We start from the raw sequence: 55,465 nt of genomic DNA, 5'->3' as shown, positions 1-55,465 counted from the left end.
CATCAAGATTTCTTATGTGATAGTAAAGAAATTTAGAGCAGGAGCCATACTGTTGAAATATTTGTGAGGATTTGGAAGATTCTGAGTATCAGGCAATATGTGGAGAGCTGTGCGGGAATGGATGATGTTGGTGATGAGCCAAGAGTCTGGATGGGGAGCTTGTAGCTAATTACTGAATTTATCAGTATGGGTTCAGTTAACACATTCAGGATTTAGAATTTTGATTTGAGCAGCTGAGAGTGATTTCAATTGTTTGCTTGACTGGTTGAAGAAACTGAACTTGACCGTCAAGAGCTCTGAACTCCAGTAAGGTGATCCCTGGGTTGGGAAGATCCCCTGGAGAAAGGAAAGGCTACCCACTCCAGTATTCTGGCCTGGAGAATTCCATGGACTGTATAGTCCATGGGGTCACAAAGAGTCAGACATGACTGACCGACTTTAAAAGAAAAAAAAAGGTAATGTAAAAGAAAGAATCCAATATCTAGGAAATAGGAGTTCTGGAGTGGATTTATCACGTGAGAACCACTCACAAAACCACACGTTCCTGGAAGAGACCCAGAACCCAGCCCCTTAAGCAGGGCACTGATAGGTGAAAGGAATGCATTCCAGAGTGTTTTCCAGGGTCTTTACTGTCATCGGAGCTGGAGCAGTCTCGGTTGCAGAAGTCAGATAGTAGCAGTTAGCACAAGCCCGGGGGACTTGGTTACCACAGAGCAGCGGGGCTGGAGCTCTGATCAGTGGTCTTTGCTGCAGAGATCATGACCAGTGGTTCAGTGATGGCAGAGTCCTTAAGACCGTCACTGAGGCGCTGAGGCAAGAGTATAAACAAAAAACTCCTAGCCTGGTGAGCAGAGGTCCAGCCGTCGTGATTTCCAGACCTGAATCAGGTCATAGAATCGGTACCACTTGAAAGAAGTGGAGACTGTATTGTTGAGAAAGGCTTCTGCCAGAACATCTCAGGTTCAGTGGGAGCTTTGCCTTCAGCCTTCCCCGAAGGGTGTGAGGCTGCTTCAGGCTGCTGTGAAATAAAGAGGAATACTCCGGTTATTGGACATTGACTCTGAGCTAATATTCTCTACTGGAGAATCAGGAAGTCCTTGTCCACCGTTCAGGAGAGAATTTATGGGGAGGAAGTGATGAGTAAGGTGGAGTTTTGACCGGACTCTGCACCACAGCAGGCCCAGGGGACTCTGAACAAGCCAGCCGTGGTCAGAGTCGTCTTGGCCGTTCGCTGGTCCAGGGAGTGAAGGTTAATGGAAAAAGAAGGGCCCCTGGAGCTCCACCCTCCTGAGAAAACAGTGAAGTAGTATTTACAGCCCTAGGATAAATCCCACAAATTCATGCCACCATTCAAGACAGGAAGGATGCTGGTGTGATATTATCTACCAGGCGCCCATTTAACTCCTCAGGATGGACAGTGCAGAAAAGGAGTGAGTTTTAGAGAATATCAGGGCCTACCTACTTACATGTTCTTCTGTTTGCCTAACGTATCATTGAGACATATCTGAGATGGCTGAGAATTGAAAGAGGTGTGTTAAAGAGAATACAGGCACACGTTCCCTGGTGGTCTGTGGTTAACATCCAGTGCTTTCACTGCCGAGGGCCCAGGTTCATTCCTTGCTCAGGGAGCCAAGATCCCACAAGGCAATGCGGCCCCCACAAAATAATAACATTAAAATATTCAAAAAATAAAAACAAAATCCTTAAAAGGATACAGATATTATATAAGCTTAATCTTACAAAATGGGTAGTAATGCCAGGTTTCAAAAATTGATGGAACAAGAAATAAAGGTTTTTAAATGGTGAGAGTTTCAAATGTAATCATAAGAATTCTAAATGGTGATATTTACTATGAAAAATTGGGAGGGAGAAGAGAAAGGTTAATGTAAGTGAGCTAAGGTCACATCTATCAGAACAGGAAACAATGATGTCTAAGGTCAACAAATCAGGATATAATACAAGAAGCAGATACGGTGATAACCCCCCAAAATGACTTCAGTTCTCTGTTACTGCATTAGGCGTTCCCAAACCTCATGGCTTAAAACACTACCTTCTCTCTCCGTGTCGGTGGGTCCAGAGCTCAGGGGAGCTTGGCTGGGCAGTTCTGGCCAGGAGCCTCTTGCTCAGCTGGGATCAGTGGCTGGAGCTGGGAGCATGTCTGGGGACAGCGGACATCTCTCTCCAAGTCTCGGGTTCTCTCCAAGTGATGGGATGCAACACCAAATACACTCAGGAATTGTTCCCACCGTAAGTGTGTAATCTGAATCCAGCCAAACCATAGACCTGACTGCTGGTTACAGGAAGTTCAGGGGAGAGAGAAATAAATCACATCATGGGGAACCAGTCCGGCCAAAGAGCGTGTAGGACATCTGCTAGACAGCCGGCACGGTCTCCAAAAACTCAGTGTCGTTAACAAATGGAAGGCTGAGGGGATTTCCTGGGTTAAAAGGGTTCTCCAGGCCAGAACACTGCAGTGGGTGGCCTTTCCCTCCTCCAGGGGATCTTCCCAACCCAGGGATCAAACCCAGGTCTCCCACATTGCGGGCGGGTTCTTTACCTGCTGAGCCACAAGGGAAGCCCTAGGTTAAAAGAAACAGGACAACCCAGAACCTAATGCGCGATAAGAACATTGATTTGAATCCTGGTTTGAGGGGAAAACGGCTGTAAAAGACACTGGAGGTAATTGAAGAAATCTGACTACAAACTAGATACCAGATACTTTGAAACTGTTATTGTCTTGGATGTGATCATGATATTGTGATGACGTTGGTGTTTGTAGGGCCCTTGTTTTCAGGTGATTCACCCCGAATTTTGCACATACAGAGATGGGGGAGGAAAGCCCATGATGCCTGCAACTACTTCAAAGTTGTACCTACCCACGTTCGCATCCCCACATAAAGCAAATGTGACCGAGTAAAGAAGTAGCACTGAAGGGTTAAGGGGCATTTCTGGAGGGGGTGAAGCTGAAGAGTCAACTTTAAAACATGTAGTGGTTTTGAGAAGACCACCACCAGCTGATCTTCATATCTCCCAGGAACTCAACACAGACCCAGGACTTCTCTGTGAACAAAGTTGTGAAACTGTCCTTGTTGTATACAACTGAGCACAATCCTGGTTGAAATGGTAAGGTACTTGAGTGTAGGTATTCCTTGATATGGGAGTAGTTGTGTCTTAGAATGTTGTCAAAACTCTAAGACTTATATTCTATTTTCCCAAAGACGTCTATAAAATTGCCAGTGGCTTCTTGAAAGATTTATGGCCTAAGACATCTATACTGCAACATTAAAAGGCTTCCCGTAGTTAATTGCAATGTATGATGTCTTAGGCCATAAATAATTCCTTTAAGAATCCACTGACAATTTTATAGAAACCTTTAAACATTCCATATTAAAAAGTAGTAACAAAGTATCAAAGGAGTTCTAGGTTATTGAAAATGGAAGAAATTGGTAGCAGCCACAGGAAAGCGAGGGTTTCCCCTGGGGGCTCAGACAGTAAAGAATCCGCCTGCAATGCGGGAGACCTGGGTTTGATCCCTGGGTTGAGAAGATCCCCTGGAGAAGGGAAAGGCTACCCACTCCAGTATTCTAGCCTGGAGAATTCCATGGACTGTATAGACCATGCGGTCTATACTTCACTTCACTTCAAAGGAAAGTGGGAAGGATGATGTTAAAAGTGTTTAACCTCAGGGATACGGCGGGCACAGCACTGGCCAATCAGAATGGCCGTCTGCTCTCAGCACCGGTCAATCTCCAAGGCGACAGGTCTAGAATCTTAATAAAGGTACACACACACCTTTCCAATAAGAGGTAGAGCCTGTGTTCTCGCAGATTCCTTCTGCTTCAGGGTTGACTACAGAGTAGAGAAAACCCTTTGACAATTTTTTCTATTAGTATAGGGGATGCTGAAATTATGGGAACTCGCTAACAGCAAGTCTAAATTTCAGTTCACAGACTCCAGACAGAAGTATCACATTTCTACACTATCAGTAAGTCAAACCCGAATCGGCTGTGCTGTCTGGAAAATCACTGTTGGTCTTCATTAGACCTCTTCCTCCAAGGGTCACACTCAAGTCCTCTGGAACAGGAGGTAGATCTCTAGTCCAGAAACGCTGCTGCCGTTTTCATTGTTCAGGTTCGCTGTCGTCCCTCCGCTCTGGACTTCCGCACCAGGAGGAGGCCGAGAACCTCCTCAGGCGGAAGCCCCTGCGCCCCCGGGTGTGAGGTCCGGCCCTGGGGGAGCAGGAGGGCCAGCCCTAGGGTCTCTGGGGCGAGGAATCCCCTCTCCCGACCGGAGCCTGCAAAATCTCCTTTTTCTCCTGTTGCCCTCGAGGGTATTTGGCTTAACCTCCTCAGTGACGTGAGAGGTTAGGATCTATTGGTGGGGGAGCCAGAAGGAGAATATTGAACACCAGATTGTGTTTCTGCCTGTTTACTCGATGCGAGGGAAGCCTGCTATCTTCAGACAGGGGAGGAGAAAATAGAAAAAATAATAACCCTGCCACACAGGGTTAGGTCATCCCAGGAAGGTGTCTGGAGGAAAGTCTAGAGCTAAAAACAGCTCTCTTTGAGTTGTAGAATTGCTAATTAAACATTTTTTCTTTATGCTCTTGTTTTCTAAATTTTATGAAGGGAGCAATTTTTTTATTGAGGTAAAATATGCATAATATAAAATTTACCATTTTTTAATATTTTGGGGTGTAATACAATTCAGTGGTTTGAAGTACATTCACAATGTTGTGTAACCATCAACACTATTTCCAGAACTTTCAACCCAAACAGAAACTCTCAGCCCATTAAACAATAACCTCCCCCTTCTCCCTTCCCTCCAGCCCCTGAGAACCACTGTATTCTGCTTTCTTTCTCTGTGAATTCGCCTATTCTAGGTACCTCATATAAATGGAATCTATAGCATCTTCCCTTTTGTATCTGGTTTAATAATTCAGCATGCATTAAAACAAAACATGCAAATAGTTTCAGTAAAGATTATCCCTTCTGAGTTACATTGTTGGTAACTCAACCTACATTAGATAAATTAAGGAGAAGGGATCAAGCTCATGCCTCACAATAAAAATGCTACCCAGTGTAATTATAGGGCATGTAATGAAAGACTGCGGGCAGGAGGAGGAGGGGACGACAGAGGATGAGATGGTTGGATGGCATCACTGACTCGATGGACATGAGCTTGGGTAAACTGTGGGAGTTGGTGATGGACAGGGAGGCCTGGCGTGCTGCAGTCCATGGGGCCGCGAAGAGCCGGACACGACTGAGCGACTGAATAACAATATGAGTCATTGCTAGTTCACTCATAATTTTGTTATGAAAACAAAATAACAGAAAGCTGTCAATGTAATCATGTTTCATTAACTGTTGTTGTTCAGTCACTCAGTCATGTCCAACTCTGCGACCCCATGGATTGCAGCACGCCAGGCCTCCCTGTCCATCACCAAGTCCCGGAGTTTACCCAAACTCTTGTCCATCGAGTCGGTGATGTCATCCAACCATCTCATCCTCTGTCGTCCCGTTCTCCTCCTGTCCTCAATCTTTTCCAACATCAGGGTTTTTTTTTAATGAGTTGGCTCTTCGCATCAGGTGGCCAATAGTTATTACGAACTGTTGCTTCATAATAACTCCTTTGCTCATGAAACTGCCAAATGTATGGGCTCCATGTGCTGTCACTGTGGGCAGAGGATGCTCTTTGAAAATGGCTTATTGACACAGCTGGCAAGTTGGTGTCAGCTACTGACTGGGAGTCCAGCGGTACTATGGGCTGGAGGCCTCAGTGCTTCTTTGGATGGACCTCTCCATAGACAGGCTGAGCTCACTCAAAGGACAACGGATCACTGCAAGGGCATGTGCTCCAAGAAAACCAGGGAGAAGCTGCATGCCCTTTTCCAAGTTGTTACTACCAGGCCTGCCGTGTCCCTTCGGCCACAGTCCTTTGGTCAAGGCAGTCACAAAGGTCCACCTGCGTTCATAGACCCTACCACTCAGCGGTGGTCACATTATGAAAGAACATATGGGATTGGAGAGATTGTGGCCGCCATCCTTGGAAAATATAGTTTGTTGCTAAAATAATTCTCTGTATTCACCACTTTTACGCATACTTTCCATGAACAGCCTGTAGAATTGTGTCCTTCTCCTTCTTTATGATTGTTCCGATTACATTTATTAAAATGCATTTTTAAGTCTGTGGACTCGAATCATAAATCATTCAAGGGTGTATTTTGCAAGTCTTTGTTTTGGTTTGGTTTCATTTTTCTAATTGGTTGGCCACAGAAAGGAAATCAAAAAGGAAACTGGACATGCAACGCAGTTTGAGAAGCACGGGTCTCATTAAAGAGAGAAAAGGGCAGTACTGCCTGGGGGTCGCCTGGGCATCCTGCAGAATGTGGGGGCCGCTGGAGACTCGGAGGCGGCAGGTGCTGGGAGAGGCAGCGGCAGACGGACCCTGTGAAGGGTGGGGGTGCTGTCTTCCCTCCGCCTTCTTATTTCTTCGTTTATTTTTGGCTGTGCTGGGTCTTCCTTGCTGCTTGGGCTTTTCTCCAGCTGCAATCCATGGGCTCCTCTCTACGGTGCTTCCCTTGCTGTGGGGCACGGGCTCCAGGCTCGCGGGCTTCAGAAGCTGCAGCTCCAGGGCGGGCTCGCTAGCGCAGGTTCAGTCATTGTGCCACATGGGCTTCGTTGCTCCAAAGCACGTGGAATCTTCCCTGATCACGGATTGAACCCGTGTTCCCTGCGTTGGCATGCGGATTATTTACCACTGAGCCACCAGGGAAGCCCCTCTCTGCCTTCTTTTTATAACTTCTCATTAGCATAGTTTGTAGTAGTGTTGTTTGCCTGTATAATTACACCTTATTTAGCCCTAGATCCACTTCCTTTGATAGGATCTGTGAGTCTTTACCATAAGCAATGATAAAATTTGCATACTTCTTTTCAGTTGATAATATATTTCTGTTTTTATTTATTTGCCTGTGTCGGGTCTTCTCTGTGGTGCTTGAACTCTCTGCGGCCTCTCTAGCTGTGGAGCTGGCTTAGTTCCCCCAAGGTCTGTGGGATCTTAGTTCCGCAACCAGAGATCACACGTGTGTCGCCTGCATTGCAAGGCAGATGCTTAACCACTGGCCATCAAGGAAGCCCCAATAATATATTTCTTAATGTTTACCTTTACAGTGGTAAATATTTATACTTCTGTGACTTGATTTGTCAACTTTAACCAGCATCTTTGGGCATCAGGTGCAAACGAGGTAGTTAATAAAGTCATCCTGCCTTCCAAATGGTTTCCTTCTCCCTCCCAAAACGTTCTATTATTTCTACCTTGTTAAGGTGTAACACTTATAACCCGTCTTTACCTTATATGCTACATTTGTTTTAATCTTTGTTATACAGTTAAACTTATTTCATTTGCCAAATTCTCAAAAGACGGTCCTTTCAGTCTACCCTTCTGGGTCATCTTGTGACTGGCTGAAGTTTCTGCTAGAAACTGAGTGTCTGTGTCCCCCAGACTCACATGTTAAACCCTGACACCCAAAGTGATGGTATCGGAAGGTGGGGTCAAGAGAGGTGGTTTGGGCCTCACGAACGGGATCAGCAGCCTCATTGAAGAGAGCTCGGAGAGCTCCCTGCCCTTTCCAGTGAAACACCGGCCTCTGGGGACCAGGAAGTGAACTCTTACCAAACACCCAATCTACCAGTCCGTGGTCTTGCACTTTCAGCCTCTAAAATAGAGAGAAATAGATTTCTGTTGTTTATAAGCTACTCAGTCTATGGTCTTCTGTTACAGCTGCCCAGACAGACTAATATAATAACCTTAATGCTTTTCTCAAGAGGCACTCATGGGAAAAGTATTAATCATTACACGTTCAAGGGTGAAATACAGATCAGCTGGATAGAAAACTTTGGCTCGACATTTCCTTCCTGGAGGATCTTATAGACATATCATTGTTCCCACACATGGAATGTCACTGTGGAGAAATCTGAAATTAGATGGATTTTTTTTTTTTTAAACAAGTGACCTGATTTTTTTTTTGGCCTGATTGGCCAAAATCTTCCCTCTTTTAAACCCAATGTGTGTTTTTTTTTTCTATAGTTTTACATTTAAGCCCATGATCCATTCTGTATTAGATTTCTCCAGAAAACCAGAACTAATAGAAGATATGAATATACATGTATATGAAATATAAGATATTGGCTTCCATGATTATGGAGGCTGGCATGTTCCAAGATCTGCAGGGTGAGTTGGCAACCTGGAGACTTAAGAAGAGCTGATGTTTCAACTCAAGTTCAAAGGCGAGAAAAATGGGCAGTGTTTCAGTTAAAAGTTCATCAGACAGGAATAATGATCTCTTCCTTGGAGGAAGGTCAGCCTTTTGGTTCTTTTTAGGCTTTCAGCTGATTGGATGAGGCCCACCCACACTGGGAAGGCTAACCTGCTTTACTCAGCCTCCTGGTTGAAATGTTTGTCTCATAGATACACTCTCACAGAAGTACCTGGGGTAAGGTTTGACCAAATAGCTGGGTACCGAGTGGTCAAGTCAATTTGACACATAAAATTAACCATCATATTATCTGAGTTAATTTTTGCAGAAGGTGTAAAGTTGAAGTTGAGTTTCATTTTTTTTGTCGATGGATGTCCAATTTTCCCAGCATTATTTCTTGAAAAAGCGACCTTTAGTCCATCAAACTGCTTTCGCAACTTTGTCAAAAGCCTGTGGCATGTGTTGTTGTGGATTCTGGGTTCTGCTGGGTTCTGCTCTCTCTGTGGCTACTGCGCTGTCTTTGTTACTGTAGCCATATAATAAGTCTTGAAATCAGGTAGACTGATTACTCCCTCTTTTCCCCCGCATGTTTTAGATATTCTAGTTGCTTTGCCTTTACCTACAAATTTTAGAATAATCTTGGCTACAGCTACAAAAATAATCTTGCTAAGATTTTGACTGGAAAAACACACTTCATCATGAAATAATAAAATAAAATAAATTTCAAAAATTTAAAAAATAACAGCAAAAAAGTAAAAATAAGCCCATGATGTCCAACAGTGGGCCAGGAGCTATCCCATCAGATGCCTGTCTCATGCGGCATGCCGTCCTCAGAGTAAAGGTCTCAGAGAACTGGAACAGGCGATTGGAACAGCTGTGATGGCGAGCGGGGCAGGCTCACACGCTGTCCCGAGTGTGTGCAGATGTCAGCGTGAGGAAGACCAAGAAAGCGGCCGCTGGATACACGTCTCCCCTTTTCCGGGGGTTCTGGAGGAGAACGCTGACGTGATTACGCAGCTCTTCTCGTGGAAAGAAGACGGTGGTGAAACTACATTTTGCTCTTTTTTTCTTCACAGTGCCTCAACTTTCTTACTTTTCCACCTGATGCAGTAGTCCCAAGGACCAGCGCTTCAGGTGTGGGTGCTGAATCAGGGATCATCCCTGTGAGAGACTGTGACTGTACTTTGAAACCTTTACCCCCGAATCCCTAGAAGGCTTACGGGTGGGTCACGCCTCCCCTGTACCTGGCACTCAGGACTGACCCGCCTGACTGACCGCGGACGCAGACGGATTGCCTGTGCCGCGTGCTGCGCTCGGTCCCTCCGTCGTGTCCGACCCTTCGCGACCCCGGGCACTGGAGCCAGCCAGGCTTCGCTGCCACGGGGCGCTCCAGGCAAGAGTGCCGGAGTGGGGAGCCACTCTCTTCTCCAGGGGATCGTCTGGACCCAGGGATCAAACTCGGGTCTCCTGCATCGCAGGCAGATTCTTTACTGTCTGAGCCACCAGGGAAGCCTAATGGTTGCCAAAAGCCCACTAGCTGTATGCCTGCGCCACCCTACCGTATACAAAACAGAGTGGACCGAGAGGAGGGTTCTTCTAGATCACTATCTGCGCCAGCAGTCTGGAAAAGCGGAATGCTGGGCTGAACACAGGGTCCCTTCCAGGGTGTTCAGTACTAGGTTGAACACAGGGTCCCTCAAACACAATGATTTGAGTAAAAACAAATCATAAATAGAAGGAGAAGCAGTAACCAAAGAAAAAGGAATGAGTCAATGGATTATGTGACAAGGAAAAATCATCGTTACACGAATTCATTGAGGGAAGCTCAGAGCACGAGACGGAGAAGGCAATGGCACCCCACTCCAGTCCTCTTGCCTGGAAAATCCCGTGGACGGAGGAGCCTGGTGGGCTACAGTCCATGGGGTCACTAAGAGTCGGACATGACTGTGCGACTTCACTTTCACTTTTCCCTTTCATGCATTGGAGAAGGCAATGGCAACCCACTCCAGTGTTCGTGCCTGGAGAATCCCAGGGACGGCGGAGCCTGGTGGGCTGCCGTCTATGGGGTCGCACAGAGTCGGACATGACTGAAGCGACTTAGCAGCAGCAGCAGAGCACGAGATGATAGCCTCCGAAACCTGCAACCCTGAGTGGCGTGCTTTGGCAGACATTTTGGTCAAATGATGTGTTGATAAGCTGGACCACTTGTTGGTAATTGAGTGAGATCCAGCAAATGTGACTCCATCTTTTTTTAAATTGGGGCATAGTTGCTTTACAATGTGTCGTTCGTTTCTCTTGTACAATGAAATAAATCCGCGATATGCATACATACAGCCTTTCGCTCTTGGACCTCCCCCTACCCACGCCCCATCCCACCCCTCTAGGCCACCACAGGGCACCGAGCTGCGCTCCTTCTCCTACACAGGGGGCTGCATGCCCACTGGCTGTCTGTGTTACACATGGTAGCGTACGTATGTCAGGCCCGATCTCTCTATTCATCTCACTCTCCTTTCCCCTCCCAGGTCCACACGTCTGTTCTCTGTATCTGCGTATCTATTCCTGCCTGCAAATAGGTTCATCTGGACCATTCTTCTAGAGTCCACATATATGCATTAACATACAATATTTGTTTTTCTCTTTCTGACTTACTTCACTGTGTCTGACAGTCTCTAAGTCTGTCCACATCTCTACAAATGATTCAGTTCCACTCCTTTTAATGGCTGAGTAATGTTCCATTGTGTATATGTACGACATCTTCTTTATCCATTCGTATGTTGGTGGACCGCTAGGCTGTTTCTATGTCCCAGCCATTATAAATACTGCTGCAATGAACACTGGGGTGCAAGTGTTGTTTTGAATTATGATTTTCTCAGGGTATATGCCCAGTAGTGGAGTTTCTGGGTCATACTGTAGTTTTATTTTTAGTTTTTAAAGAACCTCCATACTGTTCTCCACAGTCGCTGTATCAGTTTACATTCCCACCAGCAGAGCGAGAGGGTTCCCTTCTCTCCAGACCCTCTCCAGCATTTATTATTTGCAGATTTTCTGAGGATGGCCATTCTGACCTGTGTTTTGATTTGCATTTTTTTGGAGGAGCCTGGTAGGCTGCAGTCCATGGGGTCGCTAAGAGTCGGACACGACTAAGCGACTTCACTTCCACTTTTCACTTTCACACATTGCAGAAGGAAATGGCAACCCACTCCAGTGTTCCTGCCTGGAGAATCCCAGGGACGGCGGAGCCTGGTGGGCTGCCGTCTATGGGGTCACACAGAGTCAGACACGACTGAAGCGACTTCACTTTCACTTTTCACTTTCACGCATTGGAGAAGGAAACAGCAGCCCACTCCAGTATTCTTGCTGCAAAGTTCCATGGACAGAGGAGCCTGGCGGGCTACAGTTCACGGGGTCACAAAGAGTCGGACACGAATGAGCAGCTAAACCACAACAAGAAAGCCACCTTGACATGCGGTGACACCCTCATCATCTCAGCAGCAAGACTGCCGCCCGGACGCTGGAGGTCACCTCTGCCGGGAAACTGAATTAAGAGCCTCCTACTTCGTGTTGCCTCCTCCAAATACTAGGCGTGTGTTTGTTCTCTTGTAGAAGAGCACTGGGTGGCCTGGACTTGAGAGAAGTTCTTGCCGTTTCCTTCGACTTCTTGGAGGTGTTCTGCCTCAGACCTGATGGTAGGGTCCTTGTTCAGATGAGGGCTGGCGAATTGGACTTTAGGGTGGGCCTGCCCATTCCAGAAAGACCAGTCATGTGATTTAGGTGGAAGTTCCCTGTTGTGTTATCTGCTAACCTGGAGACTGCCTTCAGCCACAAAGGCAATCAGTCAATTCTATTATGAATGAAGCCCCTATTAGTAATGAAGCCCCAGTATAAACTCTGGACGCCAGAGGAGCTTCCTTGGTGATCTGCCCTAGTTGGCAACTCTCCATGGGAACTGTCACACCCAGTGTTGGGAGGTCCACGTCTGGAGATTTCCAGACCGTGCCCTTGTTGTTTAGTTGCTAAGTCATATCTGACTCTTTCTATGACCCCATGGATTGTGGCCTGCCAGGCTCCTCTGTCCATGGAATTGCCCGGCAAGAATACTGGAAACTTATCCAGAGGATCTTTCAGACCCAGGGATTGAAACTGCAGCTACGCGTCTCGTGCATTAGCAGGCATATTCTTTATCACTGAGACGCCAGGGAAGCCCAGACTTTGTCCTACGTACAGCTTCTCTTGGCTGACCCTCATAAACCATAATCACGAGTGTAACAGCTCTCACTGAGCTCTCTGAGTCCTTCTAGCAAATAATCAAACCTGAGGGTGGCTTGAGAACCCCTCCTCCAAACTTTCAATGGATGTCAGAAGTCCTGGGGACTCAAAGCTTGCGATTTGGCTAATTCTGGGCAATAAATTAAGAAGAAAAACTCAAGATCAATTCCTTTGTTTCGGAGCTCTCCTGTATTTCTAAGAATAACTTCAAAAAAGTAAAGCACATAAATGAACAAAAATATGTGCCTTTTGCAAACTAAAACCTTAACAAAATGTCACTTCGCACCCACAGTGGAGGCTGTAATTAAAAAGACAGATAAAAACAAGTGTTGGTGAAGATGTGGAGAAATTGGTATCCTTATACACTGCTGGTAGGGATTATAAAATTGGGCAGCTGCTTTGGAAAATGGTCTGGCAGTTCTGGTTAAACAGTTATTACAAGATCCAGCAATTTCACTCCTAGGTATACATCCAAGAGAAATGAAAAACTTCTACATGAATATTCACAGCAGCATTGTTCATAATAGCCAAAAAGTAGAAACAACCTAATGTCCATCAATTGATGAACGGATAACTGAAATATGGTTTGTCCACACAATGGAATTTGGTCATAAAAAACACGAATTACTGATACACTGTACCACATAGATGAACCTTGAAAACTTTATGCTGACTGAAAGAAGCCAGCTACAAAAGACTACCTATTCTATAATTCCATTTATACGAAATATCCAGAATAGGTAAATCCATAGAGACAGAAAAATTAGTGATTACTTAGGGCCCGAGGAGGTGGGAGGAAATGGGGAATGACTGTTAAGGGGTAGGGATTTGTGTGTATTTTCCGGGTGCAGCTAAATGACGGTGGTGACCTTTGCACAACTCTGACTACATAACGCACTTTAAACGGGTGCATTGTATGGTATGCGAATTAGATCTCAATAAAGCGTCTGGCTTTTTTTAACCCTGCCTTGGTAAAAGGTGAACTCTGAACTCAAGGAAGCTGAATGACCTGAGCGATTTTAGAACTCCCTGTCCAGGCCTTCCCGGTCCTCGGCAAGCGAAGGTGCGCTGTGACCATTTTCTAAGCACGAAAGAAAATACGAAACGGAGCCCGGGATTCGCGGCCTGATGCCAGGCCTTCCGCGCTGGAGCGAGGCCTGGAGGTCCGGACCGGCGCGTAGACTGCCCCGGGCCGCCGCCTCCGACCCGGGGAGGCTCGGCGCCCGGCTCCGCGGCCCTAAGGAGCCCCCGCCTCCCGGGGGAGGGTGCTGGTCCCGTTCGGGCGCCGGGGACGCGGAGAGCCCCGGGTACTCCCGCCTCCGCGCCCCACGCCCCGCGCCCGCAGCCGACCCCGCCCCGCTCTGCCATCCGCCGCGCCCGGCGCCAGAAACAGGCTTAGGCCCCGCCCAGGACCCGCCCCGGCCCCGGCCCGGCCCCGCCCCGCGCACCGCCTAGAGCCGACCCCGCCCCGCTCTGCCATCCGCCGCGCCCGGCGCCAGAAACAGGCCTAGGCCTCGCCCAGGGCCTGCCCCCGGCCCCGCCCAGGCCCGGCCCCGCCCAGGCCCGGCCCCGCCCCCGGAACCACCCCGCCCCTGGCTCCGCCCCGCCCCCGGCTCCGCCCCGCCCCCGGCCCGGCCCCGCCCCGCGCGCCGCCGAGAGCCGACCCCGACCCGCTCTGCCGCCGGCCGCGCCCGGCGCCAAACACCGGCTTAGGCCCCGGCCCGGCCCCGCCCCGGCCCGGCCCCGCCCCGGCCCGGCCCCGCCCCGCGCGCCGCCGCGCACCGCCCCCGGACCGGCCCCGCCCCGCGCGCCGCCGAGAGCCGACCCCGACCCGCTCTGCCACCGGCCGCGCCCGGCGCCAAACACCGGCTTAGGCCCCGCCCCCGGGCCCGCCCCGCCCCGCCCCGCCCCGCGCGTCGCCGCGCCCCGCCCCGCCCCCGGCCCGGCCCCGCCGCGCGTGACCGCCGAGCCTGCGCCGAGCTGCGCCCGGGCCGCCGGCCGCGCGATGCTGCTGCTGGCCGCCGCGTCCCTCGTGGCCTTCGTGCTGCTGCTCTACATGGTGTCCCCGCTCATCAGCCCCAAGCCCCTCGCCCTGCCCGGGGCGCACGTGGTGGTGAGTGGCCCCCGAGGCCGCAGCGGCGCCGTCCCCGGAGCGCGGGCCCCAGGCCGGCCGCTCCCCCGCGGGCAGGCCCGCCGCCCCGCCGCCCCGCGCCGTCTCGTGGCCTCGGCTCCCCCGGGGTCGGCGCGGGCTCGGGGGCGCGCGTCCGCGCCCGGGGCGTCTCCGGGGTCCGGGGGTTTGGGGGTTTCTGTGCTCGGGCTCCCCGGTGAGTCCGCCGAGGGGCAGAGGGGCTGTGGGACTCCGCCGGGACCCCGCGGTCGCTGGCGGCCGGGGCGTGGCTCGCGGCCCTGGCCGGGGTCCGGGGCTCCGCCGGGGCTGCCCCCGGAAGGCGGCCTGCGCGAGTGACAGCGGGCAGACCGGTCCGGGAAGTGAGCCACTCCGGCGGAGCGGCCGTCCTCGCGAGCGGCGTTGGGGCCCTTCTGCCCCGTCTGCACGGCCTGTCCCTGCTGGGCTTGGCCTGGGGTTGGCCGGTGCCGCCCCGGTGCAGAGTCAGACGGTTGAGCCAGAGGACCTGGCTTGTGCGTTTGTGATGAAGGGGACGTCGGTGGGTTGGTTTGTTTCTTACCAGAAACTCCTGTCTTCGACGATCCCTTTTCTGCAAGTAGACCACCTCACTTAAACAGGTGGCCTTCTTTTCTGCGCCCTGTGTGCCACCATTTGCTGTGGCTTTCTGGGCCCTTTTCTTACTTGATTTTTTTACAAGCCCGAGGCGGCAGGTTGTGAATAAGAAAAGTTAGTTACTAAGCAGTTAGCGCAAATCCCCCTGGTGTGGGAGGTGACATAAAGGTGTCCTGGCTAAGATCCGAGCATCGCTGGGATGAGATGGGGTGGGATGGTCGTTGCTTTTAGTGTGTCTGACGCCCCGCCGAGAGTTTGTGAATGGGAACAAATATTTTGTTTAATTTCTCTGGTGAAACTATTACTGTACTTGCGGCTCCTGCCATTCCTGATGCAGAAGATAGATAAGGAGGTGACCTGTAAGTTCATTAGCAAGGGAGAGAGGAGCAAAATTTTACAATCATGTTACCTTCTGAAAGGGGCACATCTGCAAGAGAACTTCTGTCTCAAAAACGTGGTTTTCAAACTCGAGTTTTTTAGCGGTGATGTTTGCGGAGCATCCCTTGTAGTGTGTATAAGGGACTCTCACTTAACCGCGACTCGGGTCCTACCAGCCCCATCATGCTTCTGCAGGCCGTGGGTAAGATAATGAACATGTCTGCTGGGGTAGATCCCCCAGAATTTCTTACTTTCACCATCTCATTTGGCTGTGCCACTGTAGATAATGTGAGGACGACATGAATAATTCACACGATGTCACCATCTGTCTTCTTTCTTTAATGACATAAAAAGAGTAAAAGTGTAATTGTTTTTCTTGAGATTTGTTAGGACTAGATCCAGTCGTATCAGGAAGGGGGCCAGTGTTTAGAATGTCTTGCTGATGGGGAAGCAGGAGCAGGCTTAAGTCAGAACTAGTTATTCTTTTATTTTTAAAACAATTCTGATTGACTAGTGTTTTCTCTCTACAGTGGTAAAGCTGTGGAGCAAGTGTGTGTGTGTGTACATGCGCGTGTGCACACACGCACACACTTAGTCTTTCAGTCGTGTCCGACTGTTTGTGACCCCATAGACTGTATGTAGCCCACCAGGCTCCTCTGTCCATGGGGTTTCCCAGGCAAGAATACTGGAGTGGGTTGCCATTTCCTTCTCCAGGGGATCTTCCCGAACCAGAGATCGAACCCACATCTCCTGCATCACAGGCAGATTCTTTACCATCTGAACCACCAGGGAAGCCCTCTTAACACAGTATATACCTATTTAAATCAGCTGTTTTTTAAACAAAGCTGTTAAACTGATTTGGTGAGAACTAGAAAATCAAGCCAGCTCTTTTGGGGAGACGGATGGAGACGCTGTTCTGACAGCAGAGCCGCCTCTGTCGCCCTCGATAAGAGGTGTGTGGTGCAACTGAAGAGATACTAACATTTAAAACAGCAGTGGCAGAGAATAGTCAGAGCAAGTGATAAAGAAAGGCGGTAAACTGTTATCTTTAGGGTCTCATGTCTCAAGTTACCAATGGTCAGGCAACTCAGTACGTATTTGCCTTTTTCTCAGCCATTACGAAAACCTCTTATGTTTTCTTATGCCACTCAAGGGTGATGTAGCCTGGATTGACTTACGTGTGTTCTTAGATACCTTCTATGAATTAGCTGGCTTGGACTGGAAGGTCAGTTTCCCATGAACCATGACTCAGAAGTTGAAGTCTTATTCTTGTTTTTATGGACAAATCTTATAAGATTACACCCTGTTCTTTGTTGTGCAGTAATTTGACACAGCTTGCTTGCCTGTTTCAGTCTGGAAGAAGGACGGCAACAGTCATAATATCTGCAGAGCACTTGAGAGCATATGCATTTTCTCAGTCGCCTCATCACTCCAACTCCCATGTATTCATTGACTAACAGGGAATTTTTACTTACAAGCTTTTTTGTTTTGTTTTGTTTTTCAGGGAAATGGCATCATACACCACTTTGCAAATTAATGGTAGGCAAGTATTTATTTAGCAACTGTTTATGCAGAATGCTATGCTAGAAATGAGGATGGTAGCTCAGACTTGATACTCGTCCTCAGGGAACTTAGAGTCTGACCCGGAAGCTCAGGCAGGTACAGAAGGAACTGTAGAAGGTGCAAAAGTGACAGACGGGACAGAGGGACGGAGTCTGGAAAGGCTTCTTAGAGGAGGAGACATTGGGACCGGCCTCTGCAGGTTCCATAGGATTTGGAAATGCAGGTGTGTGGGAGATGTTAGGTGTAGGCAGTAGTAACAGCCAGGGACATTTTTAATGATCTTGCTAATTGGAATGTCTGATAAAAAGTAATAAGCCAAAACCACCTATGAAATATATTTTTAAAAAATATGTATCTACATTGACTCAATGGACATGAGTTTAAGCAAACTCAGGGAGATGGTGAAGGACAGGAAGCCTGGCATGCTGCAGTCCATGGGATCGCAAAGAGTCGGACACGACTGAGCAACCGAACCACAGCATTTATTTATATGGATTGTCTGGATCTTAATTGCGGCAGCCACATTCTTTCGCTGTGGCATGTGAACTCTTAGTTGAGCATGTGGGATCCAGTTCTCTGACCAGGGATAGAACCCAGGCCCCCTGCATTGGGAGTCTTAGCAGCTGGACCACGGGGGAAGTCCCCCATAAACTATTTCGATAGCAAAGAGCTCTTCAGAGGTGACTGTTAGGTGGGATAGCAGATGTATCTTAACAGTAACTGGTAGATAATTGGTTAATTATCTCAAAGAAATCCCTTCATTAGTGAGAAGCTGAGGCTCAGGAGAAACTGGGGCGTTGCATGGAGATAGGTGCATTGTGTAGGGAGCAGTCTTGATGGTCTTTAAAGTCATGAGATGGGATCAGAGATATTCTTTACAGCAAGATTTATGTCTAACAATAAAATATTCAAAACAATCTAGATGTCTGACTATAGGGGAATGGTTAACTAAGTTTTGATATAGCTATCTAATGCAATATTATGTGTCCTTTTAGTTTTTCGACCTCAGACATTGGACTGTATATATATATATATATATATATATATATATTTTTTTTTTTTTTTTAAGGTAGGATACAGAAGTGTGTGAGGGCAGATGCCTCTCTGACTCTTGTCTCCCTCCGTCACCTGCTCCCCTGGCCTGTGTGATATAATGTGCGTAGGAAAAATGAATAGAAAGACAATGTTATGTTTGTATCATTAAGTTAAATATATTTTGAACCCTTTCTGTATGCCAGGCATTATACTAAGGGCAGGGAATATAGTGTGTGTGTTAGTTGCTTAATTGTGTCCAACTCTTTGCGACCACGTGGATTGTAGCCCGCCAGGCTCCTCTGTCTATGGAATTCTCCAGGCAAGAATACTGGAGTGGGTTGCCATTCCCTTCTCCAGGGTATCTTCCCCACCCAGGGATAGAACCTAGGTCTCCCGCATTGTAGGCAGAGTCTTTACCATCTGAGCCACCAGAGAAGTCCAGGAATATAGCGGGGAGCCCAAATAGAATTGGTATTTTTAGGGAGTCTGTGGAGTGGTAATGGGAGAGATGGTTGTGAATCAGATAGTCACACAGGTAAACGCAGGGCTGTTTGCTTACAGAGTGATGTCAAAGCAAGGGGAGGAAAGGCTGCAGTGCTGAAAAGCGGGCTGGGCGGGGTTGAGGGGAGGCAAGGGCAGCCTGTGAGGCTTTCCTGAGGCTGTGATCGTTTGAGCTGAGATTTATTGGGTGAATAGATGCCAATTAGATGAAAAGAGGGGAGGAGAGCGTTTCTGGCAGGGAAAATAGAATGTGCAAATGTCCCGCGGCTGGAGAAGGCATGACTGGGAGCCAGCCAGTATGGCTGAGCTGTAGATGGTGAAGGTGAGAATGGGGCCAGAAGAAAAGCTTCACTGTTTAGTGTTTCCACGTGATCATGTGTTCCTTTATAATAAGCAGTCATTTAAAAGATAAGATATATGCTGGTGATTATTTTCATCTGTAGAACTGGCCATTCATAGAAATGTAGAAAAATAATGTTCATTTGGATTTGGACTCAAAGCCAAACTAATGTATTTATTTTTTAATTTATTGAAGTAGGGTTGATTTACAATGTGTTGATTTCTGCGGTATAGCAAAGTGGTTCAGTTACACATTACATACAGTATAGACACACACGTTCCTTTTCATGACGGTTTACCGCGGACTGAAAGCTGTACAGCCGGGCCTTCTTGTTGGCTCATTCCTCCCCCTGCCCCACCACCACCCTGGAGCCTCCAGCCTGTTCTGTGTGTCTGTGGGTCTGTTTCATAGATAGGTTCACTTGTATCATATATCAGATTCTACATACAGCAATACCATGTGATACCAATATTTGTCTTTCTCTGTATTGCTTACTTCACTTAGTACGATAATCTCTGGGCCCATCTGTGTTGCTGCAAACAGCTTTCTTTCTTTCTTTCTTAAAGCCAAGTGGTCTTCCACTCCATTCCATATGTGCACACATCCATACAGTGTGTCCACACGTCGTCTTTATCCATTCATGGATGTTTAGGTTGTCTGCATGTCTTGGCTATTGTGAATAGTGCTGCTGTGGACATAGGGCTGCATGTATCTTTTTGAACTATCAGACTAATACCTTATCTATTAGCTAGATGTATAGGGCTCTTTCCCCCCAGTGGACTCAGAAATATATTACAGGTGTGCAGTGGATAGATCAGTATTGGAAGCAGTCAAAACCACACGCCCTACTGACAGTGTTGTCTTTCACGTTTGTTCTCAAACTCCATTCATTCGGTCTGGGATGACGATGCTACAGTAGCTGAAGATTTAGTTCCTGTAGGTTGGATTTTGGAGCCCATCATAGTTGTTTTATTTATTTGCATTGGGTCTTAGTTGAGAGGCGCAGGCTTTGTTGTCCCAGGGCATTTGGGATCTTAGTTCCCCAACCAGGAATCAAACTGCCTTGCAAGACAGATTCATTTTTTATTGTTATTATTTATTTATTTTTAATGGATAATTCCTTTACAGTATTGTGTTGGTTTCTGCCAAACATCAGCGTGAATCAGCCGTAGGGAACCCGCGTCCCCGCCCTCTCGGTTGTTCCAGAGCCCGGGTTTGAGTTGCCTGCGTCAGACAGCAAATTCCCATTGGCTATCTGTTTTACATATGGCAGGTTCTTCACCCTGGACCACCAGGGAAGCCCCCTGTCAGGGAAATGTTTTTAAATTTCCCATAGAAGGGAAGTTTCAAGAGTTAAGATTTCTTCATTTCTGTTTTTAGGTGACAGGAGGCTCCAGTGGCATCGGAAAGTGCATTGCTATCGAGTGCTATAAACAAGGAGCCTTTATAACTCTGGTTGCACGGAATGAGGTAAGTCTTCCAGTTATGTTCTTAGGTACTAAGTCAGCATGTCGTGGGTCACAGAGGCAAGCCTCGCAGTGGTCACATCTTGTCTCTGCCTGGAGCTATGATTCCTGTGGTATGCTCAGTCATGTCCGACTCTTTGCAACCCTGTGGACTGTAGCCCGCCGGGCCCCTCTGTCCATGGGATTCTCCAGGCAGGAATACAGGAGTGGGCTGCCATACCCTCCTCCAGGGGATCTTCCCGACCCAGGGCTCGAACCCTGGTCCCCGCATTGCAGGCGGATTCTTCACCATCTGACTGGTTATTTCTTGTGTTTCGGGCAAAAACTTCCTGGTTGAAGTCAGGTTAGCTCCACAGATATTTTATTCAGGGCCAGGAACTCTGAGGCAACATTGCAGAGACTGCTGGCCTGGGAGAGGCAGAGACTTAGTTAGGTGCACCCCTGGCCATAGGCAGCCAGGGAGGCCACCCCCTGACCGGAGCCGCCGACATTGGCATCGTAGGGCCAACCTCTGAGTCCTGAAGGATGACTGTAGGCGTTTCTCTATAATTTGCTTCTGACATCATCTCCATCTCTAGTGAGACCCAGACTCCACAGGGGAAATCTCCCTCTTCCCCAGCAGTTCAACAAAACACGAGTGTTTCTGTGCTGAGTCAGCACAAGATTTGTTTTCCTTTTCAAAAGTGTCTGTTACCCTTGCCGGAGCCCAGGGCAGGCGCTCAGTTCTCGCCAACAGTCTCGCGTCCTCCTGCTCCCGGGGGGGCTGGGGGGACCACAGCAGGCGTTCTGGGCTCGACCTCAAGCTCGGGTCATAGTGGGTGCTCAGGACGTCTCTGTTGGCTGAAGAAATGAAGGGAGGGCGATGGACCGAGGGGGGAGTGCAGCGCAGCGTCGTTGATGGGATTTGATTCACCAGTGAACAGGGAGGGTGGCGGGGTGGTGGCTGCCCCGGGGCGGGGGGGGCGGTGCACAGCCGGGCAGTGACCAGGGGGATGGCAGACCACGGGGGCCCTGGGGGGGGCGCATATCCGGGCAGTGCCCTAGGGGAATGGCAGACCACGGGGGGCCCTGGGGGGGGCGCACAGCCGAGCAGTGCCCAGGGTGGATGGCAGACCACGGGGGCCCTGGGGGGGGTGCACAGCCTGGCAGTGCCCGGGGGGATGGCAGACCACGGGGGGCCCTGGGGGGGGCGCACATCCGGGCAGTGCCCTAGGGGAATGGCAGACCACGGTGGGGGCCCTGGGGGAACGTGCAGCTCAGGCTCGGCAGCCATCATTTCTTTAAAACATGAAGAAAGGCAGAATTAGCTCCCTTTTATTTGTCCCCTGACTTCCCTAACAGCGCATCTGCTTTGGCATCGAAACCACCTTCCGCGACTGAAACCCCGACTGTGATGAAATGGCATCCTGTGAGATTTATCCAGTGCTGAAGTTTGACAGGAGACCCATGAAAAAGGAGGCAGGGCAGGCCAGCGGGTCAGGTGCTCCCAGGCTTTCTGTGGCTCCTGGCATTGCTAGGGGTGAACGAGCCTTCTGGCACCAAGAAGGCCTTTACTCTCTAGCGTAATTTTATACTCTGACTCTGGCAAGTCAGGTGGTGTCCCTCTGTATTAATAGAATAATATGATTTTTATTACAGGCACATTCTTGTTTAGAAAACCTCCATGTCTTTGGGAAGGACTCCCCTCTCCTTCTGTTCTCTGCTGTCAAGCTGTATTTAGATTTTAGCATTTATAGCAAATTGAGGCGCTGTAAACTGATCTCCGTCTTCTTGAAAATGACTAAAACAAGCAGGATTGAGACCTTGGGAGAATTACTGAATTACTGGATAGTTTTGCTTGTCCTCAGAGTATTTTTGGAAGTAGCCAAGCATAGGTTTACCTTGTCCATCTCACAAGTGATTTTTACTTTATTTGCTTTTTTGGTGGAGGAGGGACTCTTTAGATGATCTTGTAGGAAATCTTTATGCCATGAAATCACACACACCCTTCAGTTTGGAAATATGTTTCATATCTCCGTAATGTCAAATGAAAACATTTATTAGAATTAATGGGAGACCTTTAGCAATTAATACTGATGATTGGAACGTTGAGGTTCATTAATTTTTTTTATGATCTTTCTCTGCAGTGAATTTAAAACCTCACTATCCCTTAGTCATAGCTTAGCCTGCTGTACAGCTGTGTGGTCCATAGCTCTGCACACACGGGTGCTGTCCTGTGCTTTCTGGCATTTAATAAATCCTTGTACAAAAATTGCTTTTTCTCTCTTTTTAAACAAACAAATGGACAAATAGACCATCACCAGAACTCATTGTTCTCTGTTACTTTCAGGACAAGCTGTTGCAGGCGAAGAAAGAAATCGAGAAACACTCTATCAATGATAAACAGGTAAACTCACTGTGCTCGTCCTGCGCTTCCTGCCTAGTCAGCGCGGGCGCGAAGGGAGAGCCCATCACTTCATCTGTGAATAGTTCACTGCAAGCATGTCAAGTTTTCCTAATTACATTGTTTTTAAAATGGTGAAATTATTTGAATTATCTTGGATTTCAGGTTATTACCAAAGCAATGCCTAGACTCTAACACACATACACACACACAGGTGATCTAGTAACAGAATGCTTTCCTAGAAAGTGATTTCATTTCAGTTATTTATTCCAATTAACATAAGGGGAAGGAGGTATTAAAAATATTTTTTGATTATGCAATATTTTAATGAATGCAATGGTACGTGTATGTATACAGTATATATTTTAGGATAAAACATAATGATAAATTAATACCCACTCCAGTGTTCTTGCCTGGAGAATCCCAGGGACGGAGGAACCTGTTGGTCTGCCATCTATAAGGTCGCACAGAGTTGGACACGACTGAAGCAACTTAGCAGCAGCAGCATTACCCAACTTAAGAAATGGCATTTTCCGGGGCCCCTGAAATCTCCTCTGTTTGCCCACATCAGCCTTATCTTTTGTCTCAATCCTAGAGCTAACCCCCAACTTGATTTTTACCATTTTTTTGTTTTTTAGTTTTTTTGGCTGTGCCACACGGCATGTGGGACTTCAGTTCCCTGACCAGGGGTCGCCCCTTCACCCCCTTTATTTAAAGTCTTAACCACTGGGCCGCCAGGGAGTTCCCTTCCATTGTTTTTTTAAATAATTTGACCATAAGTGCATGTAACCCTAAGAAGTGCACTGTTTACTTCTGCCTCTTTTTGAACTTCATGGCATTATTCTTGTTTTGATAGCTTTGTTGAGATAGAGTTTCACACGCCCTTTAGCTCACTGATTGAAGGTGTGCAGTTCAGTGGGTTTAGCACATCTGCAGAGTTGCAGTTATCACCGGAATCAGTTATAGGATCCGTTCATCATCCCGTAAAGAAAGTCCACGTTCTTTACAGTCAGTCCTTGTTCTGTTCCAACCCCTCCTAGCCCTTGGCAATCACTAACCTGTTTTCTCTCTCTAAGTTAATACAGCATCATTCTTTGTGTATTCGTAGGCAGCTTGATCTCTTCTCCTGATACTGTGGTTAAAATTCCTCTCAGTTGCTGCATGAAGTAATCGTTCATTTTTTGCTGCTGTCTAGAATTTCCTTGCATGTATAAACTGTCTTCCATTCATCCGCTCTACTGTGGGTGGATATTTAGGTGGTTTCCTTTTTTTTTTTCCAGTTTGCTTTCTTTCTTGCTGTTGCTAAAGTTTATCTCTGTGCACTTTGTAAGAGGATGGAATACACCTAGCAATGAAATTGTCGAGTTGAGTATATGCATCACCAAAATGGTTACACTCCTGCCAGTAGTGACTCCTTGCCAATACTTGGTATTAACAGACTTTCTAATTTTTGCTTTTCTGATGGGTTTTAAATGGTGTTTCACTGTAGTTTTAATTGCCTCATTTTTTCCCTCCAGAAATACGTTAGAGAACTTTGTTTTTGTTGTCGTTGTTAAGTCGCTAAGTCATGTCCGATTCTTTGTGACCTCATAGACTGTGGACTGCGGCACACCAGGCTTCCCTGTCCTTCCCTCTCTCCTGGAGTTTGCTCAAACTCATGTCCGTTGAGTCGGTGATGCTAAGATGCTAAGGTGGTGAAGCAAAGAGAACTTTGCATGTCAGTCAGCTAAATCTGCCTCATCTCTTAAAACTACTGTGGTGTAATCCTGGGTACCCCAGAGTTTATTGAATCAGATCCCTTTTATTGGCTGTTTGCATTTTTCTTCCTTTGCATTCCATGCTGCAAGCAGACGTCCTCATCCACCTCGCTTTGTGTGTGTTGAGTTTTTCTCTAGTACGGGGGCCTCTGTCTGTACCCCCTTCTCTGGAGCCCACAGACACTGGAAAGCCATCAGCTCGGCAGGTCTCCCCAGTTTTGTTGTTTTGTTTTACTGTCCCTGTGAGTTCTGGTAGACAAGGAGCATCATCTGGAATGTGGATCTGGAATGTCCAGGTGAAGGCCAGTCTCGCTGACGCCCTGTCCGCTCCTTCTCCCCCCTTGCTACCCCTGCTCTTCACCCGGCAGCAGCCTCAGGTCGTGTGGAAAGTCCTTGACTTGCACATCCAGGAAGGGGAAGGTCCTCAGGGCTAGGGGAGGAATGGGTAGCCGTGCCCTCCTCCAGGGGATCTTCCCCACCCAGGGATCTAACCCCGGTCTCCTGCATCTTCTGCATTGTGGGCGGAGTCTTTTACCGATAAACCACTGGAAAAACTGCCCTCCCATCCCCAATTTGCCTCTTCTAATTGCATTGTCAGCAGATTTCAAACCCTGCAATTGGAACATCTGAACTGGACTCCTTATCTACTGGAAAACATTGCCTTTGATTTTTAAAAACAGTTCTTTTAAAGCCCTACATAGCTTTGATCATTTTTTTCTCTTTCTAATAGGTGGTGCTTTGTATATCAGTTGATGTATCTCAAGACTATAGCCAAGTAGAGAACGTCATAAAACAAGTAAGAGATTGGGTCAATTGGAATTAGTCTACTCGCCTTTTGATTGGTCCTTGCCAGTTTGATGTGTGGCTTGGAGTTGGTGGTGATCATAAAGTCCCACATATCTTCCCTATAGGTCTACTAGTTTTATAGATTTTGTTTATTGGCATTGATTGGCTACTAACGGATTTTTTGTTTCTCTTCCTTAATGCCCGATTTATAAACTTCCAGGCACAGGAGAAGTTGGGCCCGGTGGACATGCTTGTAAACTGTGCAGGAATGTCACTTGCAGGAAAATTTGAAGATCTTGAAGTTAGTACTTTTGAAGTAAGTAAAAATTTGTTTCTTTTCTTACTGTGGTAGCCCATACACTAAAAAGGAGAACTAGTTTATGGCTGAAACCTTTATGAATGAAATAGGTAAAATGCATTCCAGTTTAATAGAAGGTTCAGCAAACTAGAGGAAGGCTGGACAGGGTTTTATTCCCAGTGACCATCCAGCCTTAGAATTTTATGCAAGACACTGGACCTTGCCTTCCTCAGCTGTAAAATGGGAATGCAACCTCCAACCTGACACAGATTAGTATTGATTTACTGAGGTCATATTATCAACAGAGCTCTTTGTAAGCCAAGAGATGCTGGATTTTCTTGTCAAATATCAGTGTTTTTAACAATGAAAACCCAAAAAAGTTGACGAGCAGACTCTGGCATTCTCAAGCCAAGAGAAGAAGATAATGCATCATACTTATGTTTATGTTTTTTAAAAACGTCAGCCAAAGAAGTGCACAACGGAGTTGAAATCCTTAAGTGCATAGCATGTTTTTCTTCATTTGACGTTGTGTCAACTGTCTCTCTCTTACTGGTCTCTAGAGCTTTCATGGTGGTGATGGGCTTTGAATGATCTTCTCGGTGAAGGTAGAGTGCACCCCTTTTATGGAAGAGGAGACTCCCAGAGCAACAGTTCAGATGTCCTGCTCTGGCAGGCTGGGGAAAAGCACTATAAACTCTGCAATTTCAAGTCAAGCTGGGCAAGTCCAGCGGAGGCAGAAGCAGAGTGATGCCTTAGCTGGGACTCTGGTATCATAAGGCTTCTCTCTCAGCTCAGCATAAAAGATAGCTGCTGGGTCAGGACTTCTGGTGGTTCAGTGGTTATGACTCTGCCTTCTGCGGCAGGAGCTGTGGGTTTGATCCCTGGACTGGGAACTAACATTCTGCATGCCACTCGGCACAGCCAAAGCGGGCGGGGGCGGGAGGAATCAAAAGATAGATGTCTTGACCTATATGCCTTTATCTCTAGGTATTGACAGGGAGATTTTGAAGATTATCTCAACGGCTGTGTAAAGAATTAGTTGGAGAAAGTAGTTGTAGTCTAGGCATGAAGTGATGAGGGGAAAGACTTCAGAGGTGGCCGGTGAAAGAGAGGTGTGAGTGTATGTGCCTGTGTGTGGAAGATGATATGAAGGGAGGATCGGCAGACTCCTTAGTCGACTGTGGACAGCAAAGAGGACAGGTGTGTAAGGGGCTGTGTGGTTGCAGCAGATAAACGCACAGCTGTGTAGCGGGCGTCAGGAAGCAGGGTCTATCCAGGGCAGGGGGGAGGGCATCTGCATCCGTGTCTAATGGAAGTCTGGAGGTAATTGAGTCAAAGATTTGCAGGGGTCTTAACTGAGCAAGAACAGAAGGAACTAAGCACATAAGACTGGGTGACTGTGTGGGCCTTCCCTGGCAGTCCTGGTTAAGACTCCGTGCTTCTACTGCGGGGGTCACGGGTTCAAGCCCGGCAGGGGACTAAGATCCTGCTTGCCTTGTGGTGTGGCGTAAAAAAAGAGTTCAGGCAACTGCGGATGGGTGTCAGTGACAAGGAGAAAACACGAAACGGGTGAGATGAAGGAAGAAAGAAAACACGCGTATAGAGTATGAAGTATGCTGCAACATTTAAAAAATGCATGAATCCTAATCTTTTTAAAAAACTCACTTTATTCTCAGCCTGTCTCCCATTACACTGTCTCCTTCCCTCTGTCTGCTTCCCTCTGTCTCTCTCACTTTGTTTGAAAAAGCAGTTGATTTCTTTTGTAACCCCCGCCCCCGCACCATCCCCACGCCAGCACTTCTGCATGCCGGCTGTTGGTCAGTCTGTCCCAGCAGTGGTGTCCTGCAGACTTCTCTTTAGTTGAGGTGCGCGGGCTCAGGCGCTTCACGGCATGTGGGATCTTAATTCCCTGAGCAGGGATCAAGCCCATGTCCCTGCTTGCAAGGTGGATTCCTAACCGTTGGGCCACCAGGCAAGTCCCAGTGGGAGTTATTGTTGATTGGGACTGCACTGACATTATAGATACCTGCGAGGAAAACTGACATCTTAACACTATTTGGTCTTCTAACCCATATAACATAATATATCTCTCCATTTATTTAAATTTTTTAACAAGATTATCTCAATAGTGTTTCATAATTTTCAGTGTGTGGAGCTTGCATATTGTTTTTCAGTATTTTATATTTTTTGATGTTAGTGTAAATGGTTTTTTATTTCAATTTCTTGAGTTTTCATTGCTCATGTAGAAAACGGCAGTTGATTTTTGTGTATCGATTGTGCAGTGTTGCTGAACTCAACTATTAATTCTAGTGTTCACTGGACTTCCTACTTCCAAGATCATGTCATCTGCAAGTCTTACCTCTTCCATTGCTATGTAGATACGCTTATTCCGCGGGCTGGAACTTCCAGTGCAGTGTTGACTAGAAGTGGCCAAAGTAGACATTTTTGTCTTGTTCCTGACTTTAGGGAGAAAGCAGTTAGTCTTTTACTCTTAAGTATGATGTTAGCTGTAGTTTTGTTTGTTTATTTTTGGTCTAAGTCTAAGTCGCCTCAGTCATGTCCAACTCTGTGCGACCCCACAGACGGCAGCCCACCAGGCTCCGCTGTCCCTGGGATTCTCCAGGCAAGAATACTGGAGTGGGTTGCCGTTTCCTTCTCCAGTGCATGAAAGGGAAAAGTGAAAGTGAAGTCGCTCAGTCGTGTCCGACTCTTAGTGACCCCATGGACCGTACCCTACCAGACTCCTCCGTCCATGGGATTTTCCAGGCAAGAGGACCAGAGTGGGGCGCCGTTGGTAGATGCCCTTTATCAAGTTTAGCAGTTTATCCTAATTTGCTGAGAGTTTTTATATGGAATGGATGTTTAATTTTGTCAGATGCTTTTTCTGCATCTACTGTGGTGATCATAGAGTTCTTTTTTAGTGTGTTAATATGGTGAATTACGCTGGTTAATTTGCAGATGTTTCCAGCCTTGTGTTCCTGGGATAAACCTCCTTTGGTCAGGATGTGTTATCCTTTCTGTGTCCTTGAGGGATAGTAGCTGGTAGCGTTTTGTAATGTTACTTTTTGGTTTTGTGTAAGAGTCAAGGTGGCCTCGTGGCATCAGTAGAGGAATAGTCTCTCCTTTTCAGTTTTCTGGAAGAATTTGTGTAGAATTGATTTATTTTTCCTTAAATGCTTGGTAGAAATCACCAGTGAAGCCTGAGATTTTTCCTGTGGGAAGGTTTTAACTTTAATTTCTTTAATAGATGTACAGCGTGCCTGCTAAGTTGCTTCAGTTGCATCTGACTCTTCACGACCCTGCGGACTGGGGCCCGCCAGGCTCCTCTGTCCGTGGGATTCCCCAGGCGGGAATACTGGAGTGGGTTCCCATGCCCTCCTCCGGGGGATCTTCCGGGCCCAGGGATGGAACCCTGTCTCCTGCATTGCAGGCGGGCGCTTTACCTCTAGTGCCACCTGGAGGGCTTCCCGGATAGCTCAGCAGGACACGCAGGAGGCACGGTGCCCCCTGGGAGCCTCTGTTATTTTTCTGTTTTATATTGCATGTGGTGACAGACCTGGCCTTTTATAAGACTTTTAGTGTGGAAGCATTGTCATACAGTATCATGAGACTTTCAGGTTGAAAATGTGAACGTTTTTAAGAGTTCCCAGGTGAGGGCAGAGGAGACCCTTGGTACCTGTGTGGTCCTGCCCCATCATGAGAGCCCCCGTGTCCTGAGTGGTTACTGCGGGTGGGGCTGGGAGGGTGCCTACCTTCTGTTCCCTCTTTCAGTCCTGCCGCAGGCCTGTGAGGTCACACCATGTGAACCCAGTTTTGGCCGAGGAATTAAGTGGAGTGCCCGACTTTGCTGCTCATCATCAAATGGGCAGTAAATGGTAGAACCCTGGCCCCGCAGTCCGCGCTCTTAACCCTGTCCTGGTCTCTGCGGTCTCTCTGTGACTTAGAACAGGGCTGGAAATATTTAGAGGCTCTTTGCTCAAACTGTCCCTCAGAAGGATTACCTGCGCCCTGCAGCGTACTCTTTCTAAGGAGGAGACTAATTTTGTCCAGGCTGCAGCAAAGACCTAAGTGCTGTCGTGAGAAAGTGAGGTTAGAGTGAAACAGGAGATTGAGAGAGGCTCTCACAGGCGGACGCTGGGAGGGGGTGGACTGGGAGGTTAGGAGACGGACGCGCACGTGCACCGCCTTGTGTAAAACAGGGAGTGGGAAGCTGTAGGCCAGGGGGCTCAGCTCGGCGCTCTGTGATGACCCGGAGGGGCAGGGGGACGGGGCGGGAGCGGGGCGTGGTTTGCACGGAGCTGATTCCCTCTCTCGTACAGTAGAAACTAGCGACACTGTAAAGCAACTGTATGGCAGCAAAAAAGACAGAGAGAGGAAGCAAAGAAACAGGCGCCCAGTGGGGAGCCCTCTGTGTCACGGTCACTTAGGGATCCCTTAGTTCCTGTTTGTTCAGCAGCTCTGCTGAACCCCCAGTGACCCAGGCTCCGGCTCGGGGCGGTTGCCCGAGGGGCGCGCTGGTGACTCGGGGCGGGTGCCCGAGGGGCGCGCCGGTGACTTGGGGCGGGGTGCCTGTGGCGTGTGCCCTGCTCGGGCTCCAGGCCTCTTTATTCCTTGCAGAGGCTGATGAGCGTCAACTACCTGGGCAGCGTGTACCCCAGCCGGGCGGTGATCAGCACCATGAAGGAGCGCCGCGTGGGCAGGGTCGTCTTCGTGTCCTCCCAGGCCGGGCAGCTGGGCCTGTTTGGTTACACGGCGTACTCTTCATCCAAGTTTGCCATCAGGGGGCTGGCAGAGGCTCTGCAGATGGAGGTAAGAGCATCTTCACTTTTACACTGACTCCTTTCAGCCCAATGGGACGTGTTCCCCTTTAGTTTGTAGCTTTCTTCCTGGTGTCATTGTTTGAAACTAGAACTTCATAGATCTGTCTTCAGTGTAAGAGAATGGACTCCACCCCTGAATTTGCAGTTATCCTGTTTTCATTGCATAAAAGATGATAGATGTCGACAGAAGCAAGATGGCTGTGAGGTATTTGGCTTAATTTAATACACAGTTTGCTTTTGAACTGTGGTGTTGGAGAAGACTCTTGAGAGTCTCTTGGACGGCAAGGAGATCCAACCAGTCCATCCTAAAGGAAATCAGTCCTGAATATTCATTGGAAGGACTGATGCTGAAGCTGAAACTCCAATATTTTGGCCACCTGATGCGAAGAGCTGACTCATTGGAAAAGACCCTGATGCTGGGAAAGATTGAAGGTGGGAGGAGAAGGGGACGACAGAGGATGAGATGGCTGGATGGCATCACCGACTCCACGGACACGAGTTTGAGTAAACTCCGGGAGTTGATGATGGACAGGGAGGCCTGGGATGCTGCAGTCCATGGGGTCGCAAAGAGTTGGACACAAATGAGCGACCAAACCTAACTTAGCAGTACTAACATCTTCATAGTATTTTATTACGGGCAGTCTACAGAGCTCTCGTGTTTCAGACATCTGCAATAAAGTGAAGATCGCAGTAAAGCGAGTCACATGCATTGTTTGGTCTCCCGGCGCGTATAAGGCTGTGGTTACGCTATACTGTGCTGTCAAGTGTGCAACAGCATTAAAGAAACAATGGACATTCCTTAATTAAAAATACCACAGTGCTCAAAAATGTTAACTACCTTCTGAGCCTTCAGTGAGTCTTAGTAGTAACATCAAAGATCACTGATCTCAGGTCACCATAACAAATACAGTCATGATGAAATGTTTGAAATATTGGGAGAATTACCAAAATGTGTCACAGAGTCATGAAGTGAGCAACTGCTGTTGGAAAACTGATGCCAATAGACTTGCTCAATGCAAGGTTGCCACAGACGTTCATTTGGTTAAAACTGCAGTATCTGTGCATGCATGCTAAGTCACTTCAGTCATGTGCGACTCTGCGACTCCATGGACTGTAGCCCACCAGGCTCCTCTGTCCATGGGATTCTCCAGGCAAGAATAATGGAGTGGGTTGCTGTGCTGTCCTCCAAGGGATCATCCTGACTCAGGGATCAAACCCTCATCTCTAATGTCTCCTGCATTGGCAGGTAGGTTCTTTACCACTCTCGCCACCTGGGAAGCTCAAACCTTCAATTAGTAAAAAAAATGCAGTATCTATAAAGTGCAATAAAGTAAAACACAATGAAACAACTATGTCAGACTTCCCTGGTTTTCCAGTGATTAAGAGTCCAAGCCCCACTGCAGGCAACATGGGTCCGATCCCTGGTTGGGGGGTTCTCCGTGCTGCACAGTGCGGCCAAGAAATAAATAAAAATAAAAAAGATGCACCTTCATTAAAAAATAGTAGTAAGTAAATAAAAATTTTAAAAAACTCAATAAGCTGTGACTGTATTGACCTAATACTGTGTGAGTATGCATAACGGTAACCAGATACTTTCTTTTTTTTATCATTGTTCTTTAACATTCTTTAAAGATATTCCTTTAATGAAAAGATCTGTCCTTTATGCATGCGCATTCAGGTGTTCAGTCATGCCCGACTCTTTGCGATCCCGGGGATTAGAGCCCACCAGGCTCCGCTGTCCATGGGGATTTCCCAGCAAGAATACTGGGGTGGGTTGCCATTTCCTCCAGGGGATTTTCCTGACCCAGGGATCGAACTTGCGTCTCCTGCATCTCCTGCGTTGGCAGGCAGATTCTCTACCACGGAGCCACCTGGCCTGACTAATAAAATGAGCACGTGTGTGAGGGAAGAGCTACTGTATAGCTCTCAGTTTTTAGACACATCATTTAACTTGATCTCATCATCCTTGTTGGCAAAAATGAGAATAAGACTTGGACTAAAAATTGCACTTGGCTCTCCTGATACTTATGTTTTAATATCCTAAAGAAATATTGATGAACGGGAGTGCTTTTTATCGTCATAGTTAATAGAACGTGTCGTGGAAGGAGGGTGTGGTTAGGCTTAGCATCGAGTGAGCGCCTGTCAGACGTGTACAGCCTCCCTCCTCATCCGTGAAGCAGATTTCTGTGCCACTGCCAGGCGGGGATGCTTGGAGAGCATTGCATGGGTCTTTCCAAAACCATGTACTTTAAGGTGAAATTCTTTCTAATTCTATATATAGTTGACCTTGAACATCTCAGATTTGAACTGAACAGGTCCACTTGTCGCTTTCTTCCAATAAAGATAACGGAGCTACCTGATCTGACGTTGGTTGAATCCTCAGATGCTTCACTATGGGTGTGGAGGGCCCCTTGGAAAGTTAAATGTGTATTTTTAAATGTGGTCACGCAGGGAGTCGGTGCCTTTGACCTCCACGTTGTTCAGGGGTCAACTGTGTACTGAAATGTAACACTACCTCACGATGTTAAACGCTCAGAAGAAAATTAACTGTGGCCGTTTCTCTTACTGGAGAAGGAAATGGCAACCACTCCAGTAGGCTTGCCTGGGAAATCCCATGGACAGAGGAGCCTGGCAGGCTACAGTCCACAGGGTGCGAACACGACTTAGTGACTAAACAACAACGCAACAGTCCTCTTACAGTAAGAGTGTGGTTTGAGGATCGCATTTCATGATTTAGATTAGGAGTGGGTACTTTTTTTTTTTCCCCCAAAGCACCAGAGTGAATATTTTAGCCTTTGAGGGCTAGATGGTACCTGCTGCAACTATTCAGATCTCTTATGATAGCAGGAAAGCAACCTTGTGGGAGGTTTAAATAAGCAGGTGTACGCCAATAAATCTTTATTCATAGAAACAGGTAAAGGGCCAGATTTGGTCCTCAGGCCATAGTGGCCGACCTCTGATTCCGAAAGTCCCCAGAGAGCCCCGGGTGGTGCTGGCAGACTGCCACCAGATACTGGAGATCCCGGTGCTGATCCTGGTGCTGCCCTGACACTGGATGAGCTCACGTCCCGGGTCAGTGAGAGTCCCCCCCGGCCTCTTCGGGACAAGCGTGCTATGCTCGTCTCATCCCAAAGGAGTCAGCCACAAATTTCATTTTCATCAACGTCCTTGATATGTTTAGTCGATAACAGGTTGCTGTAATGGATGCTTAGCCAGTGGGGCATGTATGGCTGTGAAATTTCCAACAAGAACACCGGTAATTTCTTCTGTAGCTTTCACTTTGATATCCCTTTATGAATAACCATCTTCTTTTATAACAGTTTCGTGACATACATGAGGCAGATGTCATTGTACAGCCTTCTAGATAATAAAACTGAGTTTTCCAGAATTCCGTAGGGTTGCTGGAAGCCACACTGTGACTTTGTAACAGAAACAGTTACAAAGTCTGCGCCTTTTGGTTCTGCCTTCCGCCCCCTGTCTGCTCTGTGATGTGTCTGTAACGTAGGGCAGGGCTGCCTCAGCCCTTCCCTTTGGTCTCAGGAACCCAGCAGGAGAAGGCACGTTTGGGGATTGAAAGGCCTGTGCACGAGAGCTTTCTGTCCCCAAGTCTGTCTCGCAGAAGGACTCCAGGAGTCACTCAGGGCACATGTCTGATCTGCGTGGCCTGGTTCCCTTCTGGGTGAGTCCCCAAAGCCTCTTAGTGACACATGTGATTCACAGGCTGAAAGTGGCCGGTCTGGACTTGCCAGTCGGCTTAACTTTGCTCTATATTTGGACTCTATTAAAATAAAATGTCCTCACATAAGCAAAAACTAAAATCAACATGTACCGTGGAAAATAGATTTGAGGGGAAATAAGTCATCAAAATCTAGCATGTTCATAGCAGAACATCCACCAATACAGTTGTTTCCTTACAAACTTATACTGTTGTGTTTTTGTTGGTCTGTTTAGCCAAAGTGGTTTTGTGTTTTTTGTGAATGAAATGTTCTATACTTTAGACTCTAAGTGCCTGTGATTCTCGTTTCTGGTTTAATGAACTCTTAAATCTTCCTCCACCACACTCTTGCTCCCTAAACTAAAGTTGCATCTAGAAACGCTTTATGTGCAATGACTAAATTTGGAAGAATGCTTTGTTGGCACTTTTTTGCTTTCTTTTTTAAATTTAGTCTTTTAAGTATAAAGACATCACTTAAAGATTTTAGAAGTTGTTCTTTTAGGAAAGTAGACTTTTGAGGTGGGAGTGTAGCCACAGATACGGCAGCAGAGACCAAATACAAGAAAGCTAAGTGCCCCACTTTCCACATCCCTGGTCCCGAGCACTCCCACCCCTCCCTCATCTTTTCCTGCTCAAAAGGAAGCTGAAGCTCAAGTTCTGGAGCTTCAGTGTCAGCAGCTCTAATGCTTTCTCCAGCTCCTAGGCCTTTGTCTTTGCTTTTCTTTTTTAATGATTATTTATTACTTTGTTTGGCTGTCTTGGGTCTTAGTTGTGGCACGGGGCGTCTTCGCTGTGGCCCAAGGGCTGTCTGGTTGCGACCTGCACGTTCAGTGGTTGCAGCTCAGGCTCGTTGCTCCACGGCACGAGGCATCGCAGTTGCCCGAGCGGGGATGGAACCGTGGCCCTGCGCTGGAAGGCAGGTTCTTCACCCCTGGACCCCCAGGAAGCTCCTCCCTGCTCTCTGCCTTGTCTTTGCTTTGATGGGATGAGGACCAGCCTGCCTTTCGGTGAGATTGTTTGTGTCATAAATTAGGTCTTGAGTAAGTGGTCATCTTTGAGAATGAGGCCAGGTGGAAGGGAGGAAATGATGGTAGGGTGGGACCAGGCAGACCTGAGGTGGAGGAGAGAGGAGTTGGTCAGCAGGGCCAGGGAGGCGCAGACAGTGGCTGAACAAACAGAATCAGTGCAGTCCTGGCTTAAATTCTTAGCAGAAGTGGTCTTGAGGGGTCAGCACTGTCTTAGCAAGAACCAGTGAGGCCACAGAGCCCTCATTTCCTTTTCTGCCGGGGTCAGGGGGTTGCATGTGTCCCCTACACACAAAGCTTTAAGCTGTGAACTTGCAGAGACGCGAATGTGCCTGGGCGCGTCTGGTCCGCACGCCGTGAGCGAGGTCGGGGCTGGCCCTCCGTCCCCTCCTGCTGACGATCCTTCAGCTCTGCTGTCTCCCCGCTCCAGTCAGAGACGCTCCTTGCTGTTCACGCAGTGCCAGCCCCTGTATGCCAGCTGTTGTACTGTACTTCATTACTTTTCAAGATACTGTACTGTAAGATTTAAAATGTTTTATTTTTTTATGTATAATTTTTGAAAAGTATTATATACCTATTACAGTACAGTACTACATAGCCGATTATGTTGGTTGGGTACCTAGGCTAACATTGTTGGACTTACAAACAAATGGCACTTAAACGAACTCGCTTAGAGTGGAGCTCATCCATATGGAGGGGACTTACTGTAGTTAATTAAATCAAGGTGTGGAGTTAATTTTTGGGGGCTTCCCTGGTGGCTCAGATGGTAAAGAATCCGCCTGCAGTATAGGAGATCACCTCCAGCACAGGAGACCTGGGTTCGGTCCCTGGGTCTGAAAGATCCCCTGGAGCAGGAAATGGCTACCCACTCCAGTGTTCCTGCCGGGAGAATGCCACGGACAGAGGGGCCTGGTGGGCTACAGTCCAGGGTTCACAAACAGTCGGACACGACTGGGTGACTAAACCACAACCAGAGTTAGTTGATTTATATTTTCACAGATTATTTGACCAGGAGTTTCTGGAGCCTGTAGCTCCATGAGGGTATAGGAATAATGCAGCAAGTATCTGCTGGGTCCTTTCTGTTGTTCAGTCGCGTCCAGCTCTTGCAACCCCGTGGTCGTGACTCACCAGGGTCTCTTATCCTCCATGCTCTCCGGGAGTTTGCTCACTGACTCATGTCCACTGAGTCACTGATGCTATCTAACTGTCTCACTTTCACTTGTCGGTTAAATAAATACAAGGGGGACTTCCCTGGTGGTCCAGTGGCCGAGACTCAGGGCTCCCAGCGTAGGGGAGAGTGGGTTTGTCTCAGTCGGCTCCAACTCTTTCCAACCCCATGGGCTCTAGCCCGCCAGGCTCCTCTGCCCGTGGGATTTCCCAGGCAAGAACACTGGAGTGAGTCACCATGCCCTCCTCCAGGGGATCTTCCCGACCCAGTGATCAAACCGAGGTCTCCTGCATTGCAGGCGGATTCTTTACTGTCTGAGCCCCCATGGAAGCCCCAAGATTTGGCACAGCCAGATAAATAAACAGACATTAAAATAAATAAATACAGTGGTTAATTTTGTAGTCACTGGAGGTATCCAGCCATAGGCTGAGAGGGTCATCTGGCTCTAGGATTATACGGAGGATACCAGTACTGAGAAAGGGGTTGGACTGGTTTCTCCCAACTCCACCGCCGGGAGAAAGCTGTTCTAAAAAGCAATAAGCTTTTCTGGAAGCTCAGCCGTAACCTTGAATTGGAGAGACACGCTCTGACATCCTGCCATGGAGTTTTTATAGCACCACCGTCCTGGCCCATCATAGGGGGCACAGGAGGAATATCCCTGCAGTGGCCGTGTCTGAGCTGCCAGCTTCAGGCGTCAGGTGGGCTGTCTGATGACCGCTTACTGACTGTTTTTTTTGATGGCGGTGGTGTTTTTCTCCGGCCTGTGCACAGCAAAGGGCAAGGTCATGGGAGACACTTTCTAAAGTCGCTATCTCGAAAACAAGTGGACGAGAAGTTGCTTGCTCATCAGCCTCCCTGCCTGGCCCGAGTCCAGAGCTGTTATGAGCTGGGCCTTGAGGCTGCCCGCCCCGCGACGCTGAGCAAGTGTGGTCTCAGGCCCTCGGTGTCCGGAGCCCAGCCAGCGGGGACCGCGGCCCCTGCTACTGCCCTTCCCAGGCTGACCGGTTAGGTGCCCCTGCCCGTGCAGCTCCCTCTTCAGCCTTCGGAACCGCGCTTCACGGAGGGAAGCAGGGGAAAGGCCAGATGTCAGACGGGACTCTGGAGCGCTCCGAGGTGTCCTGCGACTCTCACCTGTCGGCCTCCTTGAAACGCACGGGGCCTCCCTCGGGCCAGTGCCTGTCCAGGTCCCCTCGGTGTTCCCAGGGGGCTCAGCAGTGAGCCAGGAGCAAGCAGAGTCGTGGCGAGGTTCTGAAGGCGTCCCTGAGCCGCAGGGGTGTGCAGCGGGGGGCCGTGGGGGGCCGTGGGGCCCGTGTCCCAGCTGCGCAGCAGGACAACCTTGAGGGCCGTCAGTGTGTTCTGAGTGGAGAGGTTCCGGGGGGGACTCTGGCGGAGAGGGAACTAAGCCTGGGATCCTGTTCGAGATCGGGCAGGGGTGCTGGGAAGAGAAGCTGGGAAGGAGTTTCTGTATTTAGATGCGGGTGAGGTTGTCCTGGTCTGACCTGCGGGGAACCCCCGAGGAGCACTCTGTTTGCTGAAGAAGTGAGCCCTGAGCCCTCCCTGGTGCTGGGGACTCCTCGGCCAGCAGACTCTCGGGATGGGTGTCACTCTCGACCTGGGTCTGGGCCAGAGGGGAGGAATTTGAATGGTCTCAGCCTGTGTTGTGGGTGAGATTAGCAGAGCAGTGGTTTGAGAAGCAAGCGTGAAGGAGAGCAGCTTTGCAGCCGGATGGCCAAGAACAGACTTGCCCGTGGCCATGGCCGCCGTGCTGAGCGGTCGGGGTGGGGGTCGGGGCCGGGGTTGAGGTTGGGGGTGAGCGGGCTTCCTTTTAGCACCGTCTGCTGTCCTCATAGCAGCTTCCAGGCCCTGGTCAGTGGGAGCGAGAGAACCTTAGAAGGAGGCGAACGAACCTCTGTAGCTCAGGGCCAGCTGTTTTCTGGAATAGAGGCTTGGGTGAGCTTTTTAACTTTATTTCTAAATGATCTTCGGGGCTAAGAGTTTCCTGATCCAGCGGGTGATAGGGGCTTCTCTGGTGTCTCAGCGGGTAAAGAAACCTCCTACAGTGCAGGAGACACAGAGACACAGGTTCGATGCCTGGGTGGGTGAGATTCCCTGGGGGAGGAAATGGCACCCACTCCAGTACTCTTGCCTGGAGAATCCCGTGGACAGAGGAGCCTGGTGGGCTGCAGTCCGTGGGGTTGCAAGGAGTCAGACACGACTGTGCACGCAACACTGCTCCTCTTACAGAATCACCCTGTTGGTCTCACCACCTTTTGAGAAGATCAGGGCCGCGTGTAGAATGTCTGCTTGGCAACCAGTGCGGGTTGATAAGGGAGGATGCGAACCTGTACCTTGTTTTACTAAAGGGCCCAATGTTGTCTCTGAAATGCAGGTGAAGCCTTACAATGTGTATGTCACAGTCGCCTACCCCCCAGACACAGACACCCCCGGGTTTGCAAAGGAAAACCAGACCAAGGTAAGCACGCCTCTCTCTGCCCTGTTTCCAGTCTTGAACGTTGGAAACCCCTTTTCCTGTTTTCTGTCTTTCTACCCTTCAGCTTGCAGGCATTTTCATCGGAAAATTGAGCTTCTTTCAATTTATGTGCTTGCAAGAGGCCTCAGAACTTTCTGTAACTTTCATTTGATATCTTGGAGGCTATAGCCCCATTTTCTTTGTTTTTTCTGGGCAGTGCCACATGGCTTGTGGGAATCTTAGTTCCCAAACTAGGGATTGAACCAGGCCCGTGCAGTGGAAGCGTTGAGCCCTTACCTCTGGACCAGGAGGAAAGTCCTGGTGTGACCCTGTTCTCAAAGGCCATTTTTGCTACGAGTCTTCAGGCTTGATTGGATGAATAAGGTGTTCTCTTTCGTGGAGAGTACAGCTTGTATTTTTAACTAACAAGTTAATAGTCCTTGGCTTCCCAGGTGACACTAGTGGTAAAGAACTGACCTGCCAATGCAGGAGACTTAAGAGACCCAGGTTTGATCCCTGGGTGGGGAAGAATTCCATGGACAGAGTAGCCTGCCGGGCCACAGTCCACAGGGCCACGAAGAGCCCGGCATGACTTACTGACTTAGCGTGACACATGATGTTCTTTAATGATACTACTTTCTCCTGTGGACTTAAGTGCATTTAAGGACTTGAAGTGGTTGCTGATCCGTTGTCTCTGCCTGGAGGTCTAATGGGTGCCTCAGATGTAACATTTCAAAAACAGCACTTTCAGTTCCCTCTCCTTCCCTCTCACTGTTCTCCATCTCGTTTCTGGTGCCCGCCATTCCCACAGCTGCTCAGGCTGGAAACCCTGAAGCCGGCTGTGACGCCTCCTCTGCCACCACACTGCACTCTGCTCGCAGGACCTATTCCCAGTCTGACTTTTTTTGTAACTGCAGATGTCACTACCATCCCAGGAGTGTGACTCACTGATATTTTCACCTGAACTGCTCTAATGGTCTTCAACTTGGTCTGCCTGCTCCTAGTTCTTACCCCCTGGAGTCTTTTTCATAGCGTAGCTAGTGATCCTTTTAGAGGACAAGTCAGCTCTTGTCACTCCCCTGTCCAAACCCTTCTTGTGAGTAAAAAGCCAGAAAGCAAAATTTAAACCAGAAACACAACAGATCAAAAACTCTTGTGCAGCATGGTCTAACAGAATGTTCTAGAATGGTGGACATGATCTATGTCTGCAGCTCTATAATGCAGTCACATTGTGGCTGTTTGAAACGCTTGCCGTGCAGCTAGTGGGACCAAGACACGGAATGTCTAATTTTATTTCATTTGAAGTTAGAATTAAATGCCGCATGTTGGTGTTGATGGCATTCTGCAGCGTGCGGCTCCCCGGGATCCCAGCACTTTGGGGGTAGAAGCCAGGGGCCTCCAGCCGTTCAGGTCCCGTGTCTAGACCTCGGTCACCAGCCCACCGCGTTTTCTCCTCTTGGTGGCCTCAGCCGCGCTGGAGCCCCGCCCCCTGAGCTTGCCGGCCGATCCCACGTGCGCGCTGCGCTCTTGCCGCCCTCTCTCTGGGTGTTGAAGTCGCTCTTCCTCCCGTGTTTCTGTGCACCTCTTGCAGCCGTCGCCCTGGAGAGGACTCCCCTGACTTGCCGTGTCTCAGCGTCCCTCCCGTGGGATGCTCAGCATCCCCCTCCCTGGCCTTGTTGTTCTCCGTGGTGTTTTCTCGCCTCTGGACTTCAACACAGTGACTGTCAGTCATCCTGAGCGGAAAGCAGACTCGGTGCTTTGTTCACGTGAACCTGCCTTGACATGTAGGTCAAGAGGCACTCTTTGAGCAAGCAAAGTGGGGAAGAAAGGAATCAGTGAGAACTTCCCCCCTTGAACTTGGCGTTGACTGGTTTTCTTCTCTTTTGTAGTGATGTGTGAATCTGCACCACATAAAAACTAGCACTAAAGTTCCATGAGCTGTATATTTTCAGAAAGATGTCTATTGTTTAGAAGCTTTTCCCCCTATTCATTTCCTTTTGACTCTGCTTCTTAAAATGACTACTATTTCAAAGAAATAAATTTAACCTGAATGCCCTGTTTTAGAATAAGGGAAATCTGCTAACATTTGATAAGTGGTCTTTTAGGTAGAAGCCAGAGCTGACAACAGGTGGTGATTTCCCCGTGAAGGTTTGATTTTGATGTTAAATTGTTTTTTGTTTTTCCTTGGCTAGAATGTTGGGCTGACTTCTATGGGTAGATGAAATCCCGCCTTGTTCCGTGCGTCCTGTAGAGGGCGCATAGTGCTTTGACCTCTGTCGTGGGTCTGGCCTCCACATGGTCCTGTTGGCCTGGGGACGTGGGACAGTGGTGGCACCTTCAAAAGGACTTTTCTCTTAATTCAGGTTCATCAAGAAATACTTGACTTTTATGAGCTCTATGCTTTTCTATTTTAAGGAAATATGTTCTGGTTTTTATTTTATTTCTTCAAGTCCACATGGTAAATAAAATTTATCGTTTCATACCATTTAAGGCTTAAGTTTTGAAACTTCTAACTGAAACTCACTTCTAAAGAATTTTTGAGCACATGGGTGTCATGTCGCTCCAAAGATTTAAAAATGAAAAAGACAAGGCAGGGGTTTTTTTTGTTTGTTTGTTTTCATGTTTTAAATGAAGCTCTGATGGCTCTCATTGGACTCAGGAGTGACTGGGGAGCTAAGGGGCTGGATTTTACATGGTGACCAGGTAGAGACTGATCTGGAATCCAGACGGGCTTAGTGCTAAAAATAGGAATCTGTTCAAAGGTAGAAAACTGGAATTATGTATAAATTAGGGGAGGAGGACTGTCAAAATTACTTCCTTTTTAATGCAGTGGGAAGTAATGGTATTGATAATGTCTATTTTTTTTTCACCTTTTTAGCCTTTAGAGACACGTCTTATTTCAGAGACCACATCCGTCTGCAAACCAGAACAAGTGGCCAAACAAATTGTTAAAGACGCCATAGTAAGTAAAACCCTTTTCCCTTGTGAATAGTCACAGTGCTGTATTTCCAAAAAGGTATTTGTGCCAGGGTTTACTTCAAAATATGAAGTTACTAGCTTTTTTGTATGTATGTGTGTATTAAATTCATCATATCTCATATCATAGACTGTTCTTTTCTTCCCTGGTTAATTCCGTGTTAATTAATAAGTTCTGGAAGCTAGGTATATATCTCTTTGTTTAATTTAACTCGGGGTCGCCCTGGGTCTCTCTGGCGCGCGGGCTCGCCTTGGTTGCGGTGAGCGGAGGCGCGTCTCCCTGGTGCTGCAGGGGCGTCTCACGGCAGAGGCTTCTCTGCTGAGGAGCGTGGATGCTCCAGGCGCCCCGGGCTCCTGTCGCTGTGGCTCCTGGCTCTGGAGTCTGGGCTCAGCAGTTGTTGGCACACAGGCTTAGTTGCTCCGTGGCATGTGGGATCTTCCCGAACCAGGGATCGAACCTGTGTCCCCTGCACTGGCAGGCGGGTTCTTATTCGCTGGACCACCAGGGAAGTCCACTTGTGTCTCTTAATCTTAGGAGCAGGTTGATCATTTGAGAACCTTAGTTCTTTGAAAGGAAAACGAGATTTACCTGTGATGTGTACATGGTTTGTACTATAGATTGTGTTTGGCATGTTATCATCTTCCTTCTCTGCCACAGTATTTTCAGTTCTAGATTATTTTAGGGGTCTTACTGCCACACTTGTTTAAGGATTTTCCTTTCCCTTTCCTGCTTCCTGGTATGGTTTGCCCAAATGTTTACTAATAAGAAAGTGCTGCCAGCCCCCTAGGCCATCATCCTGTCAACTCAGCTGATGCACTTTCATGTTCCCGAGTTTGTATTCAGAGTCCAAAACGGTCTTTCTCGAAACCAGGTGCTGTTCTGTAGGACGATGTATGGGCCACAAGCTTTTTGGCAGCATTCCTGTTAACCCACATGCAGAAAAACATACATGTCCAGGGGACATGTAAATATACATGTAATCCTTAGGCCCACATTGAATTTAGGAAACTTGGGGATTATCGGAATGAGAAGCGTCGGCTGGCTGGACCTTGGCCTCAAAGGAACATCTGTTGCCCGTTCAGGCCGATCCGAGCAGAATACAGGAAGCCTTGGAGGCTATTAAACATCTGCCGATGTGGGAAGGACTTTGCCCCGATTGTGTTCAGAGGCGTAGGAAGATGGCACCAGTGGATTGGGTGGACTTTGTTTTTCCTGCTTATCTCAAGTCAAAGCAAACATGCTCCATGCTTTTAATGATTCGAAGCAGCTCTTTGTATTTTGGCAGGATTCCTTTAATCTGGAGGTTCTCACGCTTTTTTCATCTCTTGAGCCCTTTCCACCCTAAACTTGTCCACGACCCCAGAGAACTTTTGGTTCCATGGCTTATCCTTATCAATATTTGCTACATCAGAAAGTGAAACTGTGTCATTTAACAAGGGTTTATTTATTCACTTAAAATGACAATGATAAATTCAGTGTATTTTACTGTAACATTTTTATAACAATATTTTTCAAAATGAAGTTTAGGGGGAAGGGTGGCATTGTTTTCGTCTCAGCAGCCTCTTCGGCGCCTGTGTTGGTGGAGAGCAGCTGCCCCGTAGCTGCTCCTGCACTGAGTCTGCCGTGCCATTCTGAATGAAGGTGTAAAGTGAGGCTGGCCGTGCAAAGACTGTAGCTGGAAAAGGAAAGGAGACTTCGTAGGCTTTTCAGATGATTGTGGACATTCCTTTTTTTTTTTTTTGATATAAAACCTAAACTAGATGAATAGTAGTTTCTTAAAGGTTAGTTGCAATGTGAAATTGGAAATTCTATCCATGAACTTTTTGTTCTCTGTTCCATGACAGTCCATCGGTCTGCCTTGCACTGTTTTGTACCCATTCATGATTTTGTAACATTATGTATTCATCCTTGGGAAAATATGGATTCCTTGAGTTATCCAAGAAAATCGCATTCATTCATATCACTGCTGATCTTACGATAGAAGTCCTTCTGTAACTGAGAAGCTGACAGCCTCAAAATGGCAGACACACGTTTTTCCCAATTCTAGCTCAGATGTGCACGCTGACGACAAAAGCTGCCAGTTTTCCTTGAAGCGACAGTCTTTTCATTCATTTTCTGCTAAGAGTCTTCCAAGTCCCCCCGTCTGAATGACCACAGCTGGTCAGTCCTGGTTCTTGCTGTAGAAACGGTCCGTGGAAGCAGCGGGACCCTTCCCGACGTGCACAGTGGGAGGGGGGCTCGTCTCGGAGGCGTCCGTCCCCTCTGGGGCGCCGAGCACGAGGGGCCCCCGGTGTGCTCCTCAGTGAGAGGACGTGTCCCCGAGCGCGGAGCAGCCGCCCGCGCTGTGCGGAGGCCCCGCTGGCCGCCCGTTTGGGCTCCTGGCGGATGTGCGCCGCCCCGACGCCGGTCGGCTCCGCCCCTGCTTCCTCCCGCGCCGTCTAGACGTCGGCCCTCGACGTCTGCGCACCTAGTTCTGCTTTGCAGCTAAGTTCATCTGCACCATTTTCTAGATTCCACATATATGCGTTAATTCACGGTGTTTGTTTTCCTCTTTCTGGCTTCGTTTTCTGTGGGCACCTAAATGGGAAGGAGCCTGGAGGAGAGGGTACGTGCGTACGTGCGACTGAGGCACTCGGCTGTACAGCAGAAGGAAACCCACCATTGTAAAGCAACTATACGCCAATCAAAAAAAATCAGAAAAAAAATGTCCTCCAGGGTTGAGATTTAACAAAACGATTCATTTTACTGCGTAACGAGTGCAGTTTTAAGCAAAGCTGACCTTTAAAATTTTTTTGGAGATTTGAACAGTCTGTTCTCTTCCTGTGTTTATCGACCATTGTGAGTGTCGGGGACAGTGCAGAGGCGCCGCCACCATGGTCCACGCTAACCCGACAGCGGCGTTTCCCGTCGGTGCAAGCGGCACGGGGGGAAAACGGCGGTTCACGTCTTGGTGCCAGTGTGCCTGTGGTTTTGTCTTTGGGGAAGGGTCTCCCGGCACTCAGGGTCCGTGGCCCACATTTTCAGGAGTGTCCGTCCAGCCGCGCCAGCCTGTGTGCCACGGCCACACTCATCCCCGAGCTCACGCGTGCCCATGACCGCCCCTCCCCGCCGTGAGCGGACACGGGTCAGCATCTCTGACGTGCTGAGCTGATTCCTTTCCGTGTTGCCTCTTTCCTTTCTTTCCATTTCAGCAAGGAAATTTCAACAGTTCCATCGGCTCTGACGGGTACATGCTCTCATCGCTGACCTGTGGAATGGCTCCGGTGACATCCATCATGGAAGGGCTGCAGCAGGTGAGCCGTGCCTGGGCCTCAGGACAGATGGACAGCCAGACAAACGGCCGGGCCGCTCACTGAACCTCAGTGAGCAAAGGCTGAAGGAAGACATGGCAGTTTTATATGAGGATCTGAAGAGTTCTTACTGAAGTAGCAGCTTTTTTCTTCCTCTACCCAGAAGTAAATAGGAAATAAGTTAAAGTTGTTTAGTCACCAAGTCATAGCCCGCCAGGTCCCTTTGTCCGTGGGATTCTCCAAGAATACTGGAGTGGGTCGCCATGCCCTCCCCCAGGGGATCTTCCTGACCCAGGGATGGAACCCGTCTCCTGAGTTGGCGGGCAGGTTCTTTAGCACTGGAGGCACCAGGGAACCCAGGTTAAAGATGCAGCGTGAGGAGATGAGACGGGAAGCAGTCTCCCATGTGGCCCTGCAGGTGCCGAGAGGAGGGAGCTGCACTGCCGTTAGGGGTTAACCTGGGCTTTCCTCTGAGAACGCTTCATCTTCTGGGTTTGAAAAATGGAAATCTCTGTCTTTAGGGGGTGCGTGCATGGTAAATTGCTTCAGTCGTGTCCGACTCTTTGTGAGCCCATGGACCGTAGCCAGCCAGGCTCCTCTGGGATTGTCCATGGGATTCTCCAGGCAATAATACTGGAGTGGGTTGCCGTCTCCTTCTCCAGGGGATCTTCCCCACCCAGGGTTTGAAGCTGCTTAAGTCTCCTGTACTGGGAGGCATGCTCTTTACCACTAGCACCACCTGGGAAGCCTGGGAAGTCTTTAGGGGTTAGAGGTGGTCTTGCCTGAAAGCCCCAGGATATTAGACCAGAAACTTTCCAGTGAGTCAGACCACAGAAGCTCAGGGAGGTAAGTCAAGGGTGCGATGCAGTCCCTACGCTCACGGAAATTACAGTTCATCCAGAAGAGACATAAAAATTAACTGCTCCTTGACGAGCCCGCTGCTGTGTCTGCTGTTGGAGAATCAGAGGTAAAGCAGCAGCCTCTGGACACCACGAGGCTTGCGGTCTGGTGGGAGAGACTGAGGAGACCCATGAGGGCGTGCAGCGCAGCGTGATGAGGGTTTTCACAGAGGGATCGCTCTGGAAAGAGCGAGCGCGGGTGAGGGAGGGGAGACGGAGGCCGGGCAGCCCCCCGGGGGGCGGTTTATGACAGAAGGACGTGCAGCCAGCCTCACCCCCCTGGAGCGTCCCGACGAGTCTGGCGGGAGAGACTTCCCTTCTCGCTCTGCCTCCCTCAGGAGGAGGTCCTAGGGAGCCCGGGTGCTCCGGGGGGTGAGTCCACACTCAGCGCAGGGCGTGCAGGTTCAGTGCCTGCTCGGGGAGCTAAGACCCCGCGTGCCTCGTGGTTTCGCCAACAGCAACACAAAAAGAGCAGTCACTAAGTTCCTTTCAGATGTTTATGGAGAAGGTGAGTAGGAGCCAGTGGGCACCCACAGACTTGCCCTCACCCCCTCCCGGTTTCTCGTGTTAGTAACGTCTTGCATGTTGATGTGGCTCTGTCACAACTGATGAGCTAGTGTCGATGCGTTATTACCACCCGAAGTCCACAGTTTGCCTCGGATTTATTCGTCATCCATCCATCCTGTGGGTTCTGATGAATATAGAGTGACTCATATCCAGCAGTAAAGTGTCCTACAGATAATTCAGTGCCGTGAATATTGCGCTGTGCATGCTAAGGCACTTCAGCCGTGATTGACTCTTTGTGACCCTGTGGACTGTGGCCCACCAGGCTCCTCTGTCCATGAGATTATCCTGGCAAGAATACTGAAGTGGGTTGCCATGTGGTCCTCCAGGGGATCTGCCTGACCCAGGGACTGAACCCACGTCTCTTACATCTCCTGCATTGGTTGGTAGGTGGGCTCTTTACCACTAGTGCCACCTGGAAGCTCCAAATATTCCCTTGGGTCCACTTGTTTCTGAACCCCTGGCAACCACTGGTGTTTTCACTGTCTCCAGAGTTTGCCTTTTCCAGCTTCCCTTTGGTTTTTACACTTTTCAAAATTATCCTTGTGCCTACTTGAGAGAATTAGGTCGTTTTTGAGACTTGATATGAAAAACAGCAGACCCTCATCCTGAATCCCCCAGTCACCCTTCTCAGAAGCAGTCGGGCTGCCCTTTAAGCCGGACCTGCTGACCTTTACCTCCTTATCTCTGGAGCAGACGCTTCCATGGAGGCTTCTAGCTCATTTCTTGGTTCTGGATCAGGTTGATATCCTGCTGAAGGGTACACATGGTGCTCTCCTTTCTGACCCTCCTCTCCTTGCTCACACCTACCCCCCCCCAACTCTTACCCTCCCTTTTTAGTGATACTGTGATTTTGGTTAGATCTGTACTGAGATACCCATCATTAGGGCTATTTCAATGCTATTCACAGCTGAGCTATGTAATGCACATAACCCATTCTCCTTTCTTATACAGTCTTTTTTATTTTTCCCTGAAACAAAAGGTTTGGTGGCCTTTTCAGTTCAGTTCAGTTCAGTCACTCAGTTGTGTCCGACTGTTTGCTACCCCATGAACCGCAGCACGCCAGGCCTCCCTGTCCATCACCAACTCCCAGCGTTTACCCAAACTCATGTCCATTGAGTCGGTGATGCCATCCAACCATCTCATCCTCTGTCGTCCCCTTCTCCTCCTGCCCTCAATCTTTCCCAGCATCAGGGTCTTTTCAAATGAGTCAGCTCTTTGCATCAGGTGGCCAAAGTATTGGAGTTTCAGCTTCAACATCAGTCCTTCCAGTGAACACCCAGGGCTGATCCCCTTTAGGATGGACTGGTTGGATCACCTTGCAGTCCAAGAGACCCTCAAGAGTCTTCTCCAACACCACAGTTCAAAAGCATCAATTCTCCGGCACTCAGCTTTCATTATAGTCCAACTCTCACATCCATACGTGACTACCGGAAAAACCATAGCCTTGACTAGATGGACCTTTGTTGAGAAAGTAATGTCTCTGCTTTCATTTATTTATTTTTTTAAAATAAATTTATTTATTTTAGTTGGGGGCTAATTACTTTACAATATTGTAATAGTTTTTGCCATACATTGACATGAATCAGCCATGGGTTTACATGTGTTCCCCTTCCTGGACCCCCCACCCACCTCCCTCCCCATCCCATCCCTCTGGGTCATCCCATTGCCCCGGCCCTGAGCATTTGTCTCATGCATCGAACATGGAATGGTGTTCTGTTTCACATATGACAATATACATGTTTCACTGCTACTCTCCCAGAACGTCCCACCCTTACCTTCTCCCTCAGAGTCCATAAGACTGTTCTATGCATCTGTGTCTCTTATTCTGTCTCGCATATAGGGTTATCATTACCATCTTTCAAATTCCATATATATGCATTAGTATACTGTATTGGTGTTTTTCTTTCTGGCTTACTTCACTCTGTATAATGGGCTCCAGTTTCATCCATCTCAGTAGAACCGATTCAAATGTGTTTTTTTTAATGGCTGAGTAATATTCCATTGTGTATATGTACCACAGCTTCCTTATCCATTCGTCTGCTGATGGACATCTAGGTTGCTTCCATGTCCTGGCTATTGTAAACAGTGCTGCGATGAACATTGGGGTACACGCGTCTCTTTCAATTCTGGTTTCCTGAGTGTGTATGCCCAGCAGTGGGATTGCTGGGTCATATAGCAGTTCTATTCCCAGTTTTTTAAGGAATCTCCACACTGTTCTCCATAGTGGCTGTACTAGTTTGCATGCATGTCTCTGCTTTTAATATGCTGTCTAGGTTGCTCATAACTTTCCTTCCAAGGAGTAAGTATCTTAATTTCATGGCTGCAGTCACCATCTGCAGTGATTTTGGAGCCCCCCAAAATAAAGTCAGCCACTGTTTCCCATCTATTTGCTATGAAGTGACGGGACTGAATGCCATGATGTTAGTTTTCTGAATGTTGAGCTTTAAGCCAATTTTTTCACTCTCCTCTTTCACTTTCATCAAGAGCCTCTTTAGTTCTTCTTCACTTTCTGCCATAAGGTAGGTGTCATCTGCATATCTGAGGTTATTGATATTTCTCCTGGTAATCTTGATTCCAGCTGTGCTTCTTCCAGCCCAGCATTTCTCATGATGTACTCTGCATATAAGTTAAATAAGCAGGGTGACAATATATAGCCGTGACGTACTCCTTCCCGATTTGGAACCAGTCTGTTGTTCCATGTCCAATTCTAACTGTTGCTTCCTGACCTGCATACAGATTTCTCAAGAGGCAAGTCAGGTGGTCTGGTATTCCCATCTCTTTCAGAATTTTCCATAGTTTATTGTGATCCACACAGTCAAAGGCTTTGGCGTAGTCAATGAAGCAGAAATACATGTTTTTCTGGAACTCTCTTGCTTTTTCAGTGATCCATTGGATGTTGGCAATTTGATCTCTGGTTCCTCTGCCTTTTCTAAAACTAGCTTGAACATCTGGAAGTTCACGGTTCACGTATTGCTAAAGCCTGGCTTGGAGAATTTTGAGCATTGCTTAGTAGCGTGTGAGATGAGTGCAACTGTGCGGTAGTTTGAGCATTCTTTGGCATTGCCTTTCTTTGGGATTGGAATGAAAACTGACCTTTTCCAGTCCTGTGGCCACTGCTGAGTTTTCCAAATTTGCTGACATATTGAGTGCAGCACTTTCACAGCATCATCTTTGAGGATTTGAAATAGCTCAACTGGAATTCCTGGCTTTTACTAGGTATTATTTCTGTGTATTATTCATAATGATTGTGTTCATCTCCTCTTAGAAGTATCAGATACTCTATCAGTTTCACCTTCTGGAGGGATTTCCTCGTGGAGTCTTCTGACCTGCCGTCAGGACTGGCTGCCGCCCCTGAGTCAGGTGCTTGGGTGACCCCGGCCCCCCTTCACAGTCACCCCGGGGACCCTCCGCCTCTTTTCAGTAGTGGGTCCCCTGCTTCCTTGTATCACAGGACGTTGCCTTTGTCGATGCCCTTCTCTTTAGCTGTTTCCCTCTTCTAGTAGCTTCCTGAAAAAGGGGTGCTACTTGGGAGACAGTTTTTTTGTGGCATTTCTACATGGCCTGTGGGATCTTTGTTCCCTGACCAGGGATTGACCGCAGGCCCTCAGCCGTGAAAGCATGGAGTCCTAACCACTGGACCACCAGGGAATTCCTGGGAGGCAATTTTTTGATGCTTTGTTTCTTTGAAATGTTTCTCTTTGTCGTTTCCTGCCTGTTAAAAGTTCCATTTACAGGTGTTACAGTGAGAGTCCCTTAGTGGAAAGGGCGAAAATTAATGGGTCTGGTTAATTGCTTTCTTAAGCCTGAGACAGTAATTGCTCTTTTTCAGTTGGTTGTCTGCCCAGGTCTGGAGCGAGCTGTTGGCGGCTGGCACTGGTCATTCTCAGTGCCTGGCATAGGGTCTGCCTTTTACGATCAGTGCATAAACCTTAAACCAAGAAGCCTTGATTGTAGTTTGGTTATTTGAGATGCTTCTCTGGATCTTCCCTTGCTCAGAGAATCCTAAGACTACTAAGAATCTCTGTTTTGTTCTTTGTATATAATTTGTATATATTTTTAATAACTGGACAACCATTTTGTCGTTACCTGTCTGGCAGGCCCTGTGCTGTCCAGCGGCAGAGCAGACAGCGTTTGTTCTCTGTGTTCTGCTGGTGCTTACAAAGTTTTCATTATGTATACTTATCCTTGGAGCAGATCGGAAGACACGTCTTAGGGACTGTTTATCAGAGACGCATCCGAAAATCCCCTGGGAGGGTCGAGCGCGCTGTCCGCTGTGTGAGCTCACAGGCCTCTCTGCCTCGCAGGTGGTCACCATGGGCCTCTTCCGCACGATCGCGTTGTTCTACCTTGGAAGTTTCGACAGTATCGTCCGTCGCTGCATGATGCAGAAGGCGAAATCGGAACCTGTAGACAAAACTGCCTAATTCTCACCCCTTGGAGAAAGACTGTCTGAATAATTCACCGACTTGCTGCTAAGTGGGACACAGTTTTGGGCTTGCATACACTTATGTCTTGCTTTCTGATCTGTGAGATTGGACCAGTGATCTTCAGAAACCTGGCTGCAAGCAAGGGGATCCCCGTTCAACTCCAGACTGTTATTAATACTATGCAAATACGGAGGAGACCACTCGATTCTCTGAGGTGGAGAGGTGATGGTAAGGGAAGTCATAGCATGTGGCAGGATTGCAGAGTGATCATTGAAATGTTGCTTCTATTCTATTTTTTCCCATTAGAAATCATGTCCAGAAATGGGTTTCTGGGACCTTTTCTCCTTTTCTTGTTCTCTCTTTTAACTTGGTTTGTTTTATTCCAGATGCCTTTTGCGCATTGCCGCGGGGTCTGAATGCATAATGACACCCCCGACTCACTCTGATGCTGGTGGTCCCTTGTGGTCTCTTTCTCTTTGATCCCATAAAAGTGCACGGGGGATGGGAGAGGACTAGACAGTGGGACGGAGGAGATAAATATTTTCCAGTAGGAAAAAATAATGATTTTTTTGTCTTCTTTAGACTCGAATGCTTAGGGCACTTCTCATTTTTCATTCATGGAGAAAGGCAGCCTCCTAAAATATTTTCTGAAGAGAAGTAAAACCTTAGAAGCTTAAAAGTTTACAGTTTCTTCAATAGCCATAATAACCCGAAGCTCACCCATTCCATTGTAGCTTCTTATACTTCCCGTGTCTTCCTTTCCAATTTTGTGTAGACTGCTATAATATTTTTATACAAAAAGAAAAAAAGAAAAGAGAGAGACCAGTTTTTTTTCTTGACTTTTTAAATTAATTAATGAATTTATTGCAGCAAGTGAAAAGGTTAGAAAGTGTGACCTTTGTCTCCTGGTAGCATATATGTAGCTTTCAACAAAGACTGAAGGGGGACTCTGCTGGTGGACCAGCAGTTAAGACTCGGCCCTTCCAATGCAGGGGCACAGGTTCGATCCCTGGTCGGGAAACTAAGATCCCACATGCCCTGTGGCACAGCAAAAAAACAAAAAAAATGCTTGCAGCGTATTTCAGTTTGGGTTTTCCTGGGATGGTCGTGTGGGTTTTCCCCCTTTGTCGTGTTTATGTGGTGCCTTACACTGATGCATGTCTGTGTTGAACCTTCCTTGCCCTGCAGAGGCAGATTCCATCTGGCCAAGGTGTATAATCATTTTAATATGCAGCTGAAGCAATACTTTACGGACCCGCCTCCTTATAAAATAAGTCCCCCCCTTCCGTTTTCTGCCAGTGTCGGAGGGGCTTCTGCGGAGGTGCGGGTCGGCCGCCCTCCAGGCGGGCACTGGCAGCGGCCTCAGTTTTATTCATTAAAAAAAAAACTGGGACGACAGGGCTGCCCGGTGTTGAAGATGCTTGTTTCTGAAATGAAATGGTCGCCCTGTTCTTTCCATGACTCCCCTGACCTTGAGAACATCTCCTACTGCACGTTAAGAAAGCCCAGCCATCGCTGGCGCAGCGGAGGCCTGGACACGCTCTTCCTTTCCGGACGCCGGGCCTGCTTCCACCGGCGGAATCCGCAGCGAGGGCCCCGGTGAGTCTCAGCCCGGGAGCCGCTCGTCAGCGGCTGTGCTCTTCCGAGCCCCTCCCTCACACACGCGGTGAGTTTCTGCATCACCACATTCCAGTTCCTTTTAGAAAAGACCACTGCTTTGGAAGAAGGAATTTTTTTTTTTTTTTTTTATTGTTCAAAAACAGCGGCTGTACAAGAGATTAAAGATCTGAACACTATGACTAACCTTTCTTGCTCTTTGAGTTTTTGAACTCTCGACTTTCAAATGGCTTAATTTTTACAAAGTAAGTGTTTAATGGCTTTTACCCACAGTGTCTTTTAAAAAGACATGAGAATGGCACATATTCAAACACTGACAGAGACAGAAGAAATTATTATTTAATATATAAGTTGCTTGGGATGACTTCATTGCAGTCTATGGGGGTGGGTTGAACCCATAAAGTTGTCATGAACCTTTCAGCCTTCAGGAGCCATGCTGTGCAAACTCTGTTGAGTCATATCAGGCAGCTTCTAAAAGGGAGTAATGACTGTATTTTCCTCATTCACAGAAAACAGATACAAAGTAAAAGCTGGGTGTTTCTCAATTTTATTCTTTTCTCGTAAGTGTTTCTTGAATGTGGATATCTTCTACTGATGGTCTATATTAACGTCTAGTCCAAGATGGTGTGTTCTTTAATTAACTATTTTACAGTAGTTATTTCAGTATACATTTCTCAAAGCATCCTCAGAGAGAGTTGAGTCATTCCAGATCACCTACCACTGGAACAAACTTGAGAGCCCCTGTTCGACAACGGGGAGGGGTCCCCAACCTAGGTGAGGCTCAGGCATGAGCGCAGATTCGTGGACATCACAGCGTCGGGGAGTTAGAGCATAAGATTCGTGGAAATACAGCATCTCTTTGTCAGAGATGGCAAAGGTCTACAGTTTTGTAAACAAAAAGGTTTGAAAACTGAGGTGTTCTTCCTTTTTTTTCTTCTTACACTTGGTGCCATAGTTCACTTGATAGCAAAACCTGACTTGAATTCCTATAGTTTTTATTTGTGTCACACCATGGGTTGTTCACGTGTCTGAAGAAATACCAGCGGTTTTGATTATAGGGATTGCCCCAGACTCTGTGGAGATGTTTTTATAATATCCAGTGTAGACCCCATATTACCTTTTCAAAATGTTTAAAAAAAAATTTTTTTTTGGATGGGGGATTGTAGACACTTAAGCATCACACAGTGACCTGGCTTCATGTAAATCATGAAAATATTACAAGGCAAATTCTATTTTTATTCTTTTTTGGCTCAATTCTTGTACAACCTTTTATTATACTGATTTCTTTTTTGCTTGGAAAGAAGAGAAAGACTGAGTCAGACTGCAGATTGTTAGGGAAACTATTGGCTTTTTTTTTTAAGGATCACATTGATTCAACACTTTATTGTACCCAGAAGTGGGTAAGTCTTACTTGTGGCAGAAGAAGTTTAATCATAATTCTGTTGAAAGGTGGGTTCTGTGTATATAACCAACAATAGCTTATTATGTGAGTTCCAGGTATGAAGTGCCTGCCTCTGCTAGGGTGCGTTATAGTATTTTATTATAATGTATTTGTGAGTATATTTATTTTAATGTTTAATGTTATTCAGCCATTGAAATTGCAAAGTATGTTCAAGGACCCTTTATCATTGAAAAAGTTATAAAAATTCTCATTTATTTTTGCCAAAACAAAGTCAAGAGAGTTATTCCTTTCTGTATATTTAAAAATTTAACTTTCACAGCTGAAGAGAGAAAAATTAAAAATGCTGTTATTGATGGCCCCTTTACATGAAATAATATTTGTTTCATTATAAGTCTCTGTTTGGATCCGGTAAACCATTTATTGTCGATTCTTGAAAGTGAAAATTTGAGAGACCATTTCTAACATCAAATGACAAAACCTTTTTGATAATAGTTGCTTTGATTCAAAGAATTGTATGTCTTTGTCTTTTCAGAAGAAGGTAGTCCCATAATAATTTTTTTAAATGAATTGGATCAACAGATTTAATTTTATTGTATCTTATTCCAATTTAAACATGTCTTAACTCACTTGAGGACACTTAATTATTCATACTTTTTGACCTAAAATGTTTTGTATCTTTCTCATTTCCTTAACTTCTTAGTGACTCAGCGTTGAAAAATACCTGCTAACCATAACCTTCCATATTCTGGACTAAATCTTGTTTAGTTTAGAGCAGTGATGGCATATGGTATTTTGAAGAGGAGAGACTAGCTATTGTATTTTACACTTGCTTGAGGTGACAACTCTAAAGGCATTTTTAAACTGATAAGAGTGCATATGGCTATTTTGATATATAATAGAACCTGTGTTTGCTACTTTAGAAGCTTTTGTGGCAGAATTATAAGCTAATTTTCGTATCTTGTATTTCTGAATCACGACAAAAAATAAATGGGGAACATGCTTTACAGATTTGAAAACTTATTTCTTAGAAATGTGCATTTTTAAAGACACATTTAAGCAAAACACCAATCTCTTTCATGATACTATCCTAACCTTGCATCTTAAACACTTGACAAGGCTTAATTTTTATCGTTTTTCAGGAAGTAATATTTTCCCAGTAGATGTTTGGCCCTTGTTTCAGATGTGTTGTGGATTTGGGCGACTGTGATGCGGGGCATATGAATAAAAGGAAGAAACATGGCATTCAAGAGCACGTCTCAGGTAATCACGTTTCATACACAGATTGACCTTCTGTGCTTTCAAGCTTCATATTCCAACAAGGAAA

The 55,465-nt window shown here is 47.6% G+C and overlaps 1 protein-coding gene across 3 annotated transcripts; it reads left to right on the top strand.

The window, feature by feature from the left end:
• The first annotated feature begins 3,782 nt into the window (after positions 1–3,782).
• Positions 3,783–55,147, top strand: KDSR (3-ketodihydrosphingosine reductase). 3 transcript variants are annotated; one of them, XM_081562286.1, is made up of 10 exons: positions 3,783–3,985; positions 20,455–20,544; positions 22,870–22,926; positions 25,411–25,476; positions 25,687–25,782; positions 30,382–30,573; positions 38,882–38,965; positions 41,841–41,924; positions 45,131–45,232; positions 51,000–55,147. In XM_081562286.1, the coding sequence occupies exons 1-10, from the start codon at positions 3,899–3,901 to the stop codon at positions 51,117–51,119; spliced, it is 978 nt and encodes a 325-aa protein (XP_081418412.1). In that variant the 5' UTR covers positions 3,783–3,898; the 3' UTR covers positions 51,120–55,147. The 3 variants fall into 3 exon arrangements, with proteins under 3 accessions (XP_081418412.1, XP_081418411.1, XP_081418413.1); XM_081562285.1 differs by lacking the exon at positions 3,783–3,985 and adding an exon at positions 14,487–14,633; XM_081562287.1 differs by lacking the exons at positions 3,783–3,985; positions 30,382–30,573 and adding an exon at positions 14,487–14,633.
• Positions 55,148–55,465: the final 318 nt, after the last annotated feature.

This window comes from Giraffa tippelskirchi, chromosome 14 (assembly GCF_054371585.1).
Source record: "Giraffa tippelskirchi isolate mGirTip1 chromosome 14, T2T-mGirTip1v1.2.pri, whole genome shotgun sequence".
NCBI lineage: Eukaryota > Metazoa > Chordata > Mammalia > Artiodactyla > Giraffidae > Giraffa > Giraffa tippelskirchi.
This window is presented reverse-complemented; position numbering and strand designations above follow the sequence as displayed.

Excerpts from the sequence above, each read along its gene's own strand:
- KDSR (XM_081562285.1), top strand. The coding sequence starts at position 14,526 with ATGCTGCTGCTGGCCGCCGCGTCCCTCGTGGCCTTCGTGCTGCTGCTC. Across the intron at positions 25,477-25,686 it reads TAGAGAACGTCATAAAACAA|GCACAGGAGAAGTTGGGCCC; the intron begins GTAAGAGATTGG and ends ATAAACTTCCAG. Across the intron at positions 38,966-41,840 it reads CAAAGGAAAACCAGACCAAG|CCTTTAGAGACACGTCTTAT; the intron begins GTAAGCACGCCT and ends TCACCTTTTTAG.